Raw genomic sequence first — 72089 nt, forward strand, 5'->3', positions numbered from 1 at the left:
TAGCTTGATTTAGTTACTTTGAGGGTTCTTCTTTTTCCACCCTTTATCTCTCCGGTTTTATCCCCTATTGTAAGATAGGAGCAAAAGAAGGATGGGGGTAGAAAAAGAGAACTGTGAATCTAATTTCCTACTCTTTTTTTTGAGGACCACTTCTAACAAACCACAAACAACCCCCTTGAACGACCCCCAACCACCGACCTCACCTATTGAGAGGCATTTATATATCCTCTGAAAATTTCCCAGAATTCTAAAGTAACCCAATCCCAGAAACCGTAGCTGGTAAAACCACAACATAATCTTATATTTCTGTGTTTTGTAAAAGAAACCAAAATTCCAGAATTGTCATTACGGAGGAAAAGCATCCCCCCTTTGCTCACAAACATTACTCAGGAAGTAGTCTAGCATGGCTGCCTAACATGAACCCACCAGTGTCCCTGGGATCCTGACTATCCCAGGGCCCAAGATATTCCTACGTTTCTTCTTCTTGACTTCCTTTCTGTTCTGGGAGGAGAGAGAGCATGAGCTCCCAGAGCTTACATTGCTAGGCTTCTAGTACTTTCCATGCTAGTATAGTGAGTTAAAACTCCCTTCCTTTCTATTTAAATTCTCCTACCGTTGATCCTTGGTTTTCCTTAAAACATGGACTCCATCATCCTCCACATTACTACTATAATCAAGTTCCCTTAGCTCTGAGCTTTAATACCTCTTCTTCCCCCAACGTATTGCTTTCTGATGTGACGTCTTCCTCGAGCCCTCTAAATTAATTTTGCCTTTCAGCATCCTCCCTTCCGTGGCGTGGAAACAACATCATCAGTTGTATGGAAAAAAAGTTCTCTTCTCCCTGATAAAAATGAACTCTGTGTTTTCCGAGTGCCGTCTTTAGGTAAAATCAACCCTGGATGAAACATCTCGCAATTCACACAGGTGGTCAGCATGCTGGACATGCATCTGTTGCAGAGCGATGGCAGTTAGTGACCCACAGTCCAGCAACGTAGCTGGTTACTCTTGTCATCAGGTCCTGTGCACTGCATAGCCTTGCTGTACTGTGCTTGGTGCAGTTGGCTGTGCTGCATGGCTGACGGCACCAGCATCACCACAAATGCATGGAAAACGGGCTATATTGGATCGAGAATGTTCCTCCAGATTCATGCTCCCAAGGCTGTGGCACACGTGGGAGATGATAGAACTTAGAGATGCATAGCGTCCTGGGAGGTAAAGGCTATTGAGAGACTATCGTTCAAGGAGATAGTGGGCGTCTAGCTTGTTCCCTCTTCTGTGTGGTGATCTTTTCTAGCATGGTGTTTCACACAACCACCCCCCCCCCTCCCCAAGCTGAAGAGACAAAGTCATGGCTGGATCACCCAATAGGTGATCCAGGTCTTAGATATTCACTGAAGTAATAAGAATCGCAGTAAGAACCCATTCTACAAGGGCACACTCACGTGGTCACCACAATCCAGGCATTTTACCAGCTCAGGTGACCACCGTTGTCTGTGTGCACTGTGACTGGCTGAACCTTTGTTATGGGTTCATGGTTTTACCTCTTTGGGGGCCTGTGGGGACCGTTCTCACATAATCACAGTCATTGTTTCCTACAGCACATGCTTATAGAGTACCTAAATGAGCTAAACACGCGTTCCACGAGAGGTCGGATATGAATGTATATTACCTCCTGGAACTATAAGGTTATGCTAGCATATCTGACAAATCCCCAACCTTCAGTGATTTCACATAGAAATCCAATTTGGTGGAGCTCAGTAGCCAGAGGCCCTTCTCCAGATGTTAATCCAAAAACTTCATTTGTTTTATCTATCTCTTTCAGTCTCTTTCTACTTATTTTATCAAATACTTATCTATTGCTGCATTAACATCTAGACTTCCCGGCTAACAAAAATAATTGCTATTTCCATAGGGGACGGGCTGGAGAACAGGTTAGCTGTGTGGCTCTGTTTCGTAGAGGTAGTTGTTAAGGCTGCTCCTCAGGATGGGTATCGTGAAGGCTTGTCTGGATCAGCAGACCAACCCGCTAGATGAAACCACATTTTCTCATGAGACAGCAGCTGACTTCTCCTCAGAGCAGGAAGGCCTGAGAAGCAGTGTGTGTACCTGTCTGGCATGAACTGCTCCTGGGGGGGGAGGTGGTTTCAGGTGTTGTCATTTCTGAATCCTGTGTATTAGAAACCACCCACTGAATCCAGTTCACATGCAAGAAGGTGGGAATTAAGCTCCACCTACCAAAGTGAGAATATCGAATAAGTGAAGCATGTTAAAGAGGATCAAAGGTCCACAGCACAGGGCCTTCCTTGGCTCCTACATTGTGGATGGTTTTGGCTACTCTGTGGGTCTCAGTTCCTTAGCCTCTAGTAGACAAACCATGAGAGTTTATAGGCACACCCTCTTCTCCAAACCACATCTGTGAAAATCTTACATCACGGCCATCCTCACTGCATTTATAAATGATGTGCAACTACTTCAAGATTCAAAGGGTGACTGAAGAATGTCGTCTCCAGCAACACGATTCCCATCCTGTACCCAGAGTTAGCGTCTTCTGGGGGTGGGGTAGCAACTACTGTGTTCTTCTCTGTATCTCCCTTCCTGTAGGACAGGGTTAATGCGGAATGTGAGTGCTTTAGCTATTCAGTAAATAGATCAGGCTGTGAACAGCAGGATAGTAGTCTCATTTTGTATGTATTTAGAAGACAAAGGTAGGGGTGCTGCCCTGCTGACATAGGCCTCGACTCTGCTACTCAAATTCTATTTGCAACCCGGCTTTTGCCCATGAGTCTGTACTCAGAACTGCTTGGCTCGATGCTCCTCTTGTTATGTCTTATTAATTATTTATCATCCCTCCTCTGAACTTTCTTCAAATGGCGCATCGTGAAAGAACTCGTTCTTCACCAGAGAATGTTACATAAAGGCGAGAGTGTTCAAAGATTCTCTGCATCGTTACACAAACATCTCAAATAAGATGCTGTCAGACACTCAAGTGATGGGATCACAGGGTAGCAGAGATATGAAGTCAATTGTCCTAGCAACCAGAAGACCTTCGACTTAGAATGTAGTTGGTTCTAAGAGCTTTAAGCATACAAAGAAATGGCTAATTTTATAAAGATGTGATTTAAACACAGAGGTTTTCCTAAGTGAATGCAATTTAGAAACAGTGTAGCGGGGGTGGGGGGAATGCTAAACCAGCGTTAGTGCAACCTTACCATTCGGTTAATAAGAACAGCAACTCGTGAACCGTTCAGCATTGTGTTTTGTATTTAAAAAAAAGTTACTGTCTATTCGGGGATTATGTTAGAGGTACATACTTAGTGAAGAAAAACTGGAAAATGCAGAAAGTATGAGAAGGAATTGAAAATAATCCACCCAGAGTGAAACAATTAAAGATATTTTTTGTGCAAATACACAGGGTCCCTGACTTAACAATGAATGATTCAGTGTAACATTTTTCCAGCTGTAGCATGGGACAGTATGGAAAGCGTCCAGTAGAAACTGAGCTGTGGTGTTGGAATTTGTTCTTTCTCAGGCTCTGGCCATGACTTGTCTCGTGATGCTGTGTAACATCAGTAGATCCTCACCAGACTGGAGTCACGAAGGGGAAGCAGCCTACATCGTATAGTGAACTGGGTTGTTAATGACTGGTGTTTGCAAGACTTGATGTATTGAATGTGGTTTCTCCTTCCCAATTTCCAATTTGTGGTGGGTTTACAGAGAGCTAACCACACAGGAACTCTAGGAACATCTGGAGTTCAATCACAGGCTTGCAAACCAAACTGACATTTTTCTGTATTTGTTTCACTTAGTATGGTGACCTTTGATCTATTATCTTAAGGGCAGTTCCCAAAGCTTCACTATTCTTCAAAGCATTATTTCTATTATTGTATACTTTTATATACATTAGATATATCATAAATGTAATGATTTATGTAATATTGACCTCTTGATTGATTTACCTGTGTGGTATCACAAGTGATTTAGTAACTGACCACTTGTCATATAAGGATTTATTGATAAGATATAAAGATCTCTGCACATTTTTGAATGTCATTATTATGTTTTAAATAAATAATTTTTCTGTATTTATTTACTTTCAAATTTATTTATTTATTTTCAAGTATTTATTTACTTTTTTTTTTTTGAGAAAATATCTTCTTGGGTAGTCTTGACTTCTACATGCTTACCTCCAGTTGAACCAGCACCATTTATTGAAAATGCTATATTTTTTTCAGTTGGATGGATTTAGCTACTGGTTTGCTGTATATTGTTTTTTACTATGTTTAGGTATAAGCCTTGAATTCTTGATCTTTCCAAGGCTTTTACCATGAAGTGGTGTTGAATTTTGTCAAATGCTTTCTCAGCATCTAATGAGATCATCATGTGTGTTTTTTCCTTGAGTTTGTTTATATAGTGGACTACATTGATGGATTTTCATATATTAAACCATCCCTCATTTCTGGGATGAAGCCTCCTTGATCATAGTGGATGATCGTTTTGATGTTTTCTTGATTTGTTTTGCCAGAATTTTATTGAGTATTTTTGCATTGACATTCATAAGGAAAATTGGTCCGAAGTTCTCTTTCTTTGGTGGGTCTTTGTGTGGTTTAGTTATAAGCTTGATTGTGGCTTCATAGAAGGAATTGGGTAATGTTCCTTCTGTTTCTATTTTGTGAAATAGTTTGAACAGTATTGGTATTAGGTCTCCTATGAAGGTCTGATAGAATTTCTACTAAACCCATCTGATCTGGGCTTTTTTTTTGGGGGGGGGGTGGGAAACTTTTAATTACTTTTAATTACTGCTTCTATTTCTTTAGGAATTATGGGATTGTTCAGATGGTTTATCTGATCCTGACTGATTTAACTTTGGTACCTGGTATCTATGTAGAAAATTGTCCATTTCCCCCAGATATTCCAGTTTCGTTGAATATAGGCTTTTGTAGTAGAATCTGATGATTTTTTTTAATTTCCTCAGATTCTGTTGTTATGTCTCCCTTTTCATTTCTGATTTTGTTAATTTGGATAATCTCTCTGTGTCCTCTGCTTAGTCTGGCTAAGAGTTTATCTGTCCTGTTGCTTTTCTCAAAGAACCAGCTATTGGTTTTGTTGATTCTTTGTATAGTTCTTTTTGTTTCTACTTGGTTGATTTCAGCCCTGAGTTTGATTATTTCTTGCAGTCTACTCCTCTTGGGTATATTTGCTTCTTTTTGTTCTAGAGCTTTTAGGTGAGCTGTCAAGCTGCTAATGTACTCTCTCCTCTTACTTTTTGGAGGCACTCAGAGCTATGAGTTTTCCTCTTAGCACAGCTTTCATTGTGTCTCATAAGTTTGGGTATGTCGTATATTCATTTCCATTAAATTCTAAAAAGTCTTTAATTTCTTTCTTTATTTCTTCCTTGACCAGGTTATCATTGAGTAGAGCATCATTCAACTTCCATGTGTACGTGGACTTTCTGTCATTTTTGTTGATATTGAAGACCAGCCTTAGTCCATGGTGATCTGATAGGATGCATGGGATTATTTCAATCTTCTTGTATCTGTTTAGGCCTGTTTTGTAACTGATTATATGGTCAGTTTTGGAGAAGGTACCATGAGGTTCTGAAAAGAAGGTATATTCTTTTGTTTTAGGATGAAATGTTCTATAGATACCTGTTAAATCCATTTGGTTTATAACTTCTGTTAGTTTCACTGTGTCTCTGTTTAGTTTCTGTTTCCAGATCTGTCCATTGATGAGAGTGGGGTGTTGAAATCTCCCACTATTATTGTGTGAGGTACAATGTGAGCTTTGAGCTTAAGTACAGTTTCTTTTATGAATGTGGGTGCCCTTGCATTTGGAACATAGATATTCAGGTTCATCTGGGTGGATTTTTCCTTTGATGAATATGAAGTTTCCTTCCTTATCTTTTTTGATAACTTTTGGTTGGAAGTCAATCTTATTTGATATTAGAATATGTACTCCAGCTTTTTTCTTGGGACCATTTTCTTGGAAAATTGTTTTTCATTACTCTAAGGTAGTGCCTGTCTTTGTCACTGAGGTGTGTTTCTTGTATACAGCAAAATACTAGGTCCTCTTTATGTATCCAGTCTGTTAATCTATGCTTTTTTATTGGGGAATTGAGTCCATTGATCTTGGGAAACATTAAAGAATAGTGATTGTTGCTTCTTGCTATTTTCATTGTTAGAGGTGGAATTATGTTTGTGTAGCTATCTTCTTTTGGAATATTTGAGATTATATTACTTTCTTGCTTTTTCTAGGGCATAGTTTCCCTCCTTATGTTGGGGTTTTCCATCTATTATCCTTTGTAGGGCTAGATTTGTGGAAAAACATCGTGTAAATGTGGGTTTGTCATGGAATACCTTGGTTTCTCCATTTATGTTAATGAGAGTTGTGCTGGATATAGTAGCCTGACATTTGTGTTCTCTTAGGGTCAGTATGACATCTGTCCAGGATCTTCTGGCTGTCATAGTCTCTGGGAAGAAGTCTGGTGCAATTCTGATAGGTCTGCCTTTATATGTTACTTAACCTTTTCCCCTTACTGCTTTTAATATTCTTTCTTTGTTTTGTGCATTTGGTGTTTTGACTCTTATGTGACAGGAGGAGTTTCTTTTCTGGTCCAATCTATTTGGAGTTCTGTAGGCTTCCTCTATGTTTATAGGCATCTCTTTCTTTAGGTTAGAGAAGTTTTCTTCTATAATTTTGTTGAAGATATTTACTGGTCCTTTAAGTTGGGAATCTTTGCTCCCTTCTATACTTATTATCCTTAGGTTTGATTTTCTCATTGTGCCCTGGATTTCCTGGATGTTTTGAGTTAGGATCTTTCTTAATTTTGTATTTTCTTTGATGGTTGTGTCAATGTTTTCTATGGTATCTTCTTCCCCTGAGATTCTCTCTTCTATTTCTTGTATTCTGTTGACAATGCTTGCATTTACGACTCCCGATATCTTTCCTAGGTTTTCTATCTCCAGGGTTGTCTCCCTTTATGATTTCTTTATTGTTTCTATTTCCATTTTTAGCTCCTCGATGGTTTTGTTTAATTTCTTTACCTGTTTGGTTGTGTTTTCCTGTAATTCTTTAAGTTGGTTTTTTTTTTGTTTGTTTGTTTGTTTGTTTCCTCTTTAAGGACTTCTCCCTGTTTACTTGTGTTTGTCCTGTATTTCTTTAAGGGAATTATTCATGACCTTCTTAAAGTCCTCAAACTTCATCATGTGTTGCGATTTTAAACCAAAATCTCGCTTTTCTGGTATATTGGGGTATCTAGTACTTGCTTTGGTGGGGGAACTGGGTTCTGATGATGCCAAGTGGTCTTGGTTTCTGTTATGTAGGTTCTTGCCCTTGACTCTTGCCATCTGCTTATCACTGGTGTTAGGTGGCCTTGCTGTCGCTGACAATGGCTTGACCCTCCTGTAAGCCTGTGTGTCAGCAGTACTGGAGACCAGCTCTCTCCCAGCAGGATCTGGGTACAGAGAGTTGTGGCACAGGGTCAGCTCTGGGTGCAGGTGGAAACTGTGCTTGTTTATTTTTAACAAAGTTTGCATTCCATTTCAAGAAAATGAAGCTTAGCTGAATATGATACTGTCACATAAATAATCTTCATCATTTTTCAGGTTAATTGATATTTGGTATTTTGGTTTACTGGTCATTCATGATTTATGCAACTACATAGTGCAAAGTAGCAAAAATATGTTTAGGGCCATTGGCAGAAACTTGAAAATTATGCCTCAATTTCAAACCAAGGCACACTTTAGGATTATTTACAGAATTCAACTCAACCACTAAAACATGAATGTCTAAAAATCAAATATCCTAGTAACATAATTCAAAGATAGTCTAATTTGATACTCACATGCTGAAGAAAGATGTTAGGAAAGTATTGAAAGTCTTTGTTTACCATAATTAGAACATTATGTTTTCATGGGTGCTACAGACTTCATATATACAGTGAAAACACACCATAGTCTTGAATCTGAGCCGATGTTCAGGCAGCACTCATCGACATTGTGTACTGGCATGTACAATGCCAAGTGAGCATGTTGTATGTTCAGAAATGAAGCTGTAGTGGGGTCCCATGATGCATCACTGGTAAGTTTATAAAACCTTTGTGGAGCAGGCAGGAATGACGGTCCCTTACTCAGCCTTCTCTGGAATGTACAACTACTGTCTCTCAAAGATGCCACTAGTGTGGCATTGTTATTTAAAATACAAGATCAAGTGGGAGTCATTTGGGGTCTTTTAAGGTGTGGTCTGGATTGGGATATTAGGATTCTGACCCCGTCTCCTCTCTAATTCCTAGCTCCTATGAGATGAACAGGTTTCTCCTGTTCTTGTACTCTTCCATGATGTCCCATGCCATCACTAGCCCAAAAACCATGGGGCCAAGTGACCATAGGCTGAAATCTTAAAACAATGGCCCGAACAAGCTTTTCCTCAGTAAGGTGATTGTTTCAGGAAGTTTGTCACAGTAGCAGAAAGCTATCATGGCCTCTAAGGTCACTGGGATCTGCTGGTGCCATTGATGTTCTTACTGTCTCAGCCTAAGGAGTTTCATCTCTAAAGAGCATCAGATATAATGACACCTTCTTACAGCCTCTCACACAGTTCGTTCCACACGACAGCTGCAAGTTCAGTAGGGCAGACTGACAGATGAACAGGAAAGGAAATGGAGTTTGTGAAACCAAGTCTAGTCTGATGAGCTCTCCAAGCTCTGTTGGTCTTTTGGCTGGAGATAGAAACCAAGCACTTCAAGACCCTCTTGTAAGGGCTCCTCTCTCAAAATAGCCCTTCATGGAAGGTTAATAGCATAGAAGGCTGATTTTGTGAGGAATGTGGTTAATTCTCTGTTATTATTAGGACATTTGTGAAACTTAACTTATTATTATCATTATTTTTAACCCAGGATGATTATTTTTTATTGTGTCAGCAGGAGCCATCACTTTCATCCTAAAAGGCCTCTGGGGAAGGATTGTGATGCTGGCTAGCCTTTCCTTTTCTTCTGAGATGAGCGAGAGGAATGGGGATACAGCACATAGTCTGAACAATAACAAAAATATCCTCCTAATGATCTGTCTTAATTAAAAAAAAATAGAGCAAATCTCACAGAACTATGGAGGAGGCAGACCTGTGCCTCTAGGCATCTGATGCTTCAAGAACACCAATTCTTTTCTGCCAGGCTCTTGTAACCCAGGAGATATAGACCACATGGAGGTGACTTGAGGGAGCCCACCACTGACAGCACCTTATGGAGACTCCACAGTAGGGTTAAAGGGTTTCAGGTGAATGTATAGACGAGGTCCAGTCATTTAAGAGGAACTGCTTTGATACTGGCTGCCTGCTATGCATGTCTGGTGTGACTTAAAAAATACTAATGTCTCGGCTGGGAACAGACCTGGCATTTTTTTTCACATGATTAGGAAGGTGTGGGTCTCCCAGAGAGGCACAGTAGTCTGAAGCAGGAACGTTCTCACCTATTAGCTGGGTTCTCTACATCCCACTAGATGCTCTCTTGAATTGCCATTCTCTATTCTTCATTATGGAAGTCTTCTACAGACCAGAGTATAATAACGAGTCTGCTAAAGACACAAACGTTTTGATATATAAGTTAAAAAAAACTGTGTTGAAAGAAATAATTCTAAGCCAAGTCACAGGATGAGCTTTGAAGTAGTTAACTACCCTGAAACCCAGAGCCACAGAAGAGAGGTGCGGATCTCACAGGAGGTTCATCTTAGTTTCCGAATCTGGAAGATAGGAAAATGAACTCTGCTCTGGAGAAGCGCACAGCTGTAGGGTGCTGGCTGCTCTCAGCAAGTCCTGTGCAGTTCCTCAGTTCACTGCAGCCTAACACTTTCTGGAGATCCAATAACAACTTGGCATGCGCTAGTTCACAGTTGTACACAGAAAGCATCGTGCGGTGCCCTCCACCACTTCCACTGGACTTAAGTCTTGGCAGCACCAATTATTATCTTCAAAAGGCATATTCTCTCAAATGCTGATTTTTTTTTTTTGTTTCTAAGGTTATCGCCTAAAGAGTGTTAAAGGGATCACTGTGTGAGGTCACTATGCCTCTTGGATTTTATTGGATGATTTGCTTAGGTTATAAAACATCTGGGCTCTAAAAATTGATTTGTTGTGATTGGGCATTTAATTTTTCCAAGGTAGTAAGAGAGAACAGATAGGACAAGGATAAAAATCAAACTTACGCCATAAATTGATGGATTTTTGTGCCCTTTAGGGGTTACCATTTTGGCATCGGATAGGTGGTTTAGCAGGTAAAATGCTTGCCACAATGCCTGGTCATGAATTTGATGCTCACGATGCACATAGTGGAAGCAAAGTCCCAACGGTGACTAACTGTGCACACATGCACATGCATGCACTCACACGCAGTGACTGTGTACACATGCACATGCATGCACACACACTACAATTCAAGCTCACTGACCTACCACTGTGAGGTGTCATATGTACTGCTGCTATAGTTGCTGCTAAAACCATTGTGTAGAACATCGTATAATGATCACATATCCGACCATAGTTTTCCAGCAACGATCTCTTGCTGATACTCACCCCTAGTACCCTCATTTTCACCCATTTCTCCAAACTTAATTTTCCCCAAAACTTTTGTGTGGTTTTCATTATATATGATTAAGACAGACTGCATGATGTTTTGGTATAACCACACTCACTCCAGTCACGCCAGTGACCGTGTCCACCACGTCTTAACTTGGGCACACGAGCACTCACACACTCCTATATCTTACTGAAACTTAACCGTGAAGGTCCGTCAGGCACAAATCAGTGACACCTGGGGGACTGGGGAGTTGCAACTAATTGGTAGAGTGCCTGATAAGCACGTGTGAGGTCCTCTGTTCAGTGTCCTTTACCAAGAAAAAGGAAAAGAAAAGCAAGAGAAAATAAAATAAAACAAAACAGAACAAAGGGATAAGCAAAGGCAGACACTTCAGACTTAAACTCCAGTCAAGGGGTAGAGCTTCAGAGCTGCAGAGTACCTCAAACCCCTGGTGCTATTGTGTGTGTGTGCGTGTGCGTGTGTATGTGTGTGTGCGTGTGCGTGTGTGCGCACGTGTGTGTGCACGTGTGCGTGTGTGAGTGTGTGCGTGTGTGTGTATGTGTGTGTGTGCGTGCGTGTGCGTGTGCGTGTGTGTATGTGTGTATGTGAGTGTGTGCGTGTGTGTGTATGTGTGTGTATGTGTGTGCGTGTGTGTGTGCGCGCACGTGTGTGTGTACGTGTGCGTGTGTGTGCACGTGTGCATGTGTGAGTGTGTGCGTGTGTGTGTGTGCGTGTGCGCGTGTGTGTGCGTGCGTGTGCGTGTGTGTATGTGCATGTGTGTGAGTGTGTGCGTGTGTGTGTATGTGTGTGTGCACGTGTGCGTGTGTGTGCGCGCGCACGTGTGTGTGCACGTGTGTGTGTGCACGTGTGCATGTGAGTGTGTGCGTGTGTGTATGTGTGTGTGCGTGCGTGTGCGTGTGTATGTATGTGTGTGTGAGTGTGTGCACGTGTGCGTGTGCGTGTGTGTGCACGTGTGCATGTGTGAGTGTGTGCGTGTGTGTGCGTGCGTGTGCGTGTGTGTGTATGTGTGTGTGAGTGTGTGCGTGTGTGTATGTGTGTGTGCGTGTGTGTGTGCGCGCACGTGTGTGTGCACGTGTGCGTGTGTGTGCACGTGTGCATGTGTGAGTGTGTGCGTGTGTGTATGTGTGTGTGTGTGTGCGTGTGCGTGCATGTGCGTGCGTGTGCGTGTGTGTGTTTTCCCTGAGGCTTCAAGAGTGTAGCCTTGTGGGTCTTAGGCAGTCTTCATGTGTACGAATTTTCCTTTGTGTTTGCTTCTCAGTGGCCTGCTTCCCATGGGTGGCTTTATCCTGGCTCTGAGTGTGATGTCACCTATGAGGCCAGAGCTGAGTGAGCCGGTGTAGGTGCTCTATCCCTCAAAGGAGGGTCTTGAAGTCCTGTGCATAAAATGAGCTCAGAAATAAATGTCCAGAGGAACCGGTGATGCAGATAATGTGTGCTTTAGGTAAAGCACTGTTAGCTTTAACAGGTTGGGTTTTAAATGCTGTGCAGGGCCACCATTTAACTTAAAAACCCAGAACTGATAGGTGGAGGGCAAGCAAAGGTTCCAGGAAACTGAGCCTGAAATTCTTTGATTTGAAGAAATGCTGTAAGTTTGGTGGAAGCCCTCTCAGATTCTATATTCATTAAGTCTGTGGAACACATGTACATTTTCTTAAAGCTGCCATTACGTCTAGCTGATGATTAATCTAAATTTAATATTTAAAGTTTACTTAAGATCTTCATAATAGCCATGAAAAAACTTTCAGGCTGGCTACTGTTGAGAGCTGTTAACAAAACAATTTCTAGCCTTGAACTTTTCATTTATAGCGGGGAGGGAAAGTCAGATTCTTGAAAAGTGCCCCTAGCCACTCAACCCTTGTCGTGAGCCGGCAGTTATCTGTAGACTGAGTAGAAGCGTCGCAAAGGAGAGAAATTCTTGACTTCTCCCTCCAACAGGAAGGGAGGGTTGTTAACAGTGCTAGGGCAAGGAGCCAGCAGGAGGCCTGTTTGCACCCCTGACGCTCTTGTCTTAATCTTTGGTCTTCAGCGACAAAGACTGCTCATCCAAATTCTGTTGTCCCTCCTGGGGTTTCTGAGCTGACTGCCTCCCATCCTCCACCTCCCCTTTGAGGGTCCGATGATGATGTGCTTATCTATCCTGCACTGAATTTGGGCCTAAGTCTCTATTTTTCTGTATGAGTACATTTTCAGTACGGTGAGAGAATGAATGCATCTAATGGGTTGATGGCTTTTGTAACAAATATTTTTCTATCGCTGTCTTCCAATGTTTGGGCAAAAAAAGCAGAGATTAGTTAAAAGATGAAATCATGGTAATTATCAGGATTTTCCCCATTGCCAGTGTAATACTTGCCCTTTAATCACGTCCCGTAATGTGTAACCTTGACTTTGCAGGTCACACTGGCTAGAGGGACAAATCGAAAAGCACAGTTAACAATGATAAGGATGACAAAATGGTCTCTGGCCCTGGGTTATCTGCTAGCAGACTAAGGGTGCAGGTCTCTGAAGCTTCCAGCCCCTCTCAGCTGCTGCAGCCAAGATTCTTCTTTTTACCTGGTACCTTTTACTTATTTCTCTAAGGGGCATCTGTGTTCTCTCCATTGTTCCTGTACACACACACACACACACACACACACACACACACACACAATTTATTTTTTCTCATCCTTGGATTCTGGAATACACTCTCTGGAAGCCAAATTGGAGGAGGTTTAAGGGGAAGCAAAGGGTGACAAAGATTTTCTTTGTCATCATCAGGTAAATTTGATTCCAGATTGAAAAAAAGAAATCAAAAGGAAAGGACATGAGTGCTCCCAGGTATGGTGGAGGGGACGTTGATTGTAGATAAAAGGGAGAGCACAGCCAGAGGCAGAGACATCTGGGAGAGGCCAAAGTGGTCATGACCCTGGGCCATGTGAAGAGACTGGGGAGAGGGAGAGGGAGGGGAGGGAGGAGAGCTTGGAACAGCACACAGGAGGCCAAAGGTACAAAAAGGGAGGGCTGGTAAGCAAAATGTCTACATTATATAGGGAAGACCCTCTAGGGGAAGGGAGCATAGCTCCTAGGCTGGAGAAATCTGGGTAGAGGGTTACCCTGTCATAGGTAGGGACAGAGGGATGCTGGGAGAACATGGTTATCTCAGCTGCTTTCCTCAGGTTTGAAACTTAACACAAACAAAAGTCCTGGACTCTTGACCTATTCATCCTCTAGGTACATGGGTTTCAGAGATTAGGTTTCCCTCAGTTTATGAGCAGTGTGACCTTGGGTATGTTAGCTAACCTTTATGCATTTCCTCATAGCAATACAGGGTCATCATGGTACCCACAGTGAGAAAGCTAGGCTGATTCCATGACAGGCTTCAAATTGGCAGTTAAGGAGACTAGGCTAAATCTGTTTCCAAGAACTGGGCAATTCCAGGCAATTCCAGGCCCCAGAAGCTGCCCTGCCACCAGGCCTGAGGCAAGGACAATGGGTCAGCAGCAGTTTCCAGACTTCCTTAGCTACTTCCTCAACCAACATTTTCCAGACCTCCCCAGCAGATTTCCAGTCTTCACACCTTGGTAATGGAATGCTCGTAGAGATGGACCCAACAGATTACCATAGAGGTCACCTACCCTGGAATGTCCTAATGTGCTTTAAATCAGGCCTGCAAGCTCTGTTGAGCATCTCTGTATCTTGGTAATGGGAGACCCCAGCATGCTGGACTTCAGCAGAATAAAACACTCTTTGCGTTTATGTACTATTTGAGTCCAGGGTGTCACTCTTTGGCCTATCATGGATGATACTATAGGTTGCTTTGAGGTTGCACAGTTTAAGGCATGCACTAGGCTTCTAATACCTCATAACAAGTACATAACCGATGTCAGCGATCGTAGCTCCAGCCCATATAGCCTGCCGACTGACCACCACTAGTTCTTATTGTGTCCAAAAAGCCCATTGAGACTTCATGCTCAGGGTTTCTGGTGTTTTGATCTAATATGCTAGAATTCTAGGAGGTGTGTGAGCAATATCAAGTGGGTGTGGCTCTTTCTATAATCAGTTAAGAGAGTTTCGAGGGGCACTGGGGAGATGGCTCAGTGGGTAAAGTGTTGACAGTGAAAGTATGAAGTATGTTAGGATCCCAGCATCCACATTAAAAAGCTGGGCAGCGTGTGACTGTAGCTCTGATAGGCAAGACGAGAGGATCCCATGGGCTTGATGGCTTCCAGTCTAGCCAATCGGGAATTCTACATTCCACAAGGCCCCTATATGCACTGCATGGTCACATATATCTTCACAGATGCATACACACACACACACACACACACACACACACACACACACACACACACACACGGATACACATATCGCATATCCAAAGAAAGGTCCTTGGAGGAGCTAAGGAGCTGTTTGCTGAGTAAGCCTGAGGTTACATCCTCAGTGCCCGAGTACAGTATCAAGCACTGTGACTCGTGCTTGCAATTCCAAAGCTTGGATGGAGATGGAGGGATGAATCAGTTGGGCTCCTGGGGTTTGCTGGCCTCTATAGTTCCAGTAAGTGAGTTCCCTGTTCAGTGAGAGATTTATCTCCCAAAGTTAGGCAGAGAATAATGGAAGAAGATATCCATCTAGTCAACCTCTGGCCTCTACACTTGTGTTCAAGAGCACGTGTCTGCACAGAGTTCTTTTAAATACGTTACACAGTTAATGATAAGAACCTGGTCTCCCAATCTGCTTTTGCTTAACTGATCTAGTTAGCCACTCATGTGCTTGCTAATGTTTTAACTTCAGTCTCCTCTCCTTTTTCTTTTTACGCAAAAGTTTCCACCAGGGAGGCCACTTTCTCTTGTTCTCAGCTATTCGGGATGGAATAAACCTAATTGTTGGTTTCAAGGTGACCTCTGGTTGTCCTCTCTTATAGAATTATCCAACTCTCCCGACTCCTCGATTGGTTCAGTGGTGGATGTTTAAATCTATCAGGATCAAAAAGACCTAATGACAACTGTGCTGGGGTTTCTGGAAAATGAATAGACCTTTCCCACAATGTTATTGGATGAGCTTCCTCATCCTTTTGGAGGAGCTAGCTTGAGGATGTGTTTTCCAGAATGTTCCAACTTTAGATAGAATTTAGCACCAGGGAGAAACAGAACTCTGCCTCTGATAATGTCTTTCTAGCTGATGAATGGAACTTCCCTGCAGCTCCCTTCAGGCTCGCAGCCACAACTAACAAGTACCCTTCATTTAATCTGTCTCAGTGGCTTCTTCTCATCATGTGTGCCATAAAGGGTCCCCACTGCAGCCTCACATTATAGCTAGAACAGATTCCTGTCTCAGGAAGGAAGGAACGTTCTTAGTTTTGTGCAATACAATTCAAAAACTAGCATATCTCATTTGGAGTTGCATGTCTGAAGTGTTTAAAACTTCCAAAGCCTGGCAACCTTGTGGTGTCCTTTGATATGCAAATAGAGGGTGAAATCATTTGTTCCACTGGTTTCTAGACAGGGTCTCTTCTGTCAGTTAGGAGACAAGCTTGCTTACAGTTCACCAAAGTACTAGGAATCCAGGGTGTGGCACCTACCATGTTTCAGAGGTGGACTTTCCTGGTTAAACATGAATTTTTGATTAATTGAAAGTTAATTAGGAATTCCACCCCCACCGACATTATCTCTCTTTAGAAAATGGCTGTAAAATGTCTGAGTGCACTCTCTTTAGTAATTACAGTAGAGTGAGCATAATTGCTTTTTTGATTATTAAGAATTTTAAAGGGCCTGAGGGTTACAGTGTGACTCTAAATTCTTATTGTACAATATTTTACATGGAAAAATTGTAGGAAATTGATGGTGGGACATGTAGGAATTTATTTTCTGAAGTCCTTAATACCTTTTAGTTTTCATTATCTTTTGAGGTTTTCTTAATTGATTTTTATGCAAAATGTTAAGCAAAATTTTGATCAGCCAGATTTTGGTTAAAGAGTTTTAATATTAAAAAATAAATCATTTAAATTTTGACATTAGTAACTGCACAGTCAAATAGTTAAGATGAGAAGTTTTCAACCATTTTAGCTGTTTTGATAAACTTATCTTAAACTGGGTAATTAAAATTATTTATTTGTGTGTGTGTATATATGTGTGTATGTATATGTATGTGTGTGTGTATGTGTGTGTATATATGTGTGTATATGTATGTGTGTGTATATATATGTGTGTGTATGTGTATGTATGTGTATGTGCATGTGTGTGTATATATGTGTGTATGTGTGAGTGTGTGTGTGTATGTGTGTGTTGATGTGGATATGTGTGGATGTGGGCAGGCATATGCCATAGCAGACATGTGGAAGTCAGAGGATAACTTACTGAAATCAGTTCTTTCTTTCTACTACATGGGTTCCAGAGGTCAAATTCAGGTGATTAGGTTTAATGGCACATGCCTTTACCCACTGGGCCATCTCACTATGCAGTCTAGGTCACTGTAAACAGCAACACACTGTTTTGTATAACTCTGGGGCCGTGGACAATGCACTAACAAATTTAGTGCATAGAGAGGGCTTACAATGCTTCAAAAACCATGTACACATGGTAGAAGGGACACCCAGGTTCCTGTGGATCTAAGGATACCAGTTTCACTCTTAGGACGAAGTCATCTCTTCTTGGTGTACTACAGCTTGAATGTTCAATGACTTCCACAGGGCCATGGGTTTGAGCGCTTACCTGAAGTTGTTTTGGGAGGCTCTAGACCATTTGGGACAATGAGCTGATTGGTGGAGGCAGGTCTCTGGGGTCAGCTTGTGACAGTTATAATTCCCACCTCTGTTTCTAATCTTTACTCTTGGCTTCCTGATCAGCCCTGGAGTGAGAAACAGCAGCTTTGGATCTCTGCTTTTCAGTTAGAATCCTCCTACCCCACATGCTTTTCCTTCCATGATGGGGCTTGCATGGCCTTCCCTCTTGACACCACGGTAAAGGGAATTGGATTTGTGTATGAATTTTGGGAAGATACAAACATTTGGACTATTGTATGGGGCAAAACTAGGAGAAAGGGACCTGGCATTGGCACAAGGGCCTTCACTGAAGGTGACACATGTATTTGCTTGTATAAGCCAGAGAGAGACTGATGTTCAAGGAACAAGGTAGATGTCAATGTTGGCCATGGGCTATGGTTCATCATTGCTGTGCTAGGTAGTGGGTGAGGCAGACGGGGTAGAACAGGCAGATGCATATATCCAAGTCATTCTCATCTAAAGATGAGAAAGTTCATTGTTTAGCCAGTACTCTAATATGCTGTAGGAGACTGAGGCATTTGGTGAAGAGAGCTTGGCATAAAGTAGGAGTTTAATGGTCAGAGACATGATTAATAGTCAAAGTCAAGGATCAGTGTGGGATACCATACCTCACAGAGTAATACAAGAAATGTAAAGTATGAGAGAGAGGATTGCTAAGCATGCTGGGAGGACATGAAGAGATCTCATTAGTGTCTAGGAAGCAAACACATATCAGGTTGCAGTGGTTGGAATTCAGTGGTTAGGAATCACTCGATGGACAAGACACTTGAGCTTACAGCCCCTTCCTCCCACTCTCCTGGTGCATTTTAACCATTAAGGGGGCCTCTTCTGGGGTGGTTTGGACACGAGCATGGGAAAACGACACCTCTTTATCTCTCTCTGTCTCTCTATCTCTCTCTGTCTCTCTCTGTGTCTCTCTTTCTCTGTCTCTGTCTCTCTTTCTCTTTCTGTGTATGTGTTTGTGTATGTGTGTGTGTGTTTGTGTTTGTGTGTATGTATGTGTGTGTGTTTGTGTGCGTTTGTGTGTGTTTGTGTTTGTGTGTGTGTTTGTGTGTGTGTGTGTTTGTGTGTGTGTGTGTTTGTGTGTGTGTGTGCATACACATGCATCTCCCCAGCCTAGCTCGTCCTCTGCCAAGGCCATCCTTCATGAGAGTGGTGATATTACTGACCTAATGTCTGCAGGGCATGTACTTTGAGCTGTATTTATTGTAGTGATGATGAATTAAGCTTGAGTTAGTAAAGCTCTCACAAATCTCCCCTGTGAGTGTGGCTTTGTGTTTGTGGGAAAGAAAAATCATAGGGTTTTTGGGAAGACAATGTTCTTACTGAAAGACTGATGAAAACTGTTATTAGTCTGCATTTAGGATTTCTCTTCACAAAAAGCAAACTCTTTTCTTTAAAACACACACACACACACACACACACACACACACACACACATCTTTAAACCCCAGTTACTCTGAATTGGTACCATTTTGTGTTCATTTCAGTAATAGACCAAATTGCCAAGCCCATTCAACTCTAAGGAGGCTGAGTGTTTCATAGGTGACTTTGAAGAAGCTCAACTTTCCCAGGGTTTAGAGCCCTGTAGTGAGGAAGACAGGGATGACCCAAATGTGAGGACAGGGAAATGTTCCTCAGTGAAAGTGTGGGCGATGTCACTAAAGAATCGAGGGAGGGAAAAGGTTTGTCCAACAAGGAAGATGCCTAGCTTTAAGGAAGGCACAGGGGCTGGCTTATTAACTTGGACCTATACTTGACGTGGGATATGCACGCATCCCTCCTCTTTAACTCTGCAGCAGGCAGCCTGAGAACCTTGCCTGCTGCACTGTGTACATGCACCTCACTCCTGTATCACCTACCACTGTGTAAGCGACGCTGCTCCCCTCTGCATCAAGCTGCACACATTTGTCTCTGAACAATGGAGTGCATTTCTTTCCCCCTTAACAACCATTAAACTTAGATTCTGTTCAACCCATACCCTCTGTATGACTGGGTAGGGTACAAGAGCAGGAAGTCCAGCTGGCCTGAACTGGTTTTGCATATGTGCAATAACTGTTCTTAAAGAGAACTTTCAGGGAAAATCTCTTGCTATCTTATGCCTATATATAATTGAGTAATGTAGACGATTAAATTCAGATACATAGCAGAAAGGAGGTTATGTCATTTAACCTGTCAATCAGAATAAAGAACCACCTGAACTATACTCTTCCTAGCCACACTAACCCCATAAATGTAAGCCCTCAGTGATTGCCAGCATTTTTGGGTTCTCACTGATGTGGCCGACTGTCAATCTTGACAGGGTTATTGCTTCCGATCTGTATTGTCACCTTGCTCTTGACGCAAGTCTCACTGCTCTGGTGTTGTGTTTCTTTGCCCAGTGTAAAGTTCCTGTGCACCTTTATTTATGCTCTTTTAAGTTTTATTTAATAAATTAATATGTTAATTAATTAAGTGTGTGGTGTGTGTGTGCGTGTGTGCATTTGTGCCATGGCATTTGTGTGGAGGTCAGAGGAGAGCTTGAAGACGTTGGTCCTGAGGTCAAACTCAGTTTGTCAGGCCTGGTAACAGATGGCACCTGGCTGCCCCTATTTCACTGGGAAGCCAGACTCCAGGAAACACATGGGCCTGACCCTAATAACTCATGACAGATAGAAGGGACTTGAGTCAGACCCTGGGGGAGTGGAGACCATAGGTATTTTAGCAAGGAAGCTGAGGTTGAAAAGCAGCTTTAGGAACCTGTCTACCCAACAAGACTGAATTGAGGGAACACAGAGGCCTGGTAAGAAGGAAAGGTATGTCTTAGGTAAGACTGGACCTGGAGATTAGGGCTTCCTTGGGAATGACAATGACTGACCGAGTAGAGGAAGTGGGAAACCAAACAGGGTTTTGCAAATGGGAGCTGGTGTGATAATAGTTTAAGAAATACAGAAGATATTCTGGACCCAGGGAGGGAAGGGCTGTATCCATGAAGCTAGGTTGTTTGCCTGAGAAGTGCCTAGAAGACTAGTTTAGCATAATTCTGAGAATGTCTGTAAGAGGGTTTCCAGGGAGAATGATGACCACCCCACATGCTGAGATGGAGGAGGGAAGCGCCAAGGAGAAAGCATGCGTGCGCAGTCATTTTCTCCTTCTCCCTCCCCCTCCCCCTCTCTCCCCACTTCTTGGTGACCATGAGAGGAGAAGACTCTGCTGTTTTCACTACCACACGTATGCAGGACAGAGTGATTTGACTGGATCCTTCACACCTTAAGTTCCCTTTTCTAGACATTCTCTCACCATGGCAGACATCACCCGAACATCCAACCCATGGGGCCAGGGCGGACCAGAGCTAGTTCATCAGCTGCTGCAGCCATGCAGGAGAGAGTTGATAAAACCATGGCTGTCCACATGACTAGTGGGGAGGGAACTGAGACATAGACTTGGTAGACAGGAAGCCCATAGGTAGCATGGTACAGCGGCTCTGGGATTAAATGAGATTAGGAATGTGAAGGAAGAAAAGGAGAATGAAGTTGCCTTTTAATTTTTAAATATGCTAAATTTGAATGTCCACGTTCTTGGCATCCAAGCTAAATGTATTTCCTTGAGGGATGGCATGTGCCTTGGTTACCCACGTAGCTTCAGCAAGTGGCAAAACACAGATTTTGCCATTTATTTGTTTAACTAATATTCCTTAATTGTTTCATTTACTGTGTGTATCTGTGTTTGTGCATGTCACATGTATGTATGTATGTATGTACGTGAGTATGGACATATGGGTCCATCTGTACACATGTAAGGGTCAGCGGGACAGGCTTTTGGGAGTCTGTTCTCTCCTGCCACCTTGTGGGATCCTGGAAACAAACTCAGATTTGGCAGCACCTTTATTCAGTAAATAATCAACCGGTATTGATTAGTCCTTCACTTTATACCAGATACAGAGCTTGGCATAAAGTAGGAGCTCAGAAGTCACTGTTGTCTTTTTTTTAAATGAAGTAAATTAATTTTTTATGCATTCTGATTTTGAGAACACCTAATTGACTTTCATAATTGATTTTCATATTTCAAGTTGACCGTCAGTTTAATGGAGATGGGTTGAAGGGGTGGAACCATAAGAGAAAGGGAAGAACAAATGATCTCCATCTGCAACAATGAGCCATGGGGCACAATGGGCATCCATCTTGCCTTCTGCGAGATCCCTGAGTTCAGAAGATCCTATTTATAGACATTTTCCAGAATCTGGGGGGAGAGAGAATGAATGCTTTGGGTTTGTCACATATATTTTGTCTTAGTTATTCTTTTATTGCTGTGGTATATGCCATGATCAGGGCAACACATGAAAACATGTTTAATTTGGGCTTTTATATTCAGAGGCTTAGAGTCCATGATGGTGGAGAAAGGGCATGACAGTGGGAACAGAGTATGCATCTGGACAGGAGGCCTGCATCTTGGTGCACAAGTAGGAGGCAGAGAGAGGGCGCACTAGGAATAGCTCCAGGCTTCTGAAGTCACAAGGCACTTCCCAATAATATACCTCCTTCAGCAAGGCCACCCATCCTAATCCTCCACCAAGTGGAGACCAAGTATTTAAATCTATGCGGCCATTTTCATTTAATCACTATATACTTATACTTAACTCAAGCCTGTAATTCATAAAAAAAAATTCTATGCTTGTTCCTCGTTTTTGTATATTTTGTTCTTAAAAGTTTTCTTAGATGTTGGACTAGTTACTTTTCTTTTGCTGTGAGAAATTCTCTGACAAGAAGCAATTTAGAGAAGGAAGGGTTTATTTTGGCTTATGGCTCCAGAGGGGGATACTGTCCATAAAGATGGGAAGGCACAGCATCAGAAACTTGAGGGCAGCTTAGTAGTCAGAGAGCAGAGTGACCACACATCATCCACACATGAGGAGGAGAGACAGAGACACACAGATAGATATAGACTGAGAGAGAGGGAGAGGGAGAGGGAGAGGGAGAGGGAGAGGGAGAGGGAGAGGGGGAGGGAGAGGGAGAGGGGGAGGGAGAGGGAGGGGGGAGGGGGAGGGGGAGGGGGAGAGGGAGAGGGAGAGAGAGAGAACAGTAAGTAGGTCCAGGCTACAAAATATCAAAGGTATACCACCCCAGTGATGTATTTCCTCCAGCAAGGCTCTACCTCCTAAACGTCCCATAAGTCCCCAACCAGTGGCATCACCTGGTGACCAAGTGTTCAAATACAAGTGGCTATGGAGAATATTTTATCTTTCGATCACAGCAGAAGTTGACCTTCTTCAAAATTCCAAGAGGATTATACATATGTCATCAGCCTAGGTTGCATACTGAGACTCTGTCCGATGAAGTCACAAAGCAAATACAACCCAAGAGGCCTAGCTGGAATAATGTAAGATTGCACATTAGGAGGGAGGGCGTAGAGGTGGATACCTGAGTCCAGCACACCAGGAGGTTGACAAGAGCATGGGTAAGTAGGTAAAGACTCAGTGAGGGGAAAAATAAAGGTGCTGAATCCCAAAGACAAAATAAAAACATATTACACAGATTCAGCAGCAGTAGGAGAGGGTGGTGGTGCTAAGCTTCTTTTCAGAAAACTTAGTGCAAGCAGTGAAATAGAATGTTTTAATGAATCAGCCCAATAAAACAGCATGGATTATTTCAAATAATGTTTATCATTATTGATTATTATTATTTATTATTGACGGTGAGGGTGGAAAAAGCTTAAGGCAGTGTTTCCTCAGGTTAGCAATGGGAAGGAGGAGACCCCACTCGGGTCTTTATCAGCTTCTTAAGTTACTTTTTGGAAAGACAATCTAGTGTAGATTCCCCTTGACATTTGTCTTTGGACAGGCGCTAAGATATTGTCTTAACAGTTTCCATACTAGGGTGTTTATTTCTGTTTTCTTCAGCTGCAGCAAAAATTATAAAAGGCGATTTGCGCACACATGATAGACTCTTATCTGTGCTGGCTTTGAGCCCGTCAGCAAACACCAAGTAATTGCCATTAGCTCCAGGAACCTTCACATTGTCCATTCCTATTTCCACCAGCATCTGAGGAGGTGGTCCAGGCACTTCTTTGGATTTTGGTTTAAAAATAACAGCACAGATATCTGATCTGCCTATAACTCAAACTCATCTATCTGAAAAAGCCCATGTTCTCAAGGTGGTGATACAGGCTTTGTCCAGCAGCCATTAGGTGGTGCTGCCTACCCAACGTTCTGTCCTCCGTGAGGCCACCTAGTGAATTCTGCCGCCTGCCTTTAGTGTGGGTTGCATGAGAACATCCTCTGATTCTGGTACAAAAGGTGGCAGTGGTTGAGAATTCTGTTACCTTTGTGAAACTTATCAAGTCTGCTTTCTTTCTTAAGAGCAGCCAAGAACTGCCAAAGAAAAGCCAGTGTCTGGGAACTGCTAAAGCAGCCACTGATGCTTGAACAGCACCTTCTACTTTACAAAGAATTCTCACAGGTCAGAGTTTCTGGGATATAGTAGGTAAGCCCCCAGAATTTTATTTTTGATTGAATAAATGACATACCGCATGCAGATAAAGTCAGCTGATTCTATTGTGGTGTTTGGTAATGTGGAAATTGCATCAAGGCTTCTGAGGGGAGTTCTCTGTGAGACAGCCTACAATACATGTATTGCATTGCACTTACTCTGCCTACATGCCACCACAGGACATTTGTAGAATTTGCCTTGTTTGCAGAAAAATGAAAATGCATCCTTTTAAGTGGGACCATATTCTCTGTGTGTCTGTGTGTGCACACGTGAGTATGTTTATTGCTGGAAGCCAGAGGAGGCTATCGAGTGTCCCATTCTAGCACTCTGCTTCATTTACTCGAGATGGCTGAACCTGGAGGTGATCTTCAGTGTTCTTCCTATCACAGCGCAGAGTGCTGGCGTTATGGGTGCATATGGCCATCCCTGGCTTCTTAACGTGGGTGCTGTGGATTGGAACTCAGATTCTCATGCACAGTAAGCTGCCCCAGTGACTTCTGAAAATCCTCCTGTCTGACTCTCATCTCACAGAAGGGGCACTGAGAGCACAGACATGAGCTGTCATACCTGGCTTTATGTGGGTTCTGGGGTCTGAACTCAGGTATCCCATGCTTGTGTGACAAATAAGCCTTCTTACAAGATCCCCTCTTTTACTTTTTAGTGTAGAGAGCAGGCGTACTTACATGCTTGTTTCCTTTAATCAGTAAGATGGTGCTTCATTATGACATTTTCATAATTCATGGCATTCTGTCCTGCCATCGGTCATCCTTCTTCCCATTACCCTCTTTCCTATCCTTCCTCCCATTGATCTTTTTCTCACTGATAGGAGCCTGTCTGCTCTCATGCTCATGACACATATACTTCATCCCCTTCTCTTTACATACATGTGAATGCATGTGCATACACCCACATGCACACATTCAAATATGGACTCTACATTGGAGAGAAAACATGCAACACCTAACTTCCTGGGTTATTTTTCATAACTTAATGACCTCCAGTTCAATCCATGGTTTCCATGGAAGGGCTATATTTTATTTTATTTTATTTTTCTAGATGAATAAAATTCCATTGCCTGACAGACCTGCAGGTGAGTTCCGTAACTTGGCTGCTGTGGAAGGTGCAGCAGTCGGTATGGATGTGCCCGTGTCTCCCTGATGCACTGACTTCAATCCCTTGGCTACACACCCGAGAGTGGAGAGCTGGGCTGTATGATAGTTCCCTTTCCAGCAGTTTTGAGAAACCTCTGGTTTCTGTTCCTTTCATCCGTATGTGGGGATCCACTGTCTTCCCTCTGAGTCTTGGCGACCATTCACTGTCCCTTGTTTTCTTGATGACGGCGTCTCGTTTCTGACTGGAATGAGATGCTTTTGCAAAGCAGTTTCATTTTTCCTTTTCCTGACTTTTTAGCCCCTTTTCAAGGGCAAAAAGATGTTAAAATAGGAATCACAATAAACACTTTACATGGCTCTTACATAGTTCATTTAAACTTACGACCCAGAGCTGCATTTTAGTCTCTTGGCCTTGACCTCTTGGTCAGGTGACCTTGCTGCTGAGTGTGATTCTTTGTCTTTTTTTTTTTTTTTTTCCTTTTTTTTTTTTTTTTTTTTTTTCCGGAGCTGAGGACCGAACCCAGGGCCTTGCGCAAGTGTGACACTTTGATTAGTGTTTGTCACTGGCTCGTCTCATGTGTGACATCCATGCCACATTCATGATGGTACCCAGTTTGTTTCTGAAGTGGAAAGGGCTGTAAGAGGCTCACAGAGCAGTGCTGGCTTGGTTCTCTGCTTTCCTGGTTATTGACCCCGCAAGCCTGTGCTTGCTCCTTGGTTTGGATGGAGGTTTTAGGTGACTTGTCCGCACAGTTTCCTTCTGACATGGTTTTACAAACATTGCATAGGTCTAATGACTTTTTTTTTTTACAAATTATTCTTATTCATATCCGTGTGTCTATGTGAATATGCACAATTGCGTGTATTCCTGTGGAAGTCAGAAGAGGGCATTGGATGCCCTGGAGTTACAAGCAGTTGGGAGCCACCAGATGTAGGTATGGGGACCAAATTCAGGTCCTCTGCAAGAACAGTGGGCTCTATTAATCTCCGAGCCATTTCCCTAGCTTCCATATAAGCTATTTTAAAATAGTATTTAATCATATTACATAATAGCGCATGTGGGGTCACTAGTTTTAGAAACAGCTCTACTCTGCCTGTTGCCAAGCACGTGGTGCAAAGACCACGGCTAGGTCTGTGTGCTGGTGGGTGACCTTCTACTTGGGAGAGTTTGAAACCATCACACAGAAAGAGAGTATTTTACAATGCATCTTGTATTTCCAGTTTTGTATTTCTTGTAAATTTCACCTTATCAGGGATTCAGGTAGTAAAGGTATTATATAAATCAATGCAATTTGCATCTTAGAAAGGTTCGAATGTACAGTATATCAAATTGTCTAACTCCTTCAAAGTTTTCCCTTTTGTTTCAGTTTGTATGTATGTATGTATGTATGTATGTATGTATGTTTGTATGAACCAGAAATATCAACACGCAGCAGCCACAATAGTCAAAGAACTCTGTCTAATTTAATGTTGGAAATAGATACTGCTATGTCTCTCTCAGAATGGGAAGGTGGAAATGAAGCCTCTCATTGCTTCAGGTGGACTGGCAAGCGTTGGCGCCTGCCAGCCTGCAGTCAGTCCCAGGACCTGCAGTCACTCTGTTTTGATTGTTTCTAATGTTTTGCAGCTCAAGGCTACTGCTTGTTCTGACTAATGGTAGGGCCAAACTTGACCAGAAGTTCTCCGAATCTTCCGGGGACGGGATGGGGTTAGGGCTGGAGGCAGGGTCCAGGGGGCAGGGGTGTACACTCCGTGCTTGTGCACTGTTTGATATCAGCTGGGATTTCTCAGTGTGTTCATCTACCTCCTAAAATGTGGAGATGTCATTTGACTGTCAAGCCATCACGAGCTCTCCCGGCGGCTCTGCTCCCTTTCCTCTTCCGGGCATCACAACATCCCCACGAAGGTTTTTTTCAAGGGAAAACCTCTTAGAATTCAAATCACTAGCTCCAGCCTCCCACTAGTCTGCCTGTTTGGGATGCCATGTCCTTCGAGTGGTTTAGTGAAATCAAAGAGGACGATAGGACCTAAGACTTTGCTAACGCAGCGTGTGCTTTAGATCACTTCCTGAGTTCTTCTTGCAATTGATAGTGTTAGGAGAAGAGAATCTTTAGAGATGAAGAGTCAGACTCTAGACTGTTCGCAGAACTCTAAATGAGCAGCAGGAAGGTGCTCGGTGGAGGTGACCGGTTAGGGAAGCATTAGAAGCACAGACAGAGTCACGTCTGTGGAGTGCCTGGGTGGGAGTGGGAGGATCCTCATAGAAGCAGGGGGAGGGGGGGAGGGAGGGAAGGGGAGAACATGTGAAATGGAAATACATAAAATATCCAAGAAAAATAAAATTAAGAAAAAGGAAAAGAAACCATGATTACTCCTCATTGTCAGGTGCCTCAGGAAGCAGCGGGTGAAAGCAACTGGGAGGCTTGTTCTTGACTGTCCTCCTGACTGGGTATGAAATCAATAAGAGACACCTTTGGGACTGTAAGACATTCCAGGAAGGGTTACCTGAAGGGAGAAGAGCCCAGATATAAAGGGGTCTGAGGAAAAAGCAGTTTTTCATGCTGTTTGCCTGTGCTGATTGCGTCTCCTGATGTAGCTGGCACCATGCTGCTACGCCCTCAGAAGCCAGTCTCTCCAGCTACCTGACATGGTCTGAAGGCCATGGATTCTCTAAGAATTCCCTAGGCTTTTGGGATGGCTGAGGACCCCCAGCCTCACGGCTGAGCAGTTCCAGGTTCAGACAGCCACTGTTGGGTGACCCTTGTCATGCCAGATGTCAAACTCTGGATCCTTGTGTCACTCGGCACTTGGTAAAGCTAAAACCATTTGGCCAGGTCATTTTCTGGTGACCTCGGGGTGGACACCCTGTCCGGCAGACACTGGCCCCTCTGTACCATCAACTTTGTACCACAGTCTCCCAGCCCTCTTTCAGCAGGAGGACCATGCCATAAGAGTCATTTTCTTCACAAGCGTCTGTTGATGTGCAGACTACCACAAGGGATGAGTACACATGTAACTGTGTAACACTGTGATGGACGCTTTTAAACAGAAAGCTCGCCCCATGCATAGCGTTGTGGAGCTTAAAAGCCATCTAGACGGGGTATCTTACTTCTTTCTTCACAAATCTTTCCTTTTATTCTTGGAAAAATCACCAGAGAGGTTTTTCATCAGCCTTCACCGTTCAAACGAGGGGCCCAGAAAGTTGCTATGTTACATCTTAAAGAAGGGCTTGCGCCAACATTAAACTGGAGCTGCTCTGCAGGGCGGCAGAGACGGAAAGGACGACCATGCCCAGGAAGCTTGCATTTTGCTACATTCATTTGGTACAAAGAAGCTTCTCAGATTCCTTCCTGAAAGGATGTTGGGTGCTGTTCGTCAGAGGCACAGCCTAGAGGCAAATCCCTAGCTCCTCACGCCTGCACTGCCTTCTGTCCTGCAAGTCGTTTGTCCTCACTCTGCTGGGCTTACCACAAAAGATTGCTACTTCTCCAAATCATATTTAGGATGCGATACAATGTGCTCCTCCTCTCCAGTAACACTACATTCCATCGATGCTTTTCACCCCCCTCTCTATTCAGTTTCCATAGCAACATTGGCTCTGATACCTCCTCCGGTACTGTTACTGTCACTATCATGGAGGTCATTTCTTTTGGTTACTATTGTCTCTTGTTGTTATCAACATCATTTTGACTGTCAGTTCGTTACATCCTGATCCTAAACATCTGGCCTTTGGGGAACGTCTTTTCAAAATGATTGAAGAGAAAAAAGAGAGAGAGAGAAAAAAGAACATAATTACCAACAGATTATCAGTAATTACTCTACATCAGGTTCATTTTTTCCCCTTAAAATTTATTTTCACCAAATCACTGTAATCCTTCCAGAATAAGTTTGTGTGATAGCAAGGTATCCACTGTCATCTCTGTTATTTTTTTTTAAAGGAGCACCCCCTCCCCAGCTTCTGTCGTGGTGAGGAAAGGGGACTTACCTAGCTAAAGTTTCTTGTTATCATTAAGGAAAAGTTCTCTAGCTGTTTAGGATTGAGTTCAGTAGAATACTGTATCCAACAGCCTTCAGCATACCTGCTGCTACACTTCCGAGGCTCCCTGAGGCTGAGAGATGATAGGTCTCTTTTGGGGTTACATGGGAGCTGGGCACGCAGTATGCCATGTGGTTTTAGATGTACTTATATCTAGCTCTCTGGTTACCTGAACCCAGAAACCTTGGCTTAGTTTCCATAGCTTCTCTCAACTATGCTCTTTGGTGCTTTGAGGATTTGGTGGGAGCCATGGAGGGTTTCATGACAGGGAACAGCCTCCCCAAACATCTGTTCACCAGATCATGGCTACTGCTACAATGGGAGTTCAGGAAGGCCTCATTTTCCAATTTTTATATACTCAGAGAATGGAATAATAATGTAATTATTTAAAAAAGACTTTCATTGATTTCTTGTGAGTTTCATATCATCCACCCTAGTCCTGCCATCTCCCCACCCCCTCATATCCTCCCTTCACCCTTGCAACCCTCCCTCAAAAAAAAAATACACAAACAACAACAAAACAAAGCCTAGAAAACAACTCACAGTGGGTCCCACAGTGTGACCCTCTGTCCACACAGCTTCACTTGCAAATAAATGTTCCTTGCAACAGGCCATTGGTCTAGTTTGAGATCTCTGACTTCTGTGACACCATCAATATTGGCTCCTCATAGGGGGGACTCCTGGTTATCCTGTTGTTGCCCTGTGTCATGGAGATCCTGCAGTGTTGGATCTGCAGGATTGGCTGTTTTCATTGTCCCAACCATTCACAGATGATTCAGATTTTGGGGCTGGGTCTTAGATCAGACCTGGGTTGTAGCTCAGCTGGTCAGCCTTATGTCACCAGCAGGAGGCAGGGTCAGCTCTCCTGCTCTCAGGGTGGGAGGGTGGGGGGTTAAGTGGGATGGGGGAATGGGGGATGGGGGATGGAGGGATAGGGGTTTGGGGCTCACCCTCACCTATGTCTCTATCTCTAGAGCCTGCTCCTCTTGGCTGCCTAGTCAAGGTGCAGGACATTCTCCCAAGTATTGCATCCTGTGAAGGGCTGGGCCATCTTCCTTGCTCTCACATGGGGCTGGCTCACAGGCACTCCCTCCATCAGGTTCAGCTCTACTGTGGTCCCATGCAAGGTTTAGGGCCTGTTGTGAGGAGTGAGGGGGAGGAGGGCATGTCCTCCACTCCCTGCACAGGACACCTCATGCCAGAGGAGTGTGTTAATATTTCCACTAGGCTCCGCCCAACAATTGCTGGGTAACAGACAGGTACCAACCTGTTTTTCTGTAAAAGGACAGTTTAGCTTCTCTCTCTTCTCTCCCTCCCTCCCACTCCCTCTCCCCACTTGCTCTGGCCAAGCCTCTTTCCCTTCTTTCTTTCTCTTTTCTGTCTCTTTTCTTTCTCTGCCTCTACTCCCTTCCCCGCGGCCACTTCCCATGTCCCAGATAAACTTCATTTGTGTGTGTGGGGGGAGTGCCTCGGCATGGGACTGCTAAGGCACCCTCCTGCCTCTGCATTACAAAACAGATCAGAGTGGCAGGACCAGCTCTTCCTCATTCATATCCTTGGGGTCAGCTCACCCTCCCACCCCCTCACCTCCTCCACCAGGGCCAGCTCTTCTGACTACTTCAGGTGGTGAGGGGCAAGGTGGAGGGAAGGGAAAGGCACCCATGCCACCTCATTGCCGAGGCAGTTCACCTGCACCCCTTCCACCAGGGCAAGCTCTACTGTGCTGCCCAGGTGAGGTGCAGGGATAGCTCTCCAGATCCTATGGAAAGCTATTCTGACTGATGGAGGTGGGCAGGGAGAGGGAGGGGCATAACTTCTGTACCCGTGCCAGCCCATGGCAGATGAGTGGGCGGGGTCAGCTCTCCCACACTCATGGCCACAACCAGCTCACCTGCACCCTTGCCACCAGCGCCAACTAGGCACAGCCCCTGGACTCCCAATCAGGGATGCTCCAACCAGGGATATCTCCATGTTCTTTAGTGGTGATAGGAGCCACCGATATTCACCAATACCTACCGCTGCATAGTAATGTACTCAGCTGAAGCTCTGGCTGGGATTTCATCACAGCCTCAGGTGGTGGGACTGGCCACTCACATAGGCTACACCTCTCGGCTCTCCAGTGTCCTCTTCCACCCCTCTTCATAATGCTCGAGCTGCTCCACTTCTGTCTCTGTTCCATCGGTCTACCACATACTTGGTGCTCATGGCGGCGGCTCCCACTGCAGGCTAGCCACGCAGCGGACAGGCAGCGGGGCGTCCATCTGCACTGCATGGTATGGTTTCAAAGTGTCTACGACCCTGTGTGCTGTGTGGTGAGTAGATCTGTGGGTAGCATGGTGATCCACGGGTCTCTGTCTTCTTCCTCCCTCACTGTGCTGCCTGGATTCGATTTAATTTTGGTGAGTCCCAGGCATAAAACAGCTTCGCCAGGCACCAAGCCAGGCTAGGATGAACAAAGGGCTGCCGTCTGCTTTGCCCTGACTGATAGAAGAACACCACGGCCAGCAAGTCGTCTCTGCTCATTGCCAGGAGGTCAATGCAATTAATTTTTAAGTAATAAACTTACAGGATTATATTTTATTGATCAGCATACCCTGTAGGAGAGGCACCCTACTGGCAGCCTTGGTAGTCTCTGTGCTCTGGATGTTAGGACGTTTTTGTACTGTTTATAACCTCTCTCCTCTCTGCGTTGCTGTCCCTACAGAGATCCAGCCGGATGGGTCTCTATATTTGGAAAAGATTCAGGTCATGGGGTCTGATGAAGTGGAAACTTACGGGTTCTTTGGAAAGTCAGTTGTGTTGGTTGGTGTTTTGCTGAGGCAAACATGTGAAGGAGTTTTCCTGAAGTGGCCACAAGTGAAAGGATGTTTTGCTAAAGCAGACACGTGAAAGGACACGGGATGGAGGATTCTTCGCTAATGATACACACATGTATTGGTCCGCCTTACATTCTGTAGTTGAGCTGCTTTTGTTGAGACTCCATAGAGAGAAATGCCCCCCCCCCCAAAAAAAATTTCTGATGGTGTGCTGGTGGCTTCTTGTCCCTTCCGTGGACTCAGACTGATTGGCAAAATGGTGTTAGTGGATAAAGACTCACGCTGAGGCAAGACCTGTGGAAGACACGTGATGCTTGGAGGGAGTATAAATTGGACTCAACGGACTATGGGAGAGCTAGGCTTGTTTGCATAGCTAAATGCTTCTTGGTCTCCTGTCTTTGCTAATCTTCACTTCATTAAGAGAGGCACAGCTGAGAACTTCTCCTGGTGTTCCTGCTGGTCCTAATCCTTCCTGCTGAGGCCTGGCTATTCCTGCTAGGTTGTGCACCTCTGTTGCTATCCCAGCGCTACTGCCCTGGGTGGCTGGTGTCTGTGAAGTGTTTGCGAGGGGACCGAGTTGCTGCTGCTGATCTGTGAACTGAGCTAATTTTCCGACAACGCAGACAGGATTTTCTCCGAAGAACTCTCTCTAAACAGGTTCACTTCCTCTGTATCCTTTCTTTTCCACCTACCTCTGGTGGGTGGTGCTTTACAAGGGAGGTTAAAATGTTCAAGAACCACCATATAAGTAGGCTTTGAAAAAAATTAAAGCTTCCGGCTGAGGATGATTTAGCTCAATGGTTCTTATTAGACGACATCAGGACTTGTGGGTAAACCAAAAGCAAACACCATTCCTGGCTTTGATGGAATGTTGACCCTGGTCATTCACTGATGAAGGTTTTTTACTGCAGCATGGAAGCCTGAAGGTGGGCTGCGTAAGTGGACCACCCGTGTCTGGTGATAGCTATTGCTTCCCGGATAGGATCATGGGCAATGCTTTATATTTTAGTCTGTAAATCAGATAACAGTCAGCCTTGCTACAGTGTCATGAGAATTAAACTACTGATACATACGAAGCAGAGTTCCTAATGCATAATAAGCATTCAGTGTATAGTAGCTATCGCTTCACAAAGATCCATAGGCTAACTTATTTCTGGAATTTAGTGTAAAATTAAAATATTAACTTTTGAAAAGTTGTTACACTTAGGTCTGAGTACCCAGCAGTCACTTGACAGGATGAAAGGATGACCACTTTGGAGAGAGGCTTTTCTGGCAAGCATTTAGCACAGTACCAATCTATGGGTAAAATAATGTTCTTTGACATCAAAGGAGATTAAATACAGCATTATAATTTGATATCAGAGATGTTAGTTTTAAATGTAGAAGTATCCCATCTCTGACTGAACACAGGCAACCACTATTCTGTTCCTATAATTTAGTATTTCTTACATTTGTTGTATGAATCTGGGATCTTTTCAAACACCCAAATCCATCTCAAATCCACCTCTCTAACAATGGGTTAGGAAGAAAAAAATGATATTTACTTCAGCAAGTGATATTTACTTTTATGTAAATAAAACTTTTTATGTAATCTGAAATTGTCTTTTATAACCTTTCATCAAAGCTGTTTGACTGATGGAATTCAGTATTATTGTGGGAGTGACTCAGCAAAGAGATTTTAATATTGTTTATTGTAATAACTTGCAACCAGAAATTGCAAAATTATTGTAGGAAGAATCTGAGAAATCTAATCTATTTTGTATCATTCATATCGTAGAATTTTAGAATAGGGTATAACTTACTTTTCCACTGTTTGGCTTGAACAATAGAGATCTAACCAGCTTAATTTCATGTTAGTCTAGTTTCAATTTTTCTTCAGAAATGAGAGAGAGGATTTGTGTCTTTACAGAGTTTATGAGGTTCAGATATTCCCCCTCATCTGGATTTTTATTTGATTCCTAATCTAGGATAATAACAGAAACTAGTTCAAATAGAAGAATACAAATCTCACGTCAAACATTTTTGGAAGAGTTTTTGAGTCTTTCAGTCATAATTTATTTGTTTGTATTTGTGCTCTTTCTGTTTAAAATTGCATCTGCAATTGGTACTTGTTTTGGTAAGAAGAGAAAGAATTGATCATTTTACAAGTGAAGGAATAAAGCTTTAAATGAAGGTGCTCATTGTATGTCTAGTGAGACTGAATAAATGAGAAAGGAATAAGACATATTGTTGTGCAATTTCAATGCACTAGAGAGAAAGAACTGGAAAGACCCACAGGGCAGGATGGGGTAGAGAAGGAAGATGAACTGTGGTAGATTTCTGTTAGCTACAAACCAGAAACCTCTAAAGTTTCCACAATCAGCAAAGGTAAGATTGCCAAAAATGAGATAAATCGAAACTAAGAAGGGGAGAGGGATGGAGGGATAAAGTGCAGAGGTCCCAAGGTGATGGAGAAGGCCAGCCTGAGGGTCAGAACCAGCAAGGTACAAGGTACACGCATCTCTGTACTCATATTGGTGCAGAGAGACTCACTGAGTGGCTTCTTTAGATCTAAGAAGTCGTAAGGACCCCATGTCTGAGCACATCAGGAAGAAATTGAGAGACTTGTTGAAGAAGCTGGTGGTTAACTAACCAAGATAGCAAGCAAAACCTCCCACAAGGGAACCAAAGACATCAATGTTAAATACAGTTCAGAATGCAAGAAGGGACAGTGTGTCTTCCTACTAGCGTCAGGTGAGCAGGCAAATGTCTGAACCCAAGCACTAGCAAAGTCAGCAGTGGCAGCACGAATCTGTTTTCCAGATATGTGGACTTTCTAAAATATTTATTAGAATAGGTAGAACTGGTTGTCTTTAGGGGAAGAGGAGAAATGGGTGGAGATCTTATCTTATGATCTTTGGTAGCCCAAAGTTAGTAGAACTATTACAATAAGCTTGTTGTTTAATACATTTTCTCCTTGTGGTTGAGGGTCAATCACAGCCCTCTGTAAGATGAGCATGTGCTAAGCAGAGCGGTCCTCCAGTTGAAGCACCTATGGTTTTCAAAGGCAGGGTTGAGTCGAACTTGCCTTTAACAGAGAATTTCTGGCAAAAGAAATTAGAGAATGTAAAGATGGGGTCTTGGTGGAGGAGAGAAAAGAGATACAGAGAAAACACCAAGTTCAAAGTGAATTCGGGTGCTGGAGAGATGCTGCAACCTTTAAGAGCTCTTTCTGCTCTAACAGAAGACCCAGGCCCAGTTCCCAGCACTCTTGTCTGGTAGCCCACCACCATTAGGAATTCCAGTACCAGGGGATCAGAGGCCCTCGTGCGGCTTCCACAGACACCCAAATGCATGTGCTATACGTGCAAGCAAGAAGGCACACCTCAGATACATAAATGAAAATAAAATTAAATGAAACTGTGATGTGTGGGGAACAGCTTTGGGATCTGAAGGCTGGTGGTGAACCATCTCTAATTCTTCCTAAGACGGAGGGAAGCCAACAAAGGGCACTTTGACCTTCAGGTAAAACAAAACTCAAGAGCAGCTAAAACCATAGGGGATTTTACCATGTCTTGTCACAGGGTGAGACATTTGGGGGTGGGGTGCACAGTCAGCATGGAAAATCAGGTTCATTTTGTCTTTCTGTCCTGCTTGTCTCGGATGCCAGAGGTAAATCTGAATAGACTCCCCATGCAGCAACAGCACCCACAGGGTAGACCTATATACGTTGGTTATGGATTATGAGTACGCTGATAGTACTCATCAAAGGAAAGGCTACTTTGGCTTAGCTGGGCACTACTGCTGTCTCACACTGGGCTCGCTCACTCAGAATCAGTTAGTCAAGTGAACTCTCTTGTGGCGTGTAGTAGAATTTTGGGGGGGGTTGTTATGTCCCCGTTGCTCTCAAATATGTGAAGGCATTTCTACGCCCTCTTTTGCACATTCTGGCTCCTGGATAATGGACAGGAGACCTGGTGTTTTTATCGACAAGCTGTAAGCCTGAGCTGAACAGGTTCAGAGCTGTTCTAACACTCCGGGCTACTTCCCTCCCAGCCACGGGCCTGTGTTACTTGGAGTTTGAATCTTGCCCTGGCTTGCTGTGCTCCACGTGTGTCCTCATGGAGAAGCTCTTGGTGACCTGCTCCTCACGACTACTCTTGGACCTTCTGCTTCATGGCAACCTCTCTTTCTTTTTCTCCAAGACTCTCACCTGCCTTGTGATGAACATTTTCCCCTGACTCTTCTCTCTTGGAATCTTCCCTGGGATCAGAAGTCCAATCTTTCTATTTCCTCTGACCAGGCTGACTGTTCAGCCTTTTATTAGCCAATCAGAGATAATTGGGGAACATTTCCTTATACCACATTGATGCAATTGTCAATATTCATGACAATGCCTGTGTCTGTAACTAGATCTCAGGGCATGGAGATCAGAATCCGAATACACAGAGAACAAGACCCTCCAACAGCGGGGCTAGATGTCTCAGTGACTGGCTGCTATGATCACGTGACCTCTTCTAGACTGACAAAATGGGGCTTCTTCAAATGGCAATTTCACCGTTGTTTTCCAGGGGGGGTCACAGCTGAGACTGGAAGCCATTGTACGGCCTAGCTTCTTGCCCCACAGTAGTTATATGGCTTTGTCATATCATTCAAAGAAAGTCAGGGTAGTTTGAGGACATAGGGATGGATAACAACCCATAATGAGAAAAACAGCCAAGCAATGTTTTAAAGGGGAATGCAAACAGGAGTGTTAATTATTATTATGGTCGTTTTGTAATAAACCTGTCAGACCCTCCTCCCTTTAAATGGAATATCTTCTCAAATAACAGTTAACAAATGATTCTCATGTCTTTTCTAAGCCAACTATTGAGGAGATCAATGAAATTATAGTTTTTGTTGTAACCATAATTCTTTATCTGTGGACTCAAAGAAGCACAGATTAAACACATTTTTAAAAACTACCTCTGTATTGAGCATGCAAAGGCTCTCTCTGCCATTATTCTCATAAATTGAGTAAGAGATACTCAAAGAACATTTCATTGTATGAGGTCACATTAGTAAATTTAGAGATAATTTACAGTATGTGGAGGGGTGCATATATGTTACTTGCAGCTACTATGTTGCTTTGTGTAGGAGACATGAATATTTATCCTCGGCTTCAAGACCCAAAAGTCCTGAAACCACCCAAGAGGAAATGGAAGGAGTAGTGTAATCTGATTGGATAAGCCTGATTAAGATTGGCTCCTCGTGATGAAGGCCCATCCGTTCCAAGCCAAAATTGTTCAATTTGCAAAGAGGCATGCATATAGAAGTTGGACAGAAAAATAAGCCACATCTGCAGACTTTACTGAAAAATATTTTTAACCTGGCTGCTTTAATACAGAGTCTTGATTATTGTATCCAGGCTGATCATCTTTCTGCCCCAACCTCCAGGGTACTGTGTTACAGATGTGAGACATTGCATCTGGATTGTATTTTTACTTTTAGAAGAGTCTGGCTGCAGTGTGGAGAAGGATTGGAGGGAAACAAGACTGACGAAGGTCAACCAATGAAGGTCAACCAGTTGTTGAACCCTTGACCTCAGCACCGTTGACATACTGAACCAAATCTTTATTAGTGAGCAGTGGGACACTGTTTCATCCACTGTAGGATGTTTAGAAGCATCCATGATATCTACCCACTAGATTCAAGGATCTCATTCCTGGTTGTGATGACCTCAAAAGAATCTAGATTGCTGGTTATTTCCTGGAGGGCAAAGTCACTCTTATTTAAGAACACAACCTCCCCAAGCATGGTGTGTGTACAATTCTCTATTTGCTGGCTTGAGCTAAGCAGAGAAAGTAGGAGTGGAAGCAATAGGCATTTAAAAGACCTTTTATTTGGCAGACTACTGAATAGATAAGAGTTGGAGACTTCATATACAACGCCAAGTTTGTTTGAAAAATCAGAAATTTTGTTCAGTGTGGTCCACAGCCTTCTTGACTTCTCACATTACTTGTCTGTGCAAATTTAAGCCTAAGGCCCCTGTTTTGGTTGCACCTTCTGTCCCATAATATTCCCTATGTCTCTCTCTAGTAAAGACACTTAACTCAGACCTCTTAGATATCTTTAAATTGGTCATCTTTCCTCCCATCCCTCATGGAAAGAAATAGAAAACACAAACACACAAAATGTATTAGATTATCTCAAATCCTATACTCGTCTTGGGCTTTGTTGTTAGTTTTCTGTATACCTTTGGATGTTCTGATTAGGACTAACTTATGCAGGGCATGGGGGGCAATAAGTCAGGTGGTAAAGCACTTGCCACACAAGTTTGGGGAACCTAAGTTTAATGCTCAGAAGCCAGGTAAAAATCTTTCTGAGTGGTTGCATGCACTCATGAGGCCAGCATAGGGAAGATGGGGCAACAGACCCCCAGGTCTCACTGACCAGCCACTGTACCAGAACTTGCAAGTTTTAGGCCAGTGACAATGGCTGCATAGCAATAATTGAGTTTTATTTCTGGCATACAGACACAGAATCGCAGACACACATGGATGCATGCATGCACGCATGCACGCACGCACTTCTAATCTAGAAAGATAGATCATCCTATTTCAGTGGGGTAAACTCTGCCCCTGTTCATTAGGAGAAACTATTTTCCAAGTATCAGTGCAATGAAAGAAAGAGGTGTATTTCACGCTCTGCTTTGTGTGTGGTAAGCTCATCATTCTGCAGCTGGTTACAATTTCTTTGGAGTAATCAAGAGTTCAGTCAACTAGAAAGTCTTCCATATAAAACAATTCAATAGACCAATGAGTTAGGCATTCATGTTTCTCTGTGCTTTAAGAAAAAAATGTTCATGTTAATGTATCTGACATATGTGTTTTAAAATGAGCTTTACATGTACTGTTGGTAAGTAGCAGACAAAGTTCTAAGATTGCTTGAATAATAGAAAATATGACATGCCTCCAAGACAATGAAATGGGCTATAATAATAACACAAGGAGACTTGTAAGATGAGGGTAAGGGTGAGAATTACAATAGCATCTGACAATTACTTTCAATTTGAACTGAGGTGAAGAAAATCAGAATTACAATACTCTTGTGATTAAACTTTGATGAGATGAAACTGTCATCATTGTTTGATGAGGATTTATTAGAGTTCAAAGAATATGAATGATTTAACCACAATGCACCATCACCACAGGGCTGAATAATCTTCATCAGTGTTTCTCGACTCTTCCTTCTTGCAGGCCTCATGGAGAACTGGTGAAATCTCAGCCCTCCCCTCCCTCGGTTTGACTCTTCCCATGTCACCAGCTGTCTGGGAACATGGGGCTATAGATGGAGTCCTCGGTGATAAGTCTTGACATTAAATTCTTGGAGTAGCTTTCCAAGAAGCTTAGGCTGATATTTGGGCTTGTACTTTAGTTTCATTATTAGCTTACAAATATTTTATTTCCACTGATGTCAGTAAATGTTTGTCAGTGTGCATGAGTGCTGTGCTCTGTGAGGCCAGAAGAGAGCGTCAAACTCCCTGGAGCTGGAGTTACAGATAGTTGTGAGTCACAATGATGCTGGGAACTGTGCTGTTCTGTAAAATGGTACTGCTCCTAACCATAGAGTTATGTCCCCAGACCCTTATATATATTTTTTTACATATACACACGTGCACGCATGCACACGAGTGCGCACACAAATATATATATACACACACACACTTTTTAGAGTTTCCTAAGAGAAATGAGCAAGTCTTGCTTTTACCCAACATTCCTTGTTGAATATCAGGATGTAGAAAGAAATCCTCTTCTCATCCTACCAGAAGCTCTTCCCTTTTAACACGAGGTTTTGACAATTAAAGTTAGGCCTCGGGGTTGGGGATTTAGCTCAGTGGTAGAGCGCTTGCCTAGGAAGTGCAAGGCCCTGGGTTCGGTCCCCAGCTCCGGAAAAAAAGAACCAAAAAAAAAAAAAAAAAACAAAAAACCAACCAAACAAAAACAAAACAAAACAAAAAAAAAGGCCTCCAGTCTGCCTCAACTGTCACATAGCCTGGCTCTCTCTGAGGCATTAATTGCAGCCCAGAGTAACAAAACTTATGATATCGACTTAGTATGGAACCATTTTGAAGGGGGGGGGCTCATGTAGTCAGTGTGTCTGCCTGCATTGTCCAAAGGACAGGTTGAGTGCCACTCCTCAGGCATCTTCTACTTTTTGTTTGAGACAGGGTCTTTTATCGATTTGGAATTTCCAGTAAACAAGGCTAATTGGCCAGTGAGCTTCCGGGGGGCTCATCTTCTTCTATTGCTAGTGTTAGAAGCATATGCTGTTATAACTGGCTAATTTTTTATGTGGGGTGTGGGGGGATTTAACTTTTGCTTGCAAGGCAAACACTTGACTGGCTGGACTGTTTCTCCTAATTCCCTCTTAAAACAAAATTCTGGACAAGGTTTCCCTAGGTAGCCCAGACTGATCTAGAATTTACCATCCTCTCAGGTCAGCCTGCCAGTTACAAGAATTATAGCGTGCATCGATCGCCATGCCGGGGTGGTTGCAGAAGGACTTTTCTCTCTGTAGAGACAATGGCGATTTTAGTAGTGCTTGTGTGAGGGCTGTAGAAGAACTTGAAACCTCACTTCTTGCCTTTATTGATGAGAGTTTAATGCTATCCTTCCTTTTCCTTCCAATCTCCCGAAATCATTCTCCACGGTCATTGACAGTGTCTACGCAAAGACCCATTTACTTGTTGCGGGTTTGTGTTTTGTCTTATGTAGGTCCGCATTTACCTACCATATTGTAGTTTGAAAGCAAGACAGCTTTCAGTCTTATGCACAAACCGGTTTCCTTTTGCTGAATGAGAGGATATTGGCTGTAGGAATTATGCAATTAGTCTCATAAGACTTTGCCACTGTGGCTGTGTTACAATTTGACTTATTCAGAAGTATCCCTAACTGTGGTGGTTTCAATTGGTATAGTTCCCACAAACTCATGTGTTTGAATAATTGGCCCATGGAGGGGTGGCCTTGTTGGAGTGTGCGTGGCCTGGTTGGAGGAAGTGTGTCACCGAGGGGTTGGGGTGGGTGGGCTTTGAGGTTTTCTATGCTCAAGCTTTGCCCATTGTGATACACACTCTTTTCTTGCTGAACTCTCAGCTCCATTTCCAATGCTATGTCTGCCTGGACACTGCCATGTTCCCACCATTATGATAATGGACTGAACCTCTGAACCTGTAAGCCAGCCCCGATTAAAAGTCATCCTTATAAGAGTTACCTTGGTCATGATGCCTCTTCTCAGCAATAAAACTCTGACTAAGATGCTAACATTTTCCAAAATGTTGCTTATTTCCAAACACTATTTTCAAATACCTTTCTTAATACTTTATTTATAGATATTTAATAAATAAATTCACCATTTTTTATGGGTGTTTGCACAAAGAGCTGCTAATTTTGAGTAAACATATAGTTGACGCACTGTGGAAGAAGTTTTTACTTTACTCTTTCTCAGCAAAGAAAGTTCCCCTGGCCACTCAAAGTCCCCTTTAAAAACACTTTGTAAGTTTAGGTAGTTTATCTTTGTGGAATTTGCACTTGAGGCTTTAATCTTCCAGCAGCGGACATTGAAGTGATAATGAGAGATTAGGCCGGGAACAACTAAAATGTCCAGTTTACTGTAATCTCAGTAGATACGGAAAATCAAAGGCTTGTAAAGAGAGATAGTGAAAGTTGGAGCTAGTGGAACCTGGAATGGAAGTGACTTAGCTAAGAGTCCCCGGAGAGGAGTGGCTGGGAGCAGAGAGGTGTGGACAGCTGCCTAGGTTAAAATCTCACTTTTGTCCCCTACCAGTCCTATGAACATGCTGATTGCATTTTTAGACTTTAGTTCCTTTTATATCTGCATAACGGAAACAGCTGCCTTGTATGGTTTCTAGAAGGGATGAGAAACCGTATACTGGTTGAGTATTCAATTGTCTTTATTGAACTATTGAAGCTGTTAACAGTAGCTTCTGTTAATCTTCACCTCCAGCTTTTTCAGTATCAACCAGGCAGGCTCTATTTTAAATAGTGATGCTGTTAATATTCCCTCAAGGAAAAAGAACCTCAGTTTTCTAAATTATCAAAAGTATAAGTAAATCCTCTGTAGCTGGCCATCTTATTCCCTTTTGTAAATTATTTTCTAAGGTCTATAATTTTCCTGGTTCGATGTATTTAATTTATTGCTTCATGGTGGCATGGCAAAATGAAGATTCCCCTTGCATGCATAATATGCATATACATGTATACATGCATAAAACATGTATGCATGTGTATAAATGTGCACGCTCTTGAGCATGTATGTCAGCATGGCTGCTGAGAAATTGGGTGGGTAATACTGTGATAGATCTGTATTAGATGCAGGAGAATCATACAGATGGCTAGCATTGAAAAACGGGTTCTAGAGTTTGCTTTTCTACTATGTGCAAAGTGAGGTGATTTGCTTATTTTGCTAAACACTTGTTTTCTTCATCTTTGGAGATGAAAATAATACTCACCTTGTAGTGGTCCTTGAGGTAAAATGACTGAAAATAACATAAATTCTATAGCCACATATATATGTTCTTACAGTTGCTAGTTCTTCTAATTCATGGTTTTCTCTTTCTGCCTTACCCCTAGGTAATACTTTCAAGACGTCGTCCTCTTCTGTGAAAAGTGGTCCTTCCAATGGGAAGAAGGAAAGCAGGCTACACTGTCTATAGTTCGTGGGCACTGGTCCTTTGTTATCTCCATGATACATAAAAATATTATTAGTGTGAACGCCATGGTTTCTCAGAGATTTCAGAACCCAACTCAGGGTTTTAAGTCGTCAGTGTCTTCTTAAAACTCAGACAAGCAATCAGTGGGAAACCCCCAAAATGGTAAGAATTAGTTCAGGTGACTCTGCTTTGGCTGCTGTCTGAACTGAGTAATCAACATAAAAGCAGGCTGACATTTCTACCTCAAACTTTCCATGCTTGTTAAAATACTTTGCTTGCTGAAGTATTCAACTGAACTAAATTTCATCTAACATCTGGCCATTGTATAAACACAGCAATGAAAACATGTCTTGTTGCCTCCACACTGGGTATAATTTTAGAAATCCAATTAGTGTTACATCCTTTGTGTGCACTTTTCTTTTTCTTTTCTGTTTCAATTAATTTTGAGCGCCTACCTGGAATTATAAGATTTCAAGTATTTAGCACACACATTTCAGCAGCATAAAGCAGCCAGATTGAAGAATAGGGCTTTATAGCATTTCCTCATGACTCTAAGATACTGTTTAATTGCTTTGTCCTTGTAATTCACACTTACTCGGTAGAGTGTCAAGCCCCTTAGAGCCCAGGGATGAGGTCACCGGGAAAGAGAAGTATACAGGATAGATAGGACATATTCGCAGCCACAGAATCTAGAGGGGGTGACAGGCATCTTGTTTCACCATAATATGACAAATCCTGTGAGAGATATACATTAATTTAGCTCCCAAAGATTATTCACCCATCATATTGGTTGCACATTCATAAATGACTATCTCCAGCCTTGTACTGAAGGTCTATAGCCACTAACACTTGAGAAGACCTGAAACCAAGAACCTAGGAGGTGCAAATAAGTACTCACTGAGCTAAGTACTCAGCACCCATGCATCTGGGTGGACAGGATTTGCCGAACACCCTGAGGGTAGACCATTTATTTAGCACTGCCAGTGAGATGTTGAAGTCTTTCCATTTAGCCTCACTGTGATGGTAGCTGATATGCTATAGTCTGCTTTGCAGATGTGGACATCATGAATGCTGTGTGTGCAAACCTAGTCTTCACTGTCTGTTTCAGGGCCTACCCCAGTATATACCCTGTAGGCGTTAACAAAGTACGAATGACTTTATGGGCCCCACCACCATTTGGTGTAGATTTAACTCAAATACCAAAACCTCCCGTTCATTTTAGTGGAAGTGCACAGCCTACAACTGAATTTTTAAACACCATCAAGTTTATGGTTTACTTTTAAAAACATTTGGATATTTATTTGTATGATCCTAGTAGTATGGTATACAACATAGGAAACAGAACCCGGACACACAGCTAACACTTTTATTAGATTTTCCAAATATTAGTCATTACAGTTTAAATCCATTTAACATTAACTCTAATTTTGCAATAATATTAAGTTAATAAATAATTGTAAATATAACCAGGCATTCATTTTATTTTTCTTAGTTCCTCATAAGTTGCAGGTTTATCGTGATCTGGGTGATAAAATGATAAATAATTGTTTACATATTTCCATAAATTGCTGTTTATTTGATCAAACATGAGAACAGTCTAGGAATACATTTCAATGGAATATATATGTTAGGTATATTTTTTAGCTCTTGAATTTTGACTTAAAACAGTAACACTATAACTGCTCTTAAATCTAGTGTTCATGGTATGCGTTGTATCATTTGTTGGGTGAGTGTTTTCAGGGAAGTTATGTGCCAAAAGTGAGTATTCACAGTTTTTGAGTTTTGAAGTTAAGTGCCTAACATTTCTTTCTGAGAGTTATGGGTTTGAAAGGTTTGTGTTGTTTAAGGTGTTCTGAAAAGCAGTAACACCCAGACATGAGCTCAAAAAGCTGACGTAAAGGAAGTGAGTTGTTATAGTACACTTTCAAAGAGAAACCATGCTTTCCTAAGATTTTATCCCATGAGTTCACTGGAGAAAGACGTAATGACTTTCAGGTCCAAGAGTCCACATTCATATATCCTGTGGTTTAATGATAAGAACCTCTCATAGTTTTATAAGATTGTCTATTTGGCTCTCTGTCTTCAATTGTCAGAGAGGTCATGTCTCTGTCAGATTTCTGATGTGGGAGGAAGGTGTCAACGTCACACAACAAAGGGCCAGGCAAGGTCTCATGCCATCATTTTAATTAGTTCCCCGGTTTTGAGATTTCACTGCCATCAGTGGGGTTAGAGCAGTGCACACATTGCCTGGGTCCTCCTAGAAGTGTTGCGCTTTTGAAATTGACCTCTAAGAAATCAGCTCATTTCTAACATGCATGCTTTCCAGAGATTTCTAATCTCCTTATGAAATCTTCATCAGGGAGCAGCTCTGGCCAGCAGTGTCTCTGAGATGTGGAAGGACACTTCTCTGATGATCGAAAGGGAGAGAATTTATGAGTAGTGTCAAAGCACAGAAACAAGTTGTAAAATTACCAGTGACTTAGGCTACAGAAAACATTTTCTTATAGTGTGAAAGGGTAGAACATTTGGAAGAAAATGGAAACACACATTTAGAAGTCAGAGTCCTACATTTGAAAAAAAATCCTCAAAATCTTAAAAAAAAGATTCCTTTCTGCTGTGTTTTGACAGAATGTGTACTTTTCCAGTGTATGGACCACCTCGAAACTTGGGGGGTGACTCTGTTCTCCTCCTGAGGGAACAGACAGTTGGCGTTGTTCCATGGCTCGTATAAATCTTTTATGCCTTCCTGATTTTTCCTCTCTGATCTCTCTGCTCTGTATCTGCCAGTAGCTGTCTCTTGGGTACGGCACTATGCACTCCTTAATAAGAAGGGATTAAAGGAAAAGCCCTGATCTCCTAATATGTAGGATAATTTGGTGTCACCCACAAGGCAATAGACCCCTGCTGCATAGATGTCATTAGAAAGGGACAATTTCATTACTGTTTCACTGGCAGAGCCGTGAGTGAAATGCAAGACGAAGAGTGACGAGGCCGTCACTCTCTGCCCTTAAACAGTAGAATGTGAAAACATGCTCTTTGTTTCCACACCCACATGACCTTCCTTTGATAACACTCAAAATCACGCTTCCACTAAAGATTGAGCAAAGCAAAAATTAGAAGAGGTTATTGTTCTTAAATCCCAAATGAGAGCCATATATATGTACACACACACACACACACACACACACACACACACACACACACACACACATTCAAACAGCATGCTTGCTGTGATTACCTACTGTGTGCCCAGCACTCTGCCACTGCTAGAAAATGCATCTCCACTTCACTGCTTTTCAGTTCCTACCATATTGGATGCTGTCCCTGGAAATGACTGAGAAAGTGAGCACACAATGCAAGCTGTGTAGCATAATAAAAATAATCACAGGCCAGGATTTTGAAAAAGTAATCAGAAATGTGCCCCACTATTCCTGGTTAACTGAATTTATTTTTGACCCGACCCCTAATTTGGTTTTAACCCAACATGTTTGTTGAAGGTTATCACCTTCCGACTGGAGCACCCTGATCTTAAGCCCATGTGGTATATTGTGAAAACACCGGTCTACGCCTTGGTTCTGTAGGTTCTGATCAGAGAGGAAGCTTATGTCTCTGGTGTAGTACATTCAAAGCCCTGAAATGAGGCCTATGCTCCCAGCATCTACCTCAGAATACGCCCGTGGCTCTGAGAGGCATATGCTGTCCTCGTGGCTGTCTGGGAACTTGCATATCAGTTTCCTAGCACCGAAGAGAATCAACTTTAATAGTGGTCCATTATCTTGCTGCCACAGACACAAAACTGCCATTAACAATAAGAAGTCACACGCAGCTGGAATTGTGCTTGGGAGAAGAAAGCCCTGATGATCAGCTATTTACAAGTTAGTCCTTGAAGAGGTGGCTCTTCTCTCTCCCACTACTGACTTTTGTTTGGTGAAATTGACGTTTACAGCACTTTGTCTAAAATAAATGTTAGGCTAGACTGCTATGAGTGTAGAAACTGGGGTTTCCACAGAGCATTCGACGGGCGGAAGGCAAAGCAGTATGGGAAAAACAAATGGTTCTAACAAATAAATCAGGCAGGAGGTAAATACCTTAAAAGCACGTACACTCTGTGCTGATGGGGCACCTAGGAGCTTTGCACAGAGGCTGTCTGCTCACACCTTTATTGGCAGCTACCTTGCACCTTATCTGCCATATATTTTAATCCACACCAATGGGTATTATTACACTCACAATGCTGACCATCAACAGATGTCATGGGAAGCATTAGCAGTTGGCACGGGGCAGGACTGGTTTATACCACCTAGAGTAAGCAGGATTTAGACACCAACAGAAAGGCAGGACTCAACTAGTCAAGTTGTCATCTAAAATATCTCAGCTAGTGTTTCAGTATAGGTGCCCAAATGGCAAACAAATTCCCCAATTTTGCAAATAAGCTTTAAAAGCAAGTGAAGTAGTTAAAGGCTTAGGCAGTTAATCTTTTGTGGTATCCTTAAGAGTGTGCACTGAAAACAGAGCAATCATTTCATAACAGAGGTTGCCCCTCTTGTGATGGTTGTAGGACTGTAAGTAGCAACCTTTGCTCCACCTCCCACCAGACTCCCCAGGTCTGGCTGTCCTGAACCTCAGTGGGTGGGTGTCCCATGTACAGGTTTCATTAGATGAAACCAACACATGGACAGAAGTTAATATTCTTTCCATTTCTTTTGACTTTTAGTTCTATGGTTTCTTGGATGCTGAGGGGGAAGAAGGATTATAGTGAATTGGGGTTGGGATCTGACAGTCAGCTATATAAATACGCATGATATATTAGCAATGGCAAGTGCTATTTTTAACTCCTCCAAGGTAGTTAATAAGTAAGGGATAGCTTGTGGAAGAACTTACTACATTTCTTCTCCTAAAACGCACATGATTCGGTGATGTGCTGCATTTTGTCATTTTTAAATCAATCTAATGGTGTCAGTTTTGAAGTGAGGATGGGCAGTACAAGCTTCCTCACAGAGATGTCCAATGCTCTGTTAAGTAAGACTTGATCAGATTTCGGCTCATAGTTTCAGTTATTACTAACAAAAGGAAAGTCAATACAGTAGCTGAATATTTGCTTCGAGGATACATTAAAAAAGATTTCCATTAAAATGTCATATTAATTATAGGCTTCTCCCCCCCATTGATAATAGTAAAATATGTGTTATTTAAGCTGTGTAACAAGATGTGAAACAAGAAACCCGCATATGTCTAATTTATAACAAATCTGTTTCCTTAATGGGTGGCAGGAAATCTGAGGCCAGTTCTAGGGAGTCTCTTCTGTTTTCAGTGCTGTCCTCTAGTCATACAGAAGATAATACCTCTCCAGACGAGTCCTTCCCCTTCTTCTCGTCTCCACGGTCAATGTCGATCACATGCACCACCCCGGGCTTCAGGATCAAGTCTTCTGTCTCCACTTGGCTCCGGTTGTCCTCCACCTCCATGTAGCTCCCTTTCGTCTGCTGTGCAGCTTTGCTGAAGGCTTCCTTTAGGCGACGTTTGAGCTCCACGTCAGGACAGAAGACATACTCGTAAAGTGCACCTGCCAGCACAGCGCCTATGATTGGTCCAACCCAATATATCTGGGGGAAAGATGGAGGAGAGGGGGGAAGGAGAGAAAGTAGTCTCAGGGGACAACCCATGGGTGTAGAATTTAACCGAGTTAACGTAAGGCAGCAACTGTGACACACACTTACACACACAAACATATATGGATTTTAAAGTAAATGAGAAAATACGCCAAGATTCACTAGATTTGCACATGATTAAAGAACATTTGAACACAAAATAAGAAAGAATAAAATTCTATTTTTTTAATATATTTTTTAATGTTCTGAATTTTAAAAAAGTTATTTGAGACAGGTTCTAGCTCAGGCTACTCTCAAGACTCATTTCATAGCCTAGGCTAGCCTTCAATTCATATCCCCCCTCCCCAGGATCGTGAGTTGATAGTAGGTCCTGTCACATCTGGGTTATTAATTTTATGATACATCTTAATGTAAAATAGCTCTTCTCTGGCTGCACAAGTTAAATATACAGTAGGAATTCTTTAAAGTGGAAAGAAAAATGAAGTTTTGGTGCCTGTTTCTCTTCTGTATCCCACATTAGCCCTGGACCTTGATTTTCTGTATAACCAGGATCATGGTTCAGTTTTATCATTTAGAGTGTTAGTTTTTCATTATGCATGATGAATATAATCCCAGTCTGGCCACTTAGAGGTTCTGTGAGTGCTCCCATTTTGAGAAAAGGTCTCTTATGTCCCAGGTTGCTTTGAATTCACCTTGGTCTTGAGCTGCTAGTCTCCCAGTCTCTTCCTCCAGCGCTGAGGTTACAGACCTACCGTGCCCAGAGTGTACGGTGTTGCAGAGAGAACTCAGGGCTTCCTACGTGTTGGCCAAGCACTTTACAAACTAAATTATAGCTCTATAATTATACATGATTTCACTTCTATGCTCAACCTTCTTTATCTGAAAAGTAGAGGCTATAATATATCTCACAGTCTGTGAAGACTAAATGAAATAGGACCCTGAAGGACTTGATAGTTTGTGGCTCCTGGAAAACAGTTCAGTTCATGCATCCTGGATAATTTAAAGCTGTATGTGACTATCTTGCCTGTTAGTTTCCTTATATCATTCCTCTTTAAAATGTGATTTCATTGCATGGGAAATGCTATGGGTTCTCTCTCTCTCTCTCTCTCTCTCTCTCTCTCTCTCTCTCTCCCCTCCCTCCCTCCTTCCCCCCCTCTCCTCTCTCCCTCTATATACTACTTTAGCGAAAACCTGGACTAACTTTAGGGATGGCGGCTGGATAAGGATTAGTGAGTGATTCTTCAAGGGCTCAGTAAATGATATATTTCTATTGCACCAGGGATGCACTGAGAATGAACTAAGCTTTCGATCTGATTAGGATGCAACATATACTTTATAGTACATGCACCCTATAGAGTGCTTTAGAACACATGCATGCTATAGAGTGTTAGGCATTCATTCAGTAGATCTACTTGGAACTAAACCCCTTGTTTACTGAGCACTCTGACTGGCTGTACTGAGCACATTTCTTCTTCCATTAATAACCTTTGATGTGGATATTATTAAAATATGCACTCTTCTGCCTTGGACTTGACACTTTGAGAGGTAACAAGTTTATTTTAGATAGCGTATTTGGCAAGTGATTGAGTTGAACTGTCAGCGTTGCTCCCTTTTACTAACATAGTGTTTGCTTTCTCATTTGAAAAAACAAAACAAAACAAAAATGACTGTCTTCCTTAAAGCTCCACCTGGAAATTAGCTGCACTTGGCATCTTCACTGGAAACCTGAAGGAAGCAGAGCCTTCTGCTGAGGCGAGCACATAGGCCCAGCAGGGCAGTGGCCAGCAGAGGTTCTGGACCAACCAAGCTCTTATCTTAAACATGAAGGAGCCCAAAGGAGACTTTATCTGCTCTGTGCCCTTTCAAAGGAGAACCGAGGGCCCTCCTCTAAATGCCTTTGCTTTCTGTTCCCTTGGTAAGATCTCATTAGGTTGGTGTTACCTCACAGGCTTCAAGTCCCATGAGGGAGAACAGCCACCCTCAAAAAATATCTACCCTTTCCATAGCACTCTGGAGGAGACATCAGCTCCATGTTCTCAGAAAAGAATTTTGGTGCCAAATTGCTATTCCCAAACTGAGTTCTGTGTATTTTAAAGTATCTTTCAATTTTTATGATGAATTTTATTGCTGAAAATAGAAAAATACATAAACTACATAAAAGTGTTTAAAAAAAAATAAAGCCTCCTAAACCTTACATAGCTGAACTTAAACCTGTCCACTTGCTGTAAGATCTATAAACTTCTCAATACACTTTTCCATTTGGTGGCTGGAGAAATGGTTCCATGTATAAAGTGTCTCCATGCAAGTGTAAGGATCTAAATTTGAGTCCCTGAAACAAACATAAAAGTCAAACACTATAATGCATGTCTGTAACTCCTCTGCTTCCTACAGGTGGGTGGAAACTAGCAAGCAGAGATAGGAGAATCCCCAGGAGCTCGTGGGCCAGCCAGCCTGGTGATCAGTGAACAAGATACCTTCCTGCAAACAAGGTGCAAAGTGCAAACTTTCCTCAGGCTACCCAAGGTTGTCCTCTGACCTCCTCATGCCATGATACATCTGTGCCTTGCACACACACACACACACATGCATGCATGCACGCATGCACGCACACACACACACACACACACACACACACACACACACACCATACAAGGAAAGTAAATTCATTTTTGTTAACATAATAAGCCTTTTCAGAACTATCAGTGGGAAAATGACCAGTCCAATGAATGACACTGGGGATGAAGACTTTGCGAGTCATCGATGCAAACATACTCAATAAAATTCTCACAACATGAATCCAAGAACACATCAAAACAGTCATTCATGATGATCAAGTAGGCTTCATTCCAGGGATTCAGGGATCGTTCAGTATACAGAAATCAATCAAGGTAATCCATTATATAAACAAACTTAAAGGAAAAAAAAACACATGATCATCTCATTAGAAGCTGAGAAAGCATTTGACAAAATTCAACAACCCTTCATGGTAAAAGTCTTGGAAAGATCAGAAATTCAAGGCCCATACCTAAACAAAGTAAAAGTATGTAGTAAAAAAGTATAGTAAAATATACAGCAAACCAGTAGCCAATATCAAACTAAATGGAGAGAAACTTGAAGCAATCCCACTAAAATCAGGGACTAGACAAGGCTTCCCAATCTCTCCCTACCTATTTGATATAGTGCTTGAAGTCCTAGCCCGAGCAATCAAACAACAAAAGGAGATCAAAGGGATACAAATTGGAAAAGAAGTCAAAATATAACTATTTGCAGATGATATGATAGTATACTTAAGTGACCTCAAAAGTTACATCAGAGAACTACTAAGTCTGATAAACAACTTCAGCAAAGTGGCTGGGTATAAAATTAACTCAAACAAATCAGTAACTTTCCTCTACTCAAAGGATAAGCAGACTGAGAAAGAAATTAGGAAAACAACATCCTTCACAATAGTCCCAAATAATATTAAATACCTTAGTGTGACTCTAACTAAGCAAGTGAAAGTTCTGTATGACAAGAACTTCAAGTCTCTGAAGAAGGATATTGACGATGATCTCAGAAGATAGAAAGATCTCCCATGTTCATGGATTGGCAGGATTAATATAGTAAAAATGGCCATCATGCTGAGAGCAATCTACAGATTCAATGCAATCCCCATCAAAATTCCAACTCAATTCTTCATAGAGTTAGAAAGAGCAATTTGCAAATTCATTTGGAATAACAAAAAACCCAGGATAGCAATAACTATCCTCAACAATAAAAGAACTTCTTGGGGGATCACCATTCCTGACCTCAAGCTGTATTACAGAGTAGTTGTGATAAATACTGTATGGTATTGGTACAGAGACAGGCAGGTAAATCAATGAAACAGAATTGAAGACCCAGAAATGAACCCACAGACCTGTGGTCACTTGATCTTTGACAAAGAAGCTGAAACCATCCAATGGAAAAAGACAGCATTTTCAATAAATGGTGCTGGTTCAACTGGTGGTTAGCATGTAGAAGAATGCAAATTGATCCATTCTTATCTGCTTGTGCAACCCTCAAGTCTAAGTGGATCAAGAACCTCCACATAAAACCAGATGCATGGAAAGTAATAGAAGAAAAAGTGGGAGAGTCTCAATCACATGGGCACCGGGGAAAATTTCCTGAACAGAACATCAATAGCTTATGCTCTAAGATCAAGAATCGACAAATGGGGATTCATAAAATTACAAAGCTTCTGTAAGGCAAAGGACACTGTTACTAGAACAAAAAAACAACCAACAGATTGAGAAAAGGTCTTTACCAATCCTACATCCGATAGAGGGCTAGTATCTAATATTACAAAGAACTCAAGAAGTTAGACTCCAGAGATCCAAATAACCCTATTAAAAATGGGAGTGGAAGAAAGGGGAGTAGGATCAGATATGAGAGGAAAAGGGTCAGGAACTTGTAACAGAGGTGTGTAGCAATTGGGGATGGGAAATGGGGGCAGCCAGCAACAATTCACAGATGCCAAGAAAGCAAGAGTCTCCCAGGACCCAACAGGGATGAGATTAGTTGAACTGCCCTACAAAGGGGAGGGAGAACCTGTAGAGACCATATCCAGAGCCCAGACAAGGCTCTGTTGGGGGATGGGGCCATCCACTCTTCTTAAAACTTTAACCCAGAATCGTTACTGTCTAAAGGAAACACAGGGACAAAGAGTGGAGCAGAGACTGAAGGAAAGGCAATTTAGAGACTGCCCAACTTTGGGATCCATCCCACATGCAGACACCAAACCCAGTCACTATTGCTGATTCCAAGAACTGCTTGCTGACAGGAGCCTGATTTAGATGTCTCCTGAGAGGCTCTGCCAGAGCCTTACTGATACAGATGAAGATGCTTGCAGCTAACCATCAATCTGAGCATGGAGTCCTCAGTGGAGGAGTTAGACACAGGACTGAAGGAGCTGAAGGGGTTTGCAATCCCATAGGAAGAACAGCAACATCAACCAATCAGACACCCAGAGCTCCCAGGGACTAAACTTCCAACCAAAGAGTACACATGGAGGGATCCATGGCTCCATACCCCATATGTAGCAGAGGATGGCTTTGTCTGGCATCAGTAGGAGGAGAAGCCCTTGGTCCTGTGAAGGCTCCATTCCCCAGTGTAGGGGAATGGGAGGGCATTTAGGTGGGAGTGGGAGCATCCTCATAGATGCAGGGGGAGGGGCAGTGGGAGAGGAGGGAACCAGGAAAGGGGATAATATTTGAAATGCAAATACATAAAATATCCAATAAAAAAAGGGGGAAAAGGACATTGTATGTGTGTCCAATTATGTCTTAACAAATCAATACACTTTTTGTGTAAGGGAATTCATGCAGTCGCAGTGTAATATTTTCCTCCTTTCCTAGGTCACGCCATCCTTGAGTGGCTGTGGCTGGATCCACGTGCAAAAGCCCAAAACCCAAAGACAAATAGTATGTTCATAACTTTAAAAAAATATAAAATCACATTCACCATATATTAATGGCAATAAAAGTTAACTCTATTTGCCATCTGCCATATTTATTTTTCTAGTATTTTGTAGGTTATTTAAGTTAATATATGGTGACTTTCATAATTGCCTATGAACCAAAGAATAGGAACTCTTTTGTTGACAGAAACGATTGAAACAGAACCATTTGTCTCTCACTACTCTGGGCCCAGATTAACAAGAAGGCTAATCCTGAGATTAGAAAGTACACCTTCTTGGGCGTCATTTCTTTTTCTAGCTACAGCTGTAGTGACAATGGCATAAACATTGACATCATTTATGTGGTACTGTCCGCAGTTTATACGCTTCCAGCTCCAGTACTAACTGTAACAATAATTGCATTTCGCTTATGCAAACTAAGATGATAAACACCCTTTTTATAGGCGAAGCATTTACACATTTCTTTTCTCCTTTAAGGAATCACTTTATTTTCTATTGTTGCTACGAAGGCTTTCTTTCAATGATTTAAGCAGTAATATTCAGCATACATTTATGATTTAAATTTATTCTACATGGGAAACCCATAAATATTCGGCTGTACTCTGTCAGACATATCTGACGTTTCGAAAACTCAACTGTTAGTGAAGACCTAGAACAGAACACTATGAGATCTGTTGCAGCAGGCCTCTGCTGGACTTTCTCTACTCCCTGTGAAATGAAATAACAAGTTGAGAGTCCGAGTTGGGTGGAAAGCAAAAGAAACTAGTGAGCTAAGTTATGTTAATAAAAAAAGAGGCTTTTGGATAATTGTTCCCAACCTCAGAAAGGTGGGGCATATCAACTTAGTAGTTACCCAGTGGTTTTCCCAGTTTCCCATGATAACTGCAGGGCCAAAGGATCGAGCTGGATTCATGCTGGCTCCGGTATAATTGATCTACAATTGGAAAAAGAACACAACCTCAGACATTTTGGTAACAGGGCTCGTAACAGGTGTCATTTGCTGTAACTTGCTGTAGTCTCCTCAGAGGAACATTGAGATTTAGCCACTTTGTAGTTGCAAAGTCATAATTCTGTCAACAGATATGACTGGATCTGAGTGAGCTGTGTGTTTTGTGGCAAAATCTGCATGGATACACGGGTATATTCAGCTAGTTGGGAGACTCATTTTTCTCTTAGCATGTATCTACTTGTCAAACAGTTTACGCTAAAGTAAACAACAGTCGTGAAATAATCTAAAAGCTGTAGCAGTTGGCACTGGTCAGGTTACTAGAACCAAAGGAAGTGTGAGCTGTAAACCAGCATCTCCAGGCTGGCTTCAGGGCGAGGATAAACGAGATCAATCAATTATTCAAATAGACTTAAAACTTACTGCAAACAAATGTCCAATTGCAACGGAAAACCCAATTGCTAAAGCAACGGAACCAGTAACATCAGTCCGTTTGGAATCACAGCTGGCAAAAATGGTGAATACCAGCTGGAAAGTGATTATTAGCTCCACCAGGAGCCCATGGCCAGCAGTGAGGTTTCCATGAACCTAGAGAGAGGGAAAGAAAAGCAGCCAATCAGAATGGAAGGGGCCAGGTCTGCAGAAAGGCATCCGTATGCACGGCATGTTTTATCTGCAGAGAAAGCCGTGGTTAGCTGGAGTCCTCCACCAACCCCACACAGAGATTTCCATGCCTTCCACCTCCTAAAAAGAAGGAGTCAATTTCCATTCATTTGGGGCCATTACAGATAATCACTTTCACAGGGACTGAGTTTTCAGTGAGTGTTGTTTTTAGCAACCCAAGCGAAATGCGTTAGTGTGGCACTTAACTTGTAAAAGATGTCCTTAAGAGATTTGTAATGCTACAAGGCAATTATTAGACCCATCGATTAGATTTAGGTTAGCTCATAGGTATCTGAACCAAAACACAAGCCAAGTGGGTAAAGCCGGTCCCGGTGCTGAGCTAACGAGTAAAACTGCGAATCGACAGTGAAATATGGGTGAATGAATATAGATGTATTCTTTTGTTGGGATTTCTCTGCGTAGCCCTAGCTATCCTGGAACTTGTTGTGTAGAGCAGGGCGGCTTCAAACTGGCTTCTGTTTACTGGGTGCTAGCATGATTATGTAGATCATTTAATGTCCCCTATGTATGAAGAGCAACGAGTCCTTGTCCCTGCTATCAAATACATAATTGTAAGCTCTTAACATACAAATACAGTCAAGCCAGCGATGCTGGCTTATACCTTTAATCCCAGCACATAGGAGGCTGAGACAGGACGATTGCTCCAAGTTCAAGGCCAGCATGAGCTAGATAATGATTGTGAGATCCTGCCTCAAAAAACAAACTTGATGTTACTGGGATAGGAGAGAAAGCAAAGCAAAGCAAAATATTTTGAGCAGTTTTAATCCTGTTCAAGTCACTTAAGAGTAAATAATTATGTTCTCTTGATACGTGTTCCATATCTACACAGGGTTTCACTCTGTAGTCCTGGGTGTCCTTGACTCCTGATTCTCCAGCCTAAACCTCTCAAGGGCTGACATTATAGGCAATCTCCATGTCTGGCTCTTATGTGATTTTTTTTTTTTTTCTTTTTTGAGACGAGTTACTGGGTAGTGCAGACTGGCTTTGAACTTGATATACATCTGAGGATGACTTTGAACTTCTGGTTCTCTTGCCTTCACTTCCCACATTCTGATAGTGTTGATATGTGCCACCAAACCTCACACATGTGGGGATGGGAATATAACCCAGGACCCCATGCGTGCAGGCAAGCGGTCTGCCAACGGAGCTATATTCCTAGCTCTGTAATCCTGTTGTATTATGAGTGCCTCTCAGGCCACCTATCTTTCGGCAGAGTTTGTGCGCACGCAGAGTTCTGGCACAGAAATAAGAACAGAAGAGCTCTCACCGTGGTGACTCCCAATCCTCCCACCACGCTGGGGGGTGTGACCAGGTAGAGGATCCCAGCTCCGATGATGGCCCCCAGGCACTGCGCAGTGATGTAGAAGACGGACTTGGCGATGCTGATCTTTCGTGTGCACACCATGGCCACTGTCACCGCTGGGTTGATGTGGCCACCGCTGATGTGGCCGAAGCACTGAACCATGGTGGCAATGCTGAGTCCAAAGCAGAGGGAGATGAGGACCATGTCCACAGGTAGGGGGTTCTCTGAGCCACCCCAGTTAATGGTGGATCCCACGCTGAGCAGAACAAAGATGAGCATGGCCAGGAACTCTGCTGTGACCGCCTTCCAGAAGGCTTGAGTCCAGACGCCTTTGAAAGCCACCATGATGCTCTCTCTGCTGCAGGGAGGTCCACACTTACTGGAAAGAAGAACATAGGGAGCATGAGAAGCCTCCAGTGGAAGGGACATTGAGGACTGGGGGAGGGGGTCAGGCCTGCGGTCTCATAGGCTGGAGATGGTTTTCTGAACGGTCTTTGCAATCCAAGAAAGACTGCTTCTAAAGTCTCCTTAATTGGTAGACAAGAGGTTGTTATTCCAGTCTTCTGTGATTTCCTATTCGCTGGACGGTAATCTGAACTGTCCCTAGAAAGGAAACTGTCTCAGCAAAGTTCCTAAAGAGATGAAGAGTAATATATGTATTATTTAACCGAGGTTTTGAAATTTCTATTTTTCGCGTGTAGTTTTGAGCAGATATCAGTTTAAGGGGACGGGGTGGGGGAGGGTGCTGGAGAGATGGCTCAGCGGTTAAGTGTAGTGGCCGTTCTTCCAGAGGACCTGAGTTTGGTTCCCGGCACATACACGGTGGCTGTCTACCACCTGCGACTCTGTTTCCGGAGGATCCAAAACCCCTTTCTGCAGTTTATGGGCACCGTGCCCAGGTGGCACGCAGCCACATAGCTGGCAAAAACAGTCATCGTGCTCATAAAATGAGATAAAGTGAGTCAATTTTAAAGTGTCTGACTGATTCCCAGCATCTGTTGTGCATCTCTACACTGTCTGATGTCCACTGCAGGGAGAAACTTCCCTGATCAAGGTTAGGGTAGCCCAGGGATTGGAGTGAGAGATATGGAGATGGTTGGACAGGGGGACGATTCGAGTGGCTATGATTATATTTCATTATGCAAGCACACACCTCTTAATTTTGGAAGAAGAAAGAAAAACATCTTTAAAAGGCAGATCTCTTGCAATTTTGTATTTTAGCTTCAAAATGGCATTTTGAAAAAGGTTTCGTAGAAGCCTGTACCCACTCTACATGGCAAGGACGTGTGGATTTGGGGATTCATTAGGAGCTTCGGGAACTGTCTTTTGGGAAGGTAAATTGGTGGAGAGCAGAATTGCTTCTACTACTTGATGTGGACCTTAGGGACAGGCAGAGACTCAGTTGGGACAGGGACACTCCCTGCTGTTGCCCTGGGCAAGGAAGAGACAAGCTGCAGGCAGGAATAGCATCAGAGCCAGAGGGGCATCTGCGCCCAGCCCCTGCTCTGGGCAGATCTGGGCTTGTAGCGCTGGGACGTGACAATCTCAATCCCCAGGGGGGAGCCTGAGAAAGGCGGGGCCGCGGGCACTGCAGGCTGGTGCCAGGCTTGCTGGCAGTGGCCAGGTAAACACAGAGAAGTAGGTATCAGAGGGTCAGGCAACAGAGGGGAGAGACTGGGGTGAGAGATGCTTTTCAAAGTGTTTGGTAGGCAGGACGATGCTCCACAGACTCCATTGTCCCGAAGCAACAACGGGGGTTGCTCTCCAACACCCCCTCCCAAATCCTGGAGTCTGGAGCCTGTGCGCCAGTCCCAAGGAGTCTTCCTATCCACGGGTACAGAGCTAGGAAGGTTAGGAGAAAGAGGGGGTGTGGCAGAAAGCAGTGCGGAGGCTCTGTGGGATGAGTTACAGAGCTTCTCATGGGGGACTGGAGCACTGTACGCCCCTTCTTGAAGAGCTGTGCAAGTGGGGAAGGGAGAGGAGGGGGAGGGGCTTGGAATGTGGTCAGGAAATAGGAACTGTAAGGCAGCTTTGGGAACAGAGTTGCTTTGCTCCTGCAATCTGCCTTCTTTACTGTATTTTAGATCTTTGGAGCAGAAGAGGGTGGGGTTTGAAGACACTAGTGCTATTGCTTACTCTGGACAGAAATTGTTAAATCCCCTTTTAGAAGGGTAGTCAGCCCCCTCGCCCCCTGTTATTCCCTTACCTAAGACTCCCATCTTTTAATGAGACAGACAGGCAGTGCTTAGCACAGACGACTATGTAGGGGTCTGGCCCAGAAAACCAAAGGTTCAGGGAGGGTAGAGAATTGTTGTAACTTTCCAAATATACTGTGAGGTTCTTACCTTTTGAACATCATTCACTGGCCTAGGGAGCCTGGCTTCAGTGTGGGCAGCTAGGAAACCCTGTATGACTTTGCTGTTAGTCTGACCAAGGGGCTTTCCTTCTGACTTGAAAAGGGAAATCACATGTACCCTAGTCACCCACCCAGGGGCCACCAGCTATACACAAAATATGCCCTGCCCAAGAGCTCCTCTAAGCAAATTGCGTAATTATGAGAGACCTCAGCTGGGACAGCGTTGATGTATTCCTTAGAGGTACATGATATAGATTAAAAAACAAAACAAAACAAAACCTAACAGCAGCTGGGATGGGGCAAGGAGGGCACTCTGGGGAGGCATTAGAAAAGTCTCAAAGAGAGAGAGAGAGAGAGAGAGAGAGAGAGAGAGAGAGAGAGAGAGAGAGAGAGAGAGATTCCGAGAACTCACATTGAAAAGGAGTGAGGACAGTCACTTCGGAACTCACCAGCTGTCCAGGGTTGTAGCCAGGTGGCAGAGGGGCAAGGTGCTATCACAGGTGCTGTCTTCTGGGGTTTGATAGGAAAAAAAGAGGAGGGGACCGAGCAGGAAGTGAAGGGAGCTGGGTGGGTAGGAAACAGTCCCTGCTGTGGTAGCACAGCACCCAGGAGAGGCGGTCCTGGAAAAGGCCAGCCTCCCTCCAGCACCCTTTGTAACCTGCTCATTCACACACACACCTGTCCCCCTCTCCAGAGGGCTGATCAAGAAACCCGGTTGCTCTTTGGACCTCAGTTTTTCATCAAAGGAATTAAAAAGGAAAAGCGAAGCACCCAAGCCTGTGAACTGTAAATAGAAACTCTAAAATGACTCCAGCTCCCCTTTTCTTTAAAAACCCCACAAAAATCTGATCTCCCAAACAGCCTCAGCTAGCTATGGAGCCCCAAACCTTCTAGTATGTATGCACCTCTCCGACTCAGCGAGGGTCTCCCCAGCACTGCTCACAGCCCCGAGATCACCGTCCATGTGCCCTGATGTGTTTACACTCATAGGAAATAGACCAACATACTTTGTGTTTGCTGTTTTGTTTCCTCCCAGAACAAAGCAGGATTAGCTGACATGAAGGGGTTGCAGTGAAGTGGACACATTACTTCTTAATGAATACATTATTTCACCCACTCCTGGACAGCTAAGTTTCTGGGTGAGTAATCTTCTAAGGAAAAAAATATTACAGAGTAATTTCCCATGCTAAAAAGCATCCCCTATTCCCCCTTCTTGTGCTTCTCCTCTGCATAAGCTTAGCCCCCAGGCTTAAAGAAGCCCCCACCTGTTGATTCTGCCTGGGAAGACATGGGTCTCCGTAATGAAAGAGTTTCATCTTAAAAAAAAAAAAAAAACGCTCAGCATTGTTCCCTGAAGGCAAAGAAGGACTTACCCCCACCGCCTCGCTGCAGCTCCGTCACTCATGCCTTCCCTGGCCGGAGTGCAGCTCTCATTGCCTGCCCCCAGGCTCCAGTGCTCGGGAATCAGATTACGGGCACTTGTCTGATTGGGTTTTTGGAGTGTAGGGGTGGAAAGATTCTGCACCATGTGGCAATCACTAAGTTATATTTGAACTAGAAATCGTCCCTGTACCTGATCACTATAGACACAGGGCGGTTCACAAATGCAAAGAAAGCACTTGAGACCGTTTTTTCTTTAGCTGCTCATCTTTCCAGTGGAACTTCCCTAAGTGCTCATTTGGGTTATTCCAGTCACTAAGGAGTGAGGAGAGTTTGCCTGGTTGGCTCCTTGTTGAAACTGAACAACATTAGAAGACGTGAGCTAGGTACTGACTTTCAACATTTGAAATACGTGAGCTTAGAAGTTAATCATAATATATGGCTGTAACTCCACTTACACTATCTGCTCTCTGCGTTCAATAATGATAAGGATTATCATAATGAGTTTTGGATATTAAGCAGCAACTTTTAAAAACACGAAGGTTAGACAGGGACAGATAAAATGGACTGTTCGGAACCGGGGGCTAGGACTGTACATATACTTTGCCGTTCTCTGTGCAGAATGAGTGCAGGACACAGTTCTGTTAAGTTACACAGGACTGGAGTTGGAGCAGAGTGTGGGACCTGGAGTTGGAGCTGAGTGTGGGACCCCTCCAAGTGCATGACTGCATGCCCATGAAGCTGACCCCATTCGGTGAGCTGCAGAGGAGGTCAGAAACAGGTGCAGGTCCCACCAGATCACCCATACGATATTTTCCTTAGACACCTAGGTGCATAGCAAAGGAGTAATCTTAACCTCTGCTTTATGATTGTGTCTTAATAATTAATCAATGACTCCTAGTCAATATAATGAGTACCAGGAATTCATTGTTCAACTCAGCAACTAAAACTGTGATATGCTTTTACCCATTGGTCCCTCTGGTTCTTATCTCTTTCTCTGTTTCAGATTGTACACACAAACATACACACACACACACACACACACACACACACCACACACACACACACACAAGCACACATACAGACACACACTCACACATACATACACACTCACACACAGACAGACACAGACACATACCACACACACACACACAAGCACACATACAGACACACAGTCACACATACATACACACTCACACACAGACAGACACAGACACACACACGCACGCACGCATGCACCCACTTCAGTGTGCAGTAGGGGAAGAAAACATTTAGAAGTGGCATACTCTTAGACTTTTTCATTCGTCTGAGTTTTGTGCTTGAGACAGGGCAATGTGTTCAAAGCTCTCAGTTCTCATTAAAAGAAGGAGTTCCATTTTTAAACAGGCATTTCAGAGGCTCACTTCAGGGTGTTTTCTCAGTAATCCTCAGGTAACAACACTTGCATGGACCTCCTCCAGAGTCCTGTTGCTCAGTGATTGTTGTTAAACCTCTAAAAAACATGCTTCTGGAAGACAGAACATTCTGACTGAGAGGGGAGGGAGGGTTTGAAAAACCTCCAAGGAACATTTGATCATATTAATCATAATATAATGACTCCTGAAGTTTACTCTTTAGATTTTTTTAAAGGTGTGTGTTTTCCTCCCTGACTACAAGCCTTGGCTCTTTAAACAGATATGCTAAACGTAACCACCTTGAGTATGAGGAAATGGAGCCAGGACGTCCATGACGTATAGGAACTCAAGGAGTCTGGTTGGGATCTGTACTTTATGAACACACACTGCACTGAGGTTAAGGTCTCTGCAGAGCCAGATGCTTCTTAGGCTGTAGGGTGCTGGGAGGACATTTTTGCCTGCGCTCATCAGCATGCTGTGCAGGGCCTCTGTAGTTCCCGTTACCACCTCACAAAGTGCCAGCAACACTTGGTTGCCACGGTTTCCCTTTTCTCTGGCTGGCTGGTGTGTTGACAGTCCAGTTCCTAAGGGTTGGCTGTTCCCATCCAGGGAGAGGCCACCCTATTTGGCGCCATCTCTATATTCATTGGTACTCTGCAGAGTTCCTAAGGTGGAACAGGGGTTAACTCTTTATCTCCCAGAGGTGGATTTTATTGGGCATGATAACCCCATTTGTAAGTGAGTTGACTCTTCTGATCGCCCAGGAACAGTCTCAGGTTGGTCCAAGAAGCAAGCTGCTTGCGTGGATATAGACAGACACTTCCTGTGCCTGTGGACACGGATGCAGGAAAGTGAAGGAAGAAAGCTCCACGTGCTGGGGTGACGCTGTAGAGGCAGGAAACAACAGCTTCTAAACTCAGCTGTTTGAATCTGGATTTAACTGCAAAGACAGTTGCAATTAATTTATTTTCCCACATTGGGTATTTAGAGCCTACATCTTTTAAAGGTGGAATAGCAGGGGGTGGCTTAGGAATGCCGTATTAGTATGAGAAACAGAACTTGATCCTCGCCACTCACATCAGAGTCACGCACAGTGGCACATGCTGGGCTCACAGTCCCAGCACTGGGCAGGCAGAGGCAGAAGAATGTCTGGAGCTTTCTGGGCAGCCAGTGTATCTGTGCGCTCCAGGGTCACTGGGAGGCTTGTTTCCCAGATGAGGAGCAACGTGAAGGCAACTTGTGTTAACATTTCTTCAACAGACTCACACACAAGTGTGCACACACGTGCATGCGCACACAGATGCACACAAGGACATACACAGACACACACAGACACACATGCACACAGACACACACCGACACACATACACATGGACATATACAGAGACACATACAGAGACACACACAGACATACACACAGCCAAACATACACACAGATATACACAGAGACACACAGACACATAGAGACATACAGACACACACAGGCACGCACACAGGCACACATATACACACAGACACATATACACACAGACACACACAGACACAGACACACACATACACAGAGTTAAAATTGGTCTTCTGTGCTAGACTACCTCCTGCAATTTTAGTTGACAAGCCTCATGATATTAGGTTAATAACACACAAGGAAAATTTAGAAACAGACAAGCAATGTCACAAACCCTGGCTGATGGACGCACCTGGCCTCTGAGCTCTTAATTAAGCACTGCACTGGTGCAGAGGCTTCTGGACTCTTCCTCTATCTTTACTCACAGAAATTTAATGTTTTTACGTGTGTTCAGAGATTAAAGATCAAGACAAAAGGGCACACACACGCACACACACAAAAACACACTCACAGAACACATACACACAGAGAACACACATACAAACACAGAACACAGAACACATGCATGCACACACACACAACACACACACAGAACACACACACACACAGAACACACGCACACACACACAGAGTTACAAACACACCCACACTCACAAACACAAGTCAGTAATGCACTTGGGAAGTTTCCAGCCTGGTGGAGAAGACTCAGTCTCGTCTAATGAACGTTATTTTCTTTTTCACAGTCTTGATGTCAAAGTCTCTAGAACTCTTATGAATCAGTGTACTCATTAGAAACAAACATATAAACAAATCAACAACCACAGCTTTTATAGCCATTGAAACAATCACAAAAGGATTAGTGAAGCTTTGAGCTCCCATCAGAGGTGTTGTTTTATGGCCATAATTCAGGGTGATTTCCTGCTCCTCTTCCCCTCACAGAGGCAAATAAAAACAGTGGCTAAAGGACCGCAAGGGTTTGATTATTCTGCTCAGCTTGCTGACGTGGAGGGGAGTAAAACTGCTTCCCAGTGAACCCAGAAGCTTTTAATTTTAACCTTCCCTTTCCCCACACCTCATGGATGGAGTGGGGTTTCCCAGTTGATAAAACAGTGCATTTGCCTGTTCAGCTCCGCAAGCCAGCTTTGCCTTGGGAGCTGTGCTCTGTTGACATTTAAGGCAGGAATTCCCTGGGAAAACGGTCAAGAGATTCTTTTGGTGTGGCTGGCAGACCTCCAAAAGGTCTAGAGTTCCCCTGCCCAGGCAAATAGGGAGAGAGAACAGGAGGGAGGGAAAGAGAAACAGAAGGACTTTATTGAGTGACTCTGTTTCATCTGCAGCTTGTACAGAAAAGAAGAAATGTGGCTGGGTGACTGGATGCTTTTCTTGCCCCTTATCTCCTACCCGGCTAATATGACAGTGCAGAGTGTGGCTAGTCCTTTAGACGCAGCTTAGACAGCAGGGGAAAATTTGATTTGCTGGGAAGCCAAGACCTCTGCGATCTTACTGAACTGGACCAGGTTTAATAAATTAGCTAGTCATCCAAAATGCGGAAATTGCTCCAACTTTGAGTTAATTTGCCTGTATTAGAGCTAAAGCATCATGTGGGCGTTCGCTGTCACCTGTAACAGTTTCCTTATGGATTTAACAGACTAACAAATATGGTTCTAGTTTCGAGGATAGAGCATGGGCCGAGGAGGGGGCACAGTCCCCAAAGCAGTGGTGTGCAAGCATTTGGGCCCAAGTTTGGATCCCCAACACTTATTAACAACTGGGTACGGCAGTGCCCCTACAACCCCAGTGCTGGTTAGCAGGAGGGGAGGATCCCAGGGCTTTGTGCACAGCCAGCTGAGCCTATTAGTGAACTGCAGGTTCAGCGAGAGACCTTATCGTAAAAACAAGGTGTAGGAGAACTACTGAGGAAGCTGCCTGATGTTGACCTCTGGTCATTAAATGCACACACACACACACACACACACACACACACACACACACACACCACATAAACAGTCCCCCTCCCCCAGTATATAAGAGCAGAGCAGACACTCAAAACTCTGTGCACAACATGATAGGGCAGGCTAAGCAGGAAAAAAAAAATAATAATCTTTTTTTTTTCTTTAAAAATAATGCTAGAATCAGGTCATTTCCCATTGCAAACTCAACACAACTGATCTGCAGCAGTCACGGGATGAGGCGTGGCTTGGGTGAGCTTGAGGTACTCAGGACAGATCTTCCTCCGTTTGCCATGTCTCCACACATCCTTTCTTCCGCATGCCTATGATTAGAGAGGCACGTGTGAAGACACTCACCAGGCCTCAGAAGTGTTAAGTCTTCTTACCAGTGGTTTCTTCTTTCCACACGTTTGTACATTTTGTCACACACTGGCTCTGTTCACATTGTGGAGATCCCATTCTTCCACAACTTTCCAGCCTCCTAGTGGTCTTAAAAGAGACCCCTCTGATTTGGTTTTTTTTTTTTTTTTGGTTCTTTTTTTTTTTTTTTTTTTTCGGAGCTGGGGACCGAACCCAGGGCCTTGCGCTTCCTAGGTAAGCGCTCTACCACTGAGCTAAATCCCCAGCCCTCTCCTTATCTGGGGTGGTCTTAAGTATGAATTGCTCCCCAGATGGTGGTGCTGTTTGGAGAATTCAGGAGAGTCCTAGTCCACTGTCTTCTGTGCTGGTAACTGGGCTGTGAGCTCTCAGTTTCCTGCCCCAGGAGCCATGCCGGGAGCTCACTGCGGTGTTTCCCTGCAGCGATGGACTCATCCCTCTGGAACCGTAAACTTAAATAAACCGTAAACTTAAATAAACCGTTTCTTCTTGAGTTGCCTTGATCCTGGTGTTTAATCACAGGAACAGAGAAGGAGCTAAGACAACATCCAACCTTATCTCTGAGCCCATCGGAATCTGAATTGTCTCTTGACACAATTCTACCAGAACATGTTCTGTTTGTGATGCAGACATGGCTACTCTTGTGAGCACAGTAATTCTAGCAGAGGAAAAAAAGCACCTTTATTGGTGTTATCCCAGTCATCCAAACGCCACACAGAACGCCTGTGCTTTGGTCTGCTTGTAAAGCTGTTAGCAGTTTGTATAGTTCCCAATAGTAGTTTGGAATGGGGCGGTTTGCGTATAACTTGTTAATCTTTCTACAAACAGGATCTAGTTGCTTTTTTTTACGTAAAAATTTTAGTTTGAAGGAAGAGATTTGTTTAAAAACAGGTGAGTGATCTGGTGGTGGTCGATAGAGTAAATTATGATTCATGCTATAATCTGAGTGGTTTAGACAACTGAATATTTTAACAAAACCTTAAGAGTTTACTAATGACCTCGGTACCACCTTTGTATTTGTTGTTGAAGTGGTTTATACACTCTTCCACAGGGCATATGGATTTTATTAACTCTCAGAGAAAAGCAGTTGCTACTGGTCATATTCTACTTTTAATTTTTGTCATTTATGTGGTACTGGGGATTGAACACTGCCTCATGCCTGCTTAGCATGGGGTCCACTACCAGCCCTCAGTGCTGTTGTTTCAGTGAGAAGGTGTTCTACAGAATGGATGAGAGATCTCTTCAGTGCTCTACCTCTGAGAGCTGAGTAAAGTAGCTCATTGGTTGTTGGGAGAGCAAAACGAGATGTCTGGTGTCCGCATGCATGGCTGGCTCAGCACCTCGCTTCAGCTGAAAGCGTTAAGCTCAACCGCAGAACAACGTAAGGATGCAGCTCGTGCTAGTCAAAACACTGTGCAGATATTATGCAGATAAAAAGCTTTGATTCTGGTGATTTCAGAGTTGGCAGGGCGAATGTTCTAGTGGTCAGTCATTTGTCAAAATTACATAGTAGAGGACAAGAGTCAACCCTAGAGTTTGGGTTTGGGACACGTAGGTATCACCATTGGGTTTATCCACTTTAGTTAAGGAAGCTAAACAGGATTTTTTTTTTTTTTATTGTGTTAGGATTTACTCGCTATTTAATACAGTGAGTCATCAGGTCATAGTACACCTTTTAAAAGGGAGAACAAACACAACTCTATTCAACCATTTTCTGTGGGAAACCGTCTGATCCGTGCTGTGGAAAGCTTGATAAGAGTCAAGTCTTATCAAAGTTAGATTCAAGGTCAAGGGCAGAAGATGGATTTAAACATGATTTATTTATAAAAACAAGCAAACAAACACAAACAAAAACAACCTCTGGACTAAGCGAATAACCAAGTGATTAAAAATATTTCACGGTGTCTAGATATAAATCAGTTTAAACTTTTAGTCTGTGTTGTCAAAGTAATAAACTTGTTAATATGTCGGAAGCAGGCAGAGAGGAGTTTGAGATAGCAGCCTGTTTCTGAAGGTGCAAACGTGAGAGAAGAAGCCAGCTGGTGGACAGGGTCAGCCTTGCTGGTCAGCAGCTGGGAAGCACACACACACACACACACACACACACACACACACACACACACACACACATACATACACAGAGACGGGGGGGAGAGAGAGAGAGAGAGAGAGAGAGAGAGAGAGAGAGAGAGAGAGAGAGAATATGCAAGAATGCAATACTGCTGTTGGTTTTGTTGGTTTCAGGCATCTCCTGGATCTTGGGACAGATCCTACCGTATCTTGGAGTCCTCAAGTGTCCAGTCTTCCCTCTGTGGTCCTGGTCAGGTGATTCTGTGTTTTACAGTTTTCTATGCTAAGCTCCTCAAACCAACTTGCTATCAATCCAAGTCGCCAAAATGAGATCAAGCCTTCATATGGAAATTCTTCCTGGAAAGAGAAAATGCCTTTGCCTAACCCTTCCTCTGTCTCCTGTGGGAGGCATCTCTTTATCTTCTTCATCTCCACTTGTTTCCTTTACTACTGTCCTGTAAATTCTGCCCGCCTGCCTGCCTGCCTGCCTGCCCGCCCGCCTGCCTGCCTTCCTTCCTGCCTGCCTTCCTTCCTGCCTGCCTGCCTGCCCGCCCGCCCGCCCTCCTTCCTGCCTGCCTGCCTGCCTTCCTGCCTGCCTGCCTGCCTGCCTTCCTTCCTTCCTTCCTTCCTTCCTTCCTTCCTTCCTTCCTTCCTTCCTGCCTATCTTCCTCCCTCCCTCCCTCCCTCCCTCCCTTCCTTCCTTTCTCCCTCCCTCCTCCTTTCTTTCTTTCTTTCTTTCTTTCTTTCTTTCTTTCTTTCTTTCTTTCTTTCTTTCTTTCTTTCTTTCTTTCTTCCTTTCCTCCATTCTTTTCTCTTTCTCCCTTCCTTCCTTCCTTCCTTCCTTCCTTCCTTCCTTCCTTCCTTCCTTCCTTCCTTCTCTTTTTCTTTCTGTTTTTGCCAGGGTCTCACTATACATCCTCGTGGCTGGAACTCACTCTGTAGGCCAGGCTGGCCTCATACTCACAGAGATTCACCTGCCTCTGCCTCCTGAGTGCTGGAATCGAAGGTGTGCACCACACAACTGGCTTTACTCCTGTTCCCGCCCTCCCTTTCCTGTACCCTGCAGCATCTTTGGCACGCCTCTTCTCCTTTTGCTATGACTTTTTATGTGTTGAGATTATGCTACTCTTAATATCATTCCTTCCCTCCCTCCAAACCCTTGATATGTCTCTCATTTAAATTCATGGCCTCTTGTTTTTTTTTTTTTTTTTTTTATTAATTGTTGTTACAGGCTCACTCACACGCATATACATATATCTCCCTCCCTATAAACTGTTCAGCTTGTATAATGTTACTTGTATGTATCTTTCTAGGACTGATCATTTGTTATTGGATAACCATCTGAGGTAGCACTATTGTTTAATCCAGACCCTCTGAGACTTTTTCTTACAGCTCCTATTCACCTGAGAAACTTCTGTATAAAATATACAAATCAAACAGTTGCTGCTAACGAGTCCTAAGTTTTAAAATCATCTTGATGTATGTGCCAGTATTTAATATTATATATCAAAAATAATAACATATAACTTATTAGAACCAAAAGCAAATTTTCACAGTGATGAGATGCTTACTTTTATATGAGTAGTATATGACATCTCAGAGCATAGTGCATCGTCAACATTTTCCAGACTCGGTTGATATTGTTTTTTTATAATCATCAATGTTGAGAACTCAGTTCTCATAAATAAGTACTACAGGATGAAGGATGACAGAAGCTATGTCAAGAGCCAACTCTTGGAAATTCTGTCCTAAACCAAATGAAAATTCCTTTAGTGATTTAAAAAATGAAACTTGTCAATAATTCAAACAACAACTTTCAAAATTAAACATTTTAACACAATACAATCCAAATACATATTGATATTTATATTCTGATATTTATATTCTGAGGAAAAATTGATAGTCTTCTTTCTCTATAATCAAGGCCTTTGGTCTCCACAAGAGCAGAAAACTTGAGATGTACAGCAAAAACACTGAGATTCATGACACACAATAGTCCTCCGTCTGAGGTGAGGCAAGGATTTTAGGGAGTGTGTGCTGATGTTGTGTGCTGTGACAGAATGCCCAGAGTAAAGGTCTCATGCTGGGTCTCTAGAACAAGGGTGACAGTGACTTTGTGCAATGCAACACTGGCCACTATAGAAAACACCTCAGAGTCATCATCTGCTGAATTTTTTTTCCGTCTTTATTAACTTGAGTATTTCTTATTTACATTTCGATTGTTATTCCCTTTCCTGGTTTCCAGGCCAACATCCCCCTAACCCCTCCCCTTCCTTATGGGTGTTCCCTTCCCAACCCTCCCCCCATTGCCGCCCTCCCCCCAACAGTCTAGTTCACTGGGGGTTCAGTCTTAGCAGGACCCAGGGCTTCCCCTTCCACTGGTGCTCTTACTAGGATATTCATTGCTACCTATGAGGTCAGAGTCCAGGGTCAGTCCATGTATAGTCTTTGGGTAGTGGCTTAGTCCCTGGAAGCTCTGGTTGCTTGGCATTGTTGTTCATATGGGGTCTCGAGCCCCTTCAAGCTCTTCCAGTTCTTTCTCTGATTCCTTCATTGGGGGTCCTGTTCTCAGTTCAGTGGTTTAATGATGGAATTCGCCTATGTATTTGCTGTATTCTGGCTGTGTCTCTCGGAGAGATCTATATCCAGTTTCTGTCGGCCTGCACTTCTTTGCTTCATCCATCTTATCTAGTTTGGAGGCTATATATGTATGGGTCACATGTGGGGCAGGCTCTGAATGGGTGTTCCTTCTGTCTCTGTTCTAAACTTTGCCTCCCTATTCTCTCCCAAGGGTATTCTTGTTCCCCTTTTAAAGAAGAAGTGAAGCATTTGCATTTTGGTCATCCTTCTTGAGTTTCATGTGTTCTGTGCATCTAGGGTAATTCAAGCTTTGAGCTAATATCCACTTATCAATGAGTGCATACTATGTGTGGTTTTTTTTTTTTTTGTGATTGGGTTACCTCACTCAGGATGATATTTTCCAGTTCCATCCATTTGCCTATGAATTTCATAAAGTCATTGTTTTTGATAGCTGAGTAATATTCCATTGTGTATATGTACCACATTTTCTGTATCCATTCCTCTGTTGAAGGGCATCTGGGTTCTTTCCAGCTTCTGGCTAGTGATAAAAACTGCATGGTATTGGTACAGAGACAGACAGATAGACTAGTGGAATAGAATTGAAGACCCAGAAATGAACCCACACACCTATGGTCACTTGATTTTTGACAAAGGAGCCAAACCATCCAATGGAAAAAAGGTAGCATTTTCAGCAAATGGTGGTGGTTCAACTGGAGGTCAGCATGTAGAAGAATGCAGATCGATCCATGCTTATCACCCTGTACAAACCTTAAGTCCAAGTGGATCAAGGACCTCCACATCAAACCAGATACACTCAAACTAATAGAAGAAAAAGTGGGGAAGCATCTGGAACACATGGGCACTGGGAAAAATTTCCTCAACAAAAACACCAATGGCTTATGCTCTAAGATCAAGAATCGACAAATGGGATCTCATAAAACTGCAAAGCTTCTGTAAGGCAGAGGACACTGTTGTTAGGACAAAACGACAACCAACAGATTGGGAAAAGATCTTTACCAATCCTACAACTGATAGAGGGCTTATATCCAAAATATACAAAGAACTCAAGAAGTTTTCTGCAGGGAGACAAATAACCCTATTGAAAATGGGGCTCAGAGCTAAACAAAGAATTCACAGCTGAGAAATGCCGAATGGCTGAGAAACACCTAAAGAAATGTTCAACATCTTCAGTCATAAGGGAAATGCAAATCAAAACAACCCTGAGATTTCACCTCACACCAGTGAGAATGGCTAAGATCAAAAACTCAGGTGACAGCAAATGCTGGTGAGGATGTGGAGAAAGAGGAACACTCCTGCATTGGTGGGATTGCAGACTGGTACAACCAACCATTCTGGAAATCAGTCTGGAGGTCCCTCAGAAAATTGAACATTGAACTACCTGAGGACCCAGCTATACCTCTCTTGGGCATATACCCAAAAGATGCCCCAGCAATTAACAATGACACATCTTCCACTACGTTCATAAGCAGCCTTATTTATAATAACCTGCTGAATTTTCAATGGCTTTTTCCCCTGGTCATTGGACATTCAGAAATTACTGCCGCCAATGCTTTTAATGACCTCTCCCCTCCTCAGTTGGGTCTACAACCCACAATTTAAGAAGATGCACTTAAAACTCTCTCATTCACTCATTAAGAGCTCTTTGCAGTGGAAAATTACTGCATATTGTAATGAGCTTTTATGCAAAGTGTATATGTAAATGCCATATTAGGAACTGAAACAGATAATTTCAAAGTTTTACTAACAGTAATGATAATAATCCAATATATAGTACCTACATTGAATTTTTAATTTTAAAAACTTGTTTTAGACAAAGTCTTGTTCCATAGACCTGTCTGACTTGAAACTGGCCGTGTGGACTAACTAGGCTGGTCTCGAATCCTCAATGGCTTCTCTTGCTTCTGCCTCTGTAGTCGTGGGATTTAGGTGTAAACCACCATGCCCCGATTATATTGAATTTTTAAATTAAAATATATCTTCCAGGTAATACCAACTAGTGAAGAGTCAACCTCTGGCTTACTTTTGTACAAGTCTCTTCGTCCTTAGCTTTACAGAGCCAAGGGGACTTTTGTACCACTTCTGCCGTCTGTTTGACCTGGTCACTTGGGGAAGGGTGGTTAGAAAGCTGCTTCACATCGATGCTGCTGGGAGGGGGGCTTTTAGTATCCACACATCTAACTGTC

The 72089-nt window shown here is 43.1% G+C and overlaps 1 protein-coding gene and 1 long non-coding RNA gene across 21 annotated transcripts; one reads left to right on the forward strand and one right to left on the reverse strand.

Annotated features, from left to right (window-relative positions):
• Window positions 1–22663: 22663 nt before the first annotated feature.
• LOC108348750 (uncharacterized) lies at window positions 22664–42515 on the forward strand. Of its 2 annotated transcripts, none has more exons than XR_001842047.2 (3): window positions 22664–22769; window positions 23671–23794; window positions 42375–42515. It is a non-coding gene; the product is annotated as an uncharacterized LOC108348750 (long non-coding RNA). The 2 variants fall into 2 exon arrangements; XR_005496087.1 differs by having other exon boundaries at window positions 22671–22769; window positions 23676–23794.
• A 1291-nt stretch (window positions 42516–43806) lies between these two features.
• On the reverse strand, window positions 43807–60452 carry Aqp4 (aquaporin 4). Of its 19 annotated transcripts, none has more exons than XM_039096581.2 (6): window positions 60163–60438; window positions 56398–56812; window positions 54870–55034; window positions 54354–54434; window positions 47797–48057; window positions 43807–44861 (listed from the first exon to the last, which is right to left on the reverse strand). In XM_039096581.2, exons 1-6 carry the CDS (start codon window positions 60315–60317, stop codon window positions 44796–44798), a joined length of 1143 nt encoding a protein of 380 aa, XP_038952509.1. In that variant the 5' UTR covers window positions 60318–60438; the 3' UTR covers window positions 43807–44795. The 19 variants fall into 18 exon arrangements, with proteins under 19 accessions (XP_038952509.1, XP_038952515.1, XP_038952512.2 ...); XM_039096587.2 differs by lacking the exon at window positions 60163–60438 and adding an exon at window positions 59239–60121; XM_039096584.2 differs by lacking the exon at window positions 60163–60438 and adding an exon at window positions 59202–60121.
• Between the last annotated feature and the right edge of the window lie 11637 nt (window positions 60453–72089).

The sequence above is a fragment of the Rattus norvegicus genome, chromosome 18, assembly GCF_036323735.1.
Source record: "Rattus norvegicus strain BN/NHsdMcwi chromosome 18, GRCr8, whole genome shotgun sequence".
NCBI classification, from domain to species: Eukaryota; Metazoa; Chordata; class Mammalia; order Rodentia; family Muridae; genus Rattus; species Rattus norvegicus.

Excerpts from the sequence above, each read along its gene's own strand:
- Aqp4 (XM_039096584.2), bottom strand. The coding sequence starts at position 59,455 with ATGAGCAGGTTACAAAGGGTGCTGGAGGGAGGCTGGCCTTTTCCAGGA. Across the intron at positions 56,813-59,201 it reads TGTCCTCACTCCTTTTCAAT|TAAGTGTGGACCTCCCTGCA; the intron begins GTGAGTTCTCGG and ends TCTTCTTTCCAG. Across the intron at positions 44,862-47,796 it reads GGAAGGACTCGTCTGGAGAG|AGAAGTGTCCTTCCACATCT; the intron begins GTATTATCTTCT and ends TTCGATCATCAG.